Here is a 62,783-nt window from a genome sequence, read left to right on the forward strand (position 1 = left end):
TAAAAATATTTTTTAAAAAATTATATTAAATTAAATTTTATTTTAAATTATTTTTTATATATATTTTTAGATTATTTTAATGCGTTGATATTAAAAATTATTTTTTAAAAATAAAAAATATTTTAAAAAATAACCGTAATTACATTTTTAATTACCCTCTAAATAAAGACATGATGATTTGCCTTGAATGGTTTGTGAGATGGATTAAGCAAATATAGATTAAAAGATATTATAATTTTTTATTTGATCAATCAATAAACTCAAATTTTAATAAAAGATTCTCGAGGGATAGTGTCAAAGCTACTTGCTCTAATCCATTCCATTATGGCAGGAAAGCACTAATAATATAACGTCCGTCCGTCCAAAATGCTAACTTTATATTGGTTATGATAGTTTTAACTCTGTTCACTTGTTAAGAACATGACCATGCTTTGGAGAAGAAAGTAAGCCCAACTTCCAAGTTAATAAAATAATTGCTCTAATCTAAAAGCTACTTCAATTTTAAGTGATCGTCCTAAATAAATAAATAAGTTAATGAAGAAAGTATTGAGATGTGAACAGGAAATTAAAAGGTGGAACGTATCTTTAAGAATCCAATCCTAGTCTCTCGACAAAAGGAATTTCTTCCCAGGCTTTTTTTTTTTAAAAAAAAAAAAAAAATTCTGTACAAGCTTATTTAGCACAAAAAGAAAACGAATCAAAACATATGTTGCAGCCTGGTAGGGCTCGACTTCTATTCTTTTTCTCACACTAAAGACTGGAGAAACAAAAGTTTGTTCCTTATATGTTCTTTAATTTTCTCCTGAGGGCCATCTCCACAACCAAGGATCAACAACCACGTTCTCCACTATATATATTTGACTCTGTGTGATACACACACACACTTGAATTCTGTATGAAATTGGTCAGACCTAAACTATGAAATAATGTTAAATAGTAACATAAAATGATTTTTTAAATCTCACCTAATATTTTAATTTTTTAAATTAAAATGATTTTTTAATATAACATCAGTTGATAATACAAAATAATCATAAGTTTGAATCCCAATATACACCTTTAATTTTTATAATTAAATTAAAAAAAGTAAATATAAAGAATAATGATTCTGTGTGAATATCAAATTCAAATAAAAAATCACTTAAAAAAATATATTATAGAATAATATAGAATCATTTCTAAGACTTAGTAATATAAAATTATTTCTAAAACTTTACCTAATATATATAGAAAGTGTGTGTTAAAGAATTAATTAATTCAACTTAAAAGCTTAAACTATTATGTGAAATCTCAAAACATGATTTATATTATTCTATAATACACCATTTTAAGTAAAAAAATTTAAACTTGAAATTTATATATACTTATATTATATTACGCTTAATTTTTATCAAATAAATAGGAATGATAAGATTCGAATCTGTGACTACTTGGTTATTAAGACTCTCATATTATGTTAAAAAATAAATTTAATCTAAAAACTTAAACTGAGATGTTAGATGAGTTTTTAATATATAATTTATATTATTATTTTAATAATATAAAGGATAAGAATTTAGCAATTGTATAGTATGTATAGATAAAGTGTGAGGAAAAAAGTGACAACGTACAGCTTATCCTGATTGTAGTTTTCCATGCTGAACAAGAATTGCATGTGAGAGATAAAAACAGGCAAAGCATGCTTTGTTATATAAAGAGTGCAATAAAGAGAAAGCCCACTTATATTTTTGTGCTAAATAAGATTGGTCAGAATTTAGTTAGATTTTACCTTTTTAATTTTTATTAAAATTTGTCGGAGAAAAGTACAAAGCGCCTTGATTGAAAATATAAGAACAAAATGCAAGCCAGTTACTAAGACAATGTACAAATAATTAAAAAATTATCTTAATTTAAAAATTTAAATGGTTAAATTTAAACCGTTTTATTATAAAAAATCTAATAGATATTATATCAAAAAACTCATCTCAACTTAAAAAATTTAAATTTAATTAATTATTTTATATTACTATTTAACATGGACATGCAATTTTAATACTCCAAACACACACTTGGAACTGATTTTCTGTTTTTTTGATTTTCCATAACAGCAAATGAGTAACGAAGCATTGGCATTTTTGTTTATATTTTTCCATAACACCAAATGAGTAAGGAAGAAATAAGAAATGGTCCCATGAAATTTTTGTCTAAAAAGTTCTTAAACGGAACCTAAAGCAACCAGTGGCGGAGTCACATAGGGGCAAGAGGGGGCAATTGCCCCCCCTCCCCAGCCCCACCTTTCAAAAATCAGATTCAGGAAGTAAATTCCTTCTCTTTTCCGTTTTTAATAGAGGATTTTGGGACAAAAATTCTATGTGTGTGTGTCTATATATATATATATATATATATATATATATATATAATGGGGCAGCTGATGGGTTTGAGAAAAGAGTTGGCTTGCCTAACAATTATTTTTTTTATACTTGTGTTGTTATAGACTTCATCTCTCTCTGATAAGTCAGCTAAATATAAAAATTCCAAAAATATTGGGTCTACATCTCTAAAAATTAGTTATTGAAAATGTTAGGGTTTATAATAATTTATAGGTTTGTTGAATTAATATGTGTATAGGTAATATTATATGCTAATGGATATGAATTGAAATGAATTTTGATGAATTGATAAGTATTTTGTTATGAATTTCATATGAAAAATGATGATAATGAATTTACTAATAATTAAAAATGAAGTACAGGACAATTAAAAAAAATTAGGGACATAATAAATAAATTAAAAAAAAAAACATTTAATATTTATGTTTAATCCACTTGTACAAAACATCAAGTCATCAAAAACAACATCAATTTGTGACAATCCTTTTAAGCTATGATTTTAGATGTTATGTACCATATGTCAGTATAAAATTGTTGCCAAGAACTTTCCTAGTCCTTAGAAAATTTAGAAATAGTTAATGAAATTTTTTTGTATATATTGAGAAATATATTTTTAATCAGATTAAAAATAAAATCATTATGAAGCAGTTTTAAAATATAAAAATCTTGAAAAAAACAATTATAATATACGTTTTTTTATTTTAAAAGTATTCTTAAATTAATTTTGCTTGACTTGAGTTTGTACATATATTTCAAATTAATTTCTATATATAGCATATAATATCAAACATTTGTTAATAGTTTTCCCCCTCATTTAAAAAATCCTAGCTCCACCACTGAAAGCAACATTGCACATAGTCAATGTAGTTATTAAGGGACATACACGATATAAAATAATTATTTAAATTCTAAAATTAAAATAATTATTTGAAACGGTCATGAGTTTGTATTTTATCTCCTCCATTCTTTTAAATAAATAAGTGAATTTAAAAAAATAGCATAAGGTGGTTCTCATATATATACAAATTTTAAGTTTAAAAAAACGTTTATTCATAAAAGTGTGTTGGAAAAAGAATTAATAAAAAAAATCACTGCTGAAGCTCTTAAGATATTTATGGGTATAATTGGGTGCCTTGATTATTTCCCAACACCATATGTGGGTTACGTGCTATAGTAATGCTATGGAGGCTTAAATGGTGAGAAAAGTTTATAGAATTCGGAAAGTAACTATATATAAATACCTATGTCATGACTCGTAAGATACATTCAATGAAGATTGTGAAAGCAAAAAAAAAAAAAAAACATTTTTAATGAAGAAAGTATTGATAATTACTTAAAGAATAATATATAATTTCTTATTCGTGAAACTTATTATATGGCAAAAAGACTATAAATGAGTCTTTAAACTCTTCAAATGACTGTAAGTGAGTTTTTCATGCGAGTTAGAGTTGATAGAAGGAAGTTGGCGGAGAAGAGGAGAGACGTTTGCCAAAGGTAAAACCAACGGCAGCTTTGTAATTATGTTTTTGGATGTTAGAGGTCGACAATATATGCATTTATCTTTCAAAACGACCATTGATAAGCTTTAGACGACAAAGTTTGCTCCACCTCCAAGTAAAGCCAAAATACTTGTTCCAAAATTGCAGCTACTTCAAAATCAAGCTATATATAGCTTTTCTAGAGTCTTTGTTGCAATATTATTATATAATCGTATCCTATTGTTCATGTGCGTTAATTAATGAAGTAGAAAGTACTGTTAGCAATGTCCGAAACTGTTAACAATGATGCTTCCTCTAAACATTATGAGTGGCTGATAGAGATAATGAAAGACGCGGAAGAGACCACTCATGATGACAACCAAGTGAAAGGGCCAGCTTTCCCAAGGGTTCCATCAACGGTTCGTGAAATTCAACAAAACAGGGATTGTTACGATCCATCGGTGGTCTCCATTGGTCCCTATCACCATGGGAATACAAAACTAAAGGAAACGGAGAAGCTCAAGGAGACATACGCTCGCGAGTTCGTCAAAGATAGGAAAAAACTCACTCCTGAAATAGTGGAAGCAGTGCTAAGCATTGCAAAAAATTCCTATCTAGAAGACGCAAGAAGAGATTTCAACGATGAGCAATTAGCCAAGATGATGTTTGTTGATGGCTGCTTCATTCTCCAATTCATGCGCTGTCTGAATGCTGAAAATGAAGATTTGAAGATGTCAGAACAACAAATTTTTCACGTGAAACGAGACTTGTTATTATTGGAGAACCAACTTCCTTTTGAAGTCTTGCATTCATTGGGGGGAATGAGGTATGAGAATGCAAGTGATTTAAATAAAATCATCAATAATTTTATCTCTCTTCATATCCGCTCGTCCAGTAAACCAATTCCAAAATGGATTTGGGTAGCCTTAACTTCATTAGGGCTGGTTATGATCCCAATCATACTTCCTTTATTTGTAATCGCTTGTTGTTGTTTTTGTTTATGGATTTGCTCAACACCTTTTGTCCTTCGCTTCATAGGGGAAAAACTCTTGGGAAAGAGTGTGTCTTTGGATTGGTCACCACCACCACCTAGTGAGGAGAAGTCAGGGACAAGAGATGATGAGCCTCAGCCTGCCCATCCACCACCAACTAGAAAGGAGAAGTCAGGGAAAAGAGATGATGAGCGTCAGCCTGCCCATCTTCTCGAACTTTTATATTACAAATCCATGTATCACTATTCCGAAAGCAACCATAAAAAGGCAGCGAAAGGAAGTAGGGGTCATTGCTTGTATTATTCTGCCAAGAATCTTAAAAAGGTGGGAATCCTTTTTGGGGCGAGATGGACTGGTGCTATCACCGATGTCAAATTCAAGTCATCAATTTTCTGGGGAACACTGAAAGTTCCTCCAATTATCATAGATGAGTCAACCAAGTCCCTGCTCTTAAACTTGGTGGCCTATGAAACATCTGCTGCTCTTGATCAACTTTGGGTCAGTTCATACATATGCTTCATGGATTCTTTGATTGACGATGCTAAAGATGTGAAGGAGCTGCGGTCTAATGGCATAATTATCAATTATCTCGGAGCCGACCAGAAAGTCGCAAATCTCTTCAATGATATGGGAAAATCAATGACACATGATACTGCTGCTTATAATGATATCAAAATAAAAATTAATAAGCAGTGTGAGAGCACAGTGAAAAGATGGGTGTATGAGTGGAAGGTAACTTATTTTAGTGATCCCTGGACCATTATTACAGTTCTTGCTGCATCTTTCGGATTGGCACTTACTGCCACTCAGACCTATTATACAAGATACCCACCGGGTAAATGATTACTGCAAATGCTTCAACTCTTCAATTTGCCGTGTACAATTTGATCTATTGGTGTTTGAGTCTATTTCCTCCGATGGATATTTGTTAGTTTTGAATTTCCTTGAGAGAAAATTAAATAAACTAGAGAGAGAAACTTTCTTGAATTTTCAATTTCAAATAAAATAGTTTTAACTTTGTAATATCTACCTCTGGTTTTTCTTATTTTATTCAGGCATATTACAGCTTCTAGTTACATTTTCTTTTATCTTTCTTTTTTTTCGAATATCAATGATCAAGTAATCCATTTATCAAAAGCGTCTTTTCCTATTAATTTTTTTTCTTATATCTTTTAAGTTTTAAACACGTATCTTCAATATAAATATTATTTTATTATATTTATTTTATAATTCTCCAACACTACTATTAACATAACAGCAACAAATAAGGTATAACTACTGTCACTATGTTCATTATTATTGCTATAAAAATCATTATCATAAATACTATCATTATAGCTATAATTAATGTTACCATCATAACTATCATTATTATCAACACCATTATAAATATTATATATATTTTTATCTTGCTTCCAACATTAAAAAAACTATTAAAGAAAAATAATTTATTTATAGAAAAATATTCTCCTTGATAAATTCAAATAAAGAAAGTAACTCATTTTTCAAGCAAAAATTAGAAAAACAAAATTGCAAAATAAATTTAACGTAAATGTCATGATGAAACATCCTCAACATGCCCTAATATTTGTCAATCATATTAAAGGTCTTAATATTTGATAAATTTGTTCTCTTTCGTAATTAAATAGTTGCAAAACTTTTCTTAGCCTTAGAATCCATTCCATTAAATTTTACTTTAAATTATTTTTAAAAATATTTTTAGATTATTTTAATGTGCTGATATTAAAAATTATTTTTTAAAAATAAAAAATATTATTTTAATATTTTTTAAAATAAAAAAAAATTTAAACAATAACCGTAATTACATTTTCAACCACTCTCTAAATGAGGGCATGATGATTTGCCTTGAATAGTACGTGAAATGGATTAAGCAAATATTTTTTAAGACAAGTGAAAAAAGACTAGATTGAGAGTGGGTTGCGCTATAAATTAAAAGATATTATAATTTTTTATTTGATCAATCAATAAACTCAAATTTTAATAAAAGATTCTCGAGGGATAGTGTCAAAGCTACTTGCTCTAATCCATTCCATTATGGCAGGAAAGCACTACTAATATAACGTCCGTCCAAAATGCTAACTTTATATTGGTTATGATAGTTTTAACTTTGTTCTCTTGTTAAAACCATGACCATGCATGCTTTGGAGAAGAAAGTAAGCCCAGCATCCAAGTTAATAAAATACTTGCTCTAATCTAAAAGCTACTTCAATTTTAAGTGATCGTCCTAAATAATATATATTGATAGTAAATAAATAAGTTAATGAAGAAAGTATTGAGATGTGAACAGGAAAAGGGTGGAACGTCTCTTTAAATCCAATCCTTGTCTCTCGACAAAGGAATTTCTTCCCAGGCTTTTTTTTATAAAAAAAATATTCTGTCCAGGCTTATTTAGCACAAAAAGAAAACGAATGAAAACATATGTTGCAGCCTGGTAGGGCTCGATTTCTATTCTTTTTCTCACACTAAAGATTGTTCTATGTATGTTCTTTAATTTACTTGCACTTTGAGCATGGAACAATCCAATCTTTATCTCTCCTAAATGTTAGGTGTGTTGCCATTGAATGTGCCTAACCTTGACTTTGACCATCCACCTTTGTTGAAGAAGATGACAGCCATCATTGACTCCCATGTGCAGCCTTCTCAATTGTCAAAATTCAGCAGCCATTATTGATGAAAAGGAGCTGGAGTTGGTGCTAGCATTTGCCTATAAAAGAGGCATGTTTTGAGAGCTAAGGTGTGAGAGAACATGAGAATGAAGTGAAGAGAAAGAGGAGAGAAAGAGCTGCTGCCATGGGCAGCAGCCCTGCAGCCATTGCAGCTGCGTGAATAGTGAGTTGAGTTGAGTGGATGTGCCTCCTCCTCCATGTATTTATTGTATCCCTTCTCTATCTATAATAAAATGACTCTCTCCCGTGGATGTAGGCGGTTTTGCCGAACCACGTAAAATATTGTGTCTCAGTGTGCTTATCCCTCCGTTGAGCAATTATCAGTACATCACCGGTCACCGGATTCCGCGCCCAACAATTGGTATCAGAGCATATGGTTTAAGTGGTGTTTGATTTTTGCTCAAAAATGAAAGTTGTCAAAATGATGTTTTGACCATCCCACTGTGTAGAGGAGGACGATCCGAAGCCACTGGTGAAAACGGCGTCAAAATCGGACGTCGGACATGGCCGCACTCTCCATCACTCTCCGGTGAGGTGGCGGGCCACGCGCACAGACGCGCCCCACGCGTGCCACGCGTCTTCTTCACCCGGATGAGTTGACCCGACCCGAATACCAGTTGACCCGACCATGTGAACAGTAGCATGAACAGTGACGGTATCATGAACAGTACCATGCAAAGGATGACGTCATCATGATGCAAGGGTGACATCAGCATACACAGTCAGCAAGCAATTGACTAGTCAACATCCATGTCAGCATATGGGGACCCACTTGCCACGTCATCAGCCGCGAGCCGAGCCACGTCGAGCCGAGTTGAGTCGAGCCGAGTTGGAGCTGAGCCGAGCCGCGAGCCGAGGGATAGGATCCAGTGTAGCTGATCCTACGTGCATTCGGATCTGAGATTGAATCTGAGCCGTTGTTCAGGCCAGAATTGTGTTGATCAAAACGTAGCCGTCTGAAGTGCGATTTGGACGATTCAAGACATGTTTCCAGCTAATTTGATCATTCCGGATGCAATGGTACGGTCCGATCGTTGAGATTCGAGACCAAAATGGCGGTGGTGAATTATTAAAGAGAGATTGCCCGATCAGGAGGCATCTGAAGGTCATCATGGTGGTCGATGAAGATGATGAAGAAGAAGGTGCATATGTTTGCCCAATTACATGTGCTGAACTATTAAGAGGGGGAAATTTAATGCCTTGAAGGAAGGCAAAATTGGGACACTCAGGACACCCGAGATGTGGACAATTTGAGGTGTAGAGTGAAAATTGACGAAGACCAATATTGACGAATCTAAGCACTAGTAGTCTCGCTAGATGTTGAGAAATCATGTATTAAACCTGTCTATTCCAGATCACTTGTAAAGGAAAGCCGCAACAAAGCTAGCAAATGGTTGTATATACGGAGAGACAGTACGATGGATAGATATGGCCTAAGAAGTTCTGTCTAGGAGATTGGGTTTTAAGCGGGACCGTTGTGACCCCTCCAATCTTTCCTGGGAACTTGCTTAGTGGAAGGATTATCCATACGGTACTATTTTCGTATATGTGACAGTTTGTTATGAAACTGTTGAAGACTAGTAAGATGACGGCACAAGGGGAACAGTTGAGTTCCGCATGATCAAGGATCTAATGGAGTGGTGATTTCTTCAAAGAAGCTAGATTCGGTGACTGTGATTTCTTGAGGGGAGAATTGATGAAGACCCTGATAATGGAAGAGAAATACAGCAAGGGAATAAAGATTGGCACCCTATTTTGACTTGGACAGGTGTTGTGACAGGATGAGCTGCTGTCAAACATAAGCAAGGAATAGGGAGAAATCTGGAGAACAGAAATTGCACGAGGGCACACGGAGATTGTGCAAGAGTACCCGAGGGATCCAACGAGGTACTGAAATGAGACAATAGGTGCAAGGAGAAGAAGTGTTCCCAGATGAAGCTCAGAGCAGAGACTGTTAAAGTTTGTACAACAGGAAGTCTTTTATGCTCTTGATGAAGACAACAGGCGAAGACCTTTCCAATGCATGCAAGGATGGAAAGAGAGCTGTTGCAGAGGCACCTAATTGAGGGGGTGCAAACGCCTATGATAAAAGGCGACCGCCTATAAAAGGCGAAGACACCAAAGAGAGTTGGTGTAGGTGGAGCTGTCAAGCAGAAAGGCGTAGAAGCTCCAAACATAGAAATCGAGGTGGAGGATTGCGAGGAGTATACCGCAACTTTCTCTTTCTATGTTATTAGTGGCAGTAATCTCTCCCAAGTCCACATGGCGGTAGAGAATCTTGGAGCCACTGGAGTCATCCCGATGAAGGAGGATGAGACCGCTCCACGACGAGCGGAGACACCTTGGATGAAAGGTGTGAGGGCCACGATATGAGCCCAGTTCAGACCGCCGCATGACGATGAGCGGAGACACCCGAGAAGAAGGTGTGTGGGCCACGATATGAGCCCAGTTCAGAAAACCCCAGAGCCGATGTGATGGCTAGATATAAGTGGACAGATGGATAGCCAATGAAGTGGCTATGATGAGTATGAAGACAAATGCATGATTGACTTTCATGGATATTGCCCCCATGCTAAAGATCAATGAGCTAGAAGACATTTGCCTTGGACAATAAGTGGATGACTTGTGGAGCATTAAGACGCGGCTGCTATGAAGGAGCAGAGGGCATGCGCAGGTTCCGGGAACGAGTTGACTCTTGTCAAGGTGGTGAGCTCGAAGATGGCATTGTAATACTCAGAGTATGAAAAAATATATGGATCAACCTTTAATGGGCTGCCCCCATGGTTAAAGGTGGAGAGCTACCTGGACTCTTACGACTAAGAGCGAGAGACTCATGGAGAAGTAAGGCGTGGTTCCTACAGTGGAACAGAGGGCAGGTGCAACTCCTGGATGAGTAGACTCTTGGAAGAGTGGTGGGCTTGTGATCATATTGAGATACTCAGATAATGACTGTCGCACTTGGAAATAGAAATTTCCGTTTGAGGGGGTGTTGTAAGCCTTGGTGTGAGGCTTGATGAATCATTCCGGACCGAGCATGGTTGATACGCTCGAAGGGGAATGTTGTGTCCCAGAGACAAGCGTTAACACTCTTCAGATGTGAAGTGGCAGACCATCTGGTTGTAGTGATCCTTTTGTGTGAGAAAAGGTGTGCTTTGGTGACTCTGGTGATTGAAAGGTTTGGCGAGTACCTGTAAACTTGGCCGGAGATGCTCTCAGAATGGTAAGCTTGGAAGAGCTGCAGGATGCAAGATTGTGCTGAAGAAGCAAGAGGACAATTGCCCATATAAATGTCAAAGGGGGTGATTGTTAGGTGTGTTGCCATTGAATGTGCCTAACCTTGACTTTGACCATCCACCTTTGTTGAAGAAGATGACAGCCATCATTGACTCCCATGTGCAGCCTTCTCAATTGTCAAAATTCAGCAGCCATTATTGATGAAAAGGAGCTGGAGTTGGTGCTAGCATTTGCCTATAAAAGAGGCATGTTTTGAGAGCTAAGGTGTGAGAGAACATGAGAATGAAGTGAAGAGAAAGAGGAGAGAAAGAGCTGCTGCCATGGGCAGCAGCCCTGCAGCCATTGCAGCTGCGTGAATAGTGAGTTGAGTTGAGTGGATGTGCCTCCTCCTCCATGTATTTATTGTATCCCTTCTCTATCTATAATAAAATGACTCTCTCCCGTGGATGTAGGCGGTTTTGCCGAACCACGTAAAATATTGTGTCTCAGTGTGCTTATCCCTCCGTTGAGCAATTATCAGTACATCACCGGTCACCGGATTCCGCGCCCAACACTAAAGGCATTCCACATGGTATTAGTATTACTGTCTGCAAATCTTGAAACATGTATATATATATATATATATATTCTTAAAAACTTATCTACTTTTTGAACTGCGTAGTGCGTACAATTACTTGGGATTTTCTTAATAATTATTATTCTATAATCTTCATAAATAACAACCCTGGCATGATATATCAACCAATAAGCAGACATGGTATCGCTAGCAAACCAGTTCTTTCTCTTGAAGGCCATCTCCACAAATCAACAACCATGTTCTCCACTATATATATATTTAATTCCGTGTGATTTTATTTTATTTTATTTTTTCATAGAGATGTTCAACATAATGTTCCAAATTGGCTGTAGCAGTTAGGAAAGAAGAATCGTATGTAGCTTAACTATGCATGTGGAAATCAAGGTTAGATGCTTTTGGTTCTTTAATTAATTATACTTTCTAATAAAGTTAAAGTTCATAATTAGTACTCGAGAAAAATAATAATTTAAATAACACTCACTCCTAAAACTTAAAGATCCATCATACATTTGATATTAGCATATGTACTTGAATTCTGTATGGAATTGGTCAAGACCTAAACTATGAAATAATGTTAAAAAGTAACATGAAATGATTTTTTAGATCTTACCTAATATTTTAATTTTTTAAAATTAAAATGATTCTTTAACATAATATTAATTAATAATTTCAATAGTAAAATAATTATCTCAATAACTTTATTTTTTATAATTAAATTAGAAAAGGTAAATATAAAGTAATAATAATTTATAAGACTTAGTAATATAAAATTATTTCTAAAACTTCACCTGGTATATAGAAAGGGTGTGGGACAATAATTTAGCAATTGTATAGTAAGTATAGATAAAGTGAGAGGAAAAAATAACAAGAGCTTATCCTGATTTTAGTTTTCCATGCTTGAACGAGAAATGCACGTGAGAGATAAAAATAGGCAAAGCATTCTTTGTTATATAAAGAGTTGCAACAAAGAGAAAGCCCATGTAGACGTGCTCTTTTATTTTTGTGCTCAATAAGAATGGTCAGAATTTAGTTAGATTTTGCCTTTTTTTAGTCAAAATTTGTCGGAGAAAAGTAAAAAGCGCCTTGATTGAAAATATAATAAGAACAAAATGCAAGCAAGTTTCTTTTGATTCCCTATTCAATGCAAATAGCATTAGTAAAAATAATTAAGTAAATAAGACAATCATTATGTACAAAACATTAAAAAATTACTTCAATTTTCAAAATTTAAATTGTTAAATTTAAACTATTATTCATTCACTTTATTATTAAAAATCTAATATATATTATATTAAAAAATCATCTCAACTCAAATTTAAATTGTTAATTAAAATTTTATTAGTTATTTTATATTATTATTTAACATGTGCATGCAATTTTAATACTCCAAACACACCCTTGGAATTGATTTTTTGTTTTTTAATTTTCCGTAACAGCAAATGAGTAACGAAGCATTGGTATTTTTGTTTATATTTTTACATAACAGCAAATGAGTAAGGAAGAAATAAGAAATGGTCCAATGAAATTTTTGTTTTAAAAAGTTCTTCAACGGAACCTAAAGCAACAGTGCACATAGTCAATGTAGTTATTAAGGGACAAACAGGTTATAAGATTTATATAAAATAATTATTGAAGCCTCACTTAATTATTTAAATTTTAGAATTAAAATAATTCTTTACATAATTATAATAATCGGTCATGAGTTCCATTCTTCTAAATAAATAAGTGAATAAAGAAAATTAGCATACGGTGGTTCTCATATGTAAATCTTAAGCTTAAAAAACTTTTATCAAAATCGTGTGTTAAAATTAATATAAAATCACAGCTGAAGCTCTTAAAATATTTATGGATATAATTGGGTGCCTTGATTATTTCCCAACACCAACCATATGTGGGTTACGTTTGTTATACTGCTATATATATATTGCTATACTACTATGTAGGCTTTAATGGTGAGAAAATTTTATAGAATTTGGAAAGTAACTATTAATGCTATACTACTATATTATGTCATGACTAGTAAGACACATTCAAGGAAGATAATGAAAGTGAAAAAAAAAAAAAAAAAACATATTTAATGAAGAAAGTATTGAGAATTACTTATAGAATAATATATTATTTTCTTCTTATTCATGAAACTTATTATATGGCAAAAATTAACGAAAATGAGTCGTTAAATTCTTCAAATGACTGTAAGTGAGTTTTTCATGCGAGTTAGAGTTGATAAAGGAAGTCGGCAGAGAAGAGGAGATAAAACCAACGGCAGCTTTGTAATTATGTTTTTGTATGTTAGAGGTCGACAATATATGCATTTATGTTTCAAAACGACCATTGATCAACTTTAGACGACAAAATTTGCTCGACCTCCAAGTAAAGCTAAAATACTTGTTCCAAAATTGCAGCTACTTCAAAATCAAGCTATATATAGCTTTTCTAGAGTCTTTGTTGTAATATTATATAATCGTATCCTATTGTTCATGTGCGTTAATTAATGAAGTAGAAAGTACTGTTAGCAATGTCCGACAGTTCCGACAGTACTGTTAACAATGATGTCCATTCTTCTTCCTCTGAAAATTATCAATGGCTGATAAAGATAAAGAATGCTGGGACGGAAGAGACCACTCATGATGACAACCAACGGAAAGGGCCAGATCATTTCCCAAAGGTTCCACCAACGCTTCGTGATATTCAACAAAACAGGGATTGTTACGATCCATCGGTGGTCTCCATTGGTCCCTATCACCATGGGAAAACAAAAGCACTAGAGGAAATGGAGAAGTTCAAGGAGACATACGCTCTCGATTTCGTCAAAGACTGTAAAAAACTCATTGCTGTAATAGACAGTGAGGTGGAAGCAATGCTAAGCGTTGCAAAAAATTGGTATCCAGAAGACGCAAGAGAAAACTTCAACGACGAGCAATTAGCCAAGATGATGTTTCTTGATGGTTGCTTTATTGTCCAATTCCTCTTCTGCCTCTATCAGCAGCCTGAAAATCTGGAGATGAGTCGACACGATGCTGCTTTGGTAACGAAGGACTTGTTCTTACTCGAGAACCAACTCCCTTTTGAAGTTCTCACCAAATTGATGAGTTTCAGAAACCCGGATCACAAAAATCCGATGAAAATTCTTACAGATTTCTGCTATCAAGTTCGTGCATCTCCCGCTGGAACAGAGCTTAAGGAAAAGATAACAAAAATTTTTCGTGAATTGCCAAAATCATTAGCGATACGGAATCCCCAAGGTCCCGCACCTGATCAGCCTGCAGATGCAGCCCATCTTCTTGAACTTTTACATAAGCAGTTTTGCTCTGGAACGATTGTATCAGAAAACTCTGAGAGGAGTTCGTGCAAGAACAATTCTCAAATGAACTGGTACCGTTATTATCCTGCTGAGGAGCTTAGGAAGGTTGGCATCGATTTCAAGCCAAGCAAGACTGGTCTTTTCACCGATGTCCAGTTCAAACGGAGATGGCTGATCACTCGAAGTCTCTATATTCCTCCATTAAGAATAGATAGCTCTACCAAGTCCTTGCTTTTAAACTTGGTGGCCTATGAAGCATGCCATAATAAATCTCAGGTCACTTCTTACGTATGCTTCATGGATTCATTGATTGATACCCATAGAGACGTGCAGGGGCTGCGATCGAAGGGCATACTCCTCAACACTCTAGGAAGTGATGAAAAAGCCGCAGAACTCTTCAACCAGATAGCCAGCCATTTGATACCCGATCCTTATGCTTACATTCAGGTTAAATCCAGCATTGAAAAGGAGCATATGAAAGTCCTAAAGAAATGGGTAGCCATGTGGCTGCGAGTTTATTTTAATAGTCCATGGACCTTTATTGCATTTGTTGCTGCAACTTTTACCATCATACTAACTGCCATTCAGACCTATATAGCACTATTCCCTCTCAAGGATCGGTGATAGCTCCAAGTGCAAACCCTGAGTTCCATGTGCTAAAGGTATCAGTTTCAAGAATAATTTGTGTGTGCTTGTTAGATTCCTTGCAGTTAGAGTGTGGATTGCTTGTTCATCAAACTTGAATTCAGCTATTGTCTCATTTGGTGATGAGATTATATTAGAGTACTGCTTTACTCTCGATAAATTTGTCTTGTATTCCATTTCTATAATAATAAAATCAAGACTTTCTTTTCATCGCTCATTCTCATGATGTTGTTGCTCATGTTGAATTCAAGGTACAAGAAAATATGAAATCAAAAGTTAGATTATAATTTTAAAAGAAATTGGGATCAAAGTTAAAAAGGAATTAAGAATTTGAGAATCAAAATATAAGGAATGGAAGTTTGAAAAGGTATACTTTTGAACTTTGTTTCAAACATTAGGTTGAAGCACTAACAAAATGTTCTGAACATCCAACTAACATAGAGACCATGTTGTAAAAGAAAAAGGTTTGCAGGAACATCAACTTCTTTGGCAGCGATGAAGAAGTGGATCAACTCTTGAACACGATAGGCGGAATGCGTTTGTTAACGAGCAGCGCACCTCGTTAACAAACATAGACACACCTGAACCCGGACTTGTACGGGGTGTCGAGAGATAAACGAATAGGCAGTCCGAGTTCTGTAAGCAGTGAAACTATGTCCTGGGTGATTCAGGGCCTGGAGAACTATTGCAAACACCCATCAACTTTCCTTGCTGTAAAGTCTTATAACCCTACAGAGAAGCCATAATTTTGGCATAAGTCCTTTCTGTTAAAATTATGAGATTTTGCCTTTAGAAAGATAGAATTAAGATCAGTTTTTCATATTTGAATTCTGTAACAGTTTATCTCCTTCAGGATTTGCAGCAGAAACATTCTGCTTAGTCTAGGATTTCAATTCCAATAATCTCTCAAGTTTGTTGAGAGTTCTAATGCATTTCAAGTTCTATGTAAGCCTATATATAGGCATTTGAAGTTAATGAAATATATTGATCTTTCTACTCAACTCTGCCATCTTAAATCTGTTTCCTTTTTCTTTACGTAAACTGTATTGTTTAAGTTTAATTCATTTCCATCAGTGGTATCAGAGCAAATAGATCCTACGGGCTGTGGGGCAAACAAATTTTTCTTTCTTTTGAGTGATAACAATAAGAGAAGGTGAGGCAAACACAGAGAGGGTGAGCGAAACACTTGAGAGTTATTTTCTTTCTGTTTTTTTGTCAATGTCTTCTTCAAACAATATTGTATCTGCAATTCCAATTTTTAGTGGAGAACTCTATCATATTTGGGCTGTCAAAATGAGATTTTATCTAAGATCTCATGGCTTATGGAATGTTGTGGCAACCGATTCTGATCCTCCACCATTGAATGCAAATCCTACAATTGCTCAAATGAAAGCACATGAAGAAGAAAAACTCAAGAAGGACAAAGCCATTACCTATCTTCATTCTGGTCTTGCAGATCATATTTTCACAAAAATTATGAATCTGGAAACACCAAAACAGGTATAGGATAAGCTTCAAGTTGAATTTGAAGGCAGCAGCAGAGTCAAAGCAGTTAAACTTCTTGCATTTAAGAGGGAATTTGAGTTGATGAAGATGAAAGACAATGAATTTGTCAAAGATTATTCTGGCAGATTAATGAATGTTGTAAATCAAATGAGGCTTCTTGGAAACACATTTGAAGATCATAAGGTAGTAGAAAAACTTATGATGTCTGTTCCTCAAAAGTTTGAAGCTAAAATCTCAGCAATAGAAGAATCTTGCGATCTACAAAGTCTGACTATTGCTGAGTTAATTAGCAAACTTCATATTCGGGAGCAAAGAGTTCATATGAGAGATGATGAGGCAGTTGAAGGGGCTTTCCAAGCAAACAACAGGGAAAGGAGTGCTGGTAATCTACCAAGAAACAAACCTGTCAAGTATGCTAAAAGGAAATCAAGTATACCTTCAAAAAGACAGACTTTCTCACCATGTTCTTATTGCAGAAGAACTAACCATACTGAGAAAGATTGCTGGTTTAAGGGGAAAGCTTCTCTTCAATGTTTATTCTGTAATAATCTCGGTCACAGTGAGAAATATTGCAGAATCAAGAAGAAGCAACCTCAGCAACAAATACAAGAACAAGCAAATGTTTCTGAAGAAAGCAAAGATGAGGAGGAGCATTTGTTTGTTGCAACACAAGCTAGCAATACCTCTGAACAGAATACATGGCTTATAGACAGTGGCTGCACAAGTCACATGTCCAAATTTCTGTCAATTTTCTCCTCTATTGACAGATCAGTTCAACCGAAGATTAAGCTGGGAAATGGAGATATTGTGCAAGCTAAGGGGAAAGGAACTATTGCAGTCAGCACAAATAGAGGTATTAAAACCATCACAAATGTTCTTTACATTCCTGAACTAGATCAGAATCTCCTTAGTGTTGCACAAATGCTTAAGAATGGTTATGAAGTCTCTTTTAAAGAGAAATTTTGTTTTATCATTGATACACATAATTCAGAGATAGCAAAAATCAAGATGGATGGTAATAGCTTCTATTTGAAGCTTGATGCTGTTAATGGACATGTGTTTAGTGCAAAGATTGATGAAAGCATTCTTTGGCACAAAAGATTCGGTCATTACAATCTTAATTCATTAAAGTTGCTGTATGATACTGGAATGGTAGAAAACATGTCTGCAATACATGTTACTGCTCATACATGTGGAAGTTGTGAACTGGGAAAGCAGCATCGACAACCATTTCCTAAAGGTATATCCAAAAGGGCAACACACATGCTGGAGCTGGTTCACTCAGACATATGTGGACCTATGAGCACGGCTTCTTTGAATAATAATGTGTATTTTATATTATTCATTGATGACTATAGCAGAATGACTTGGGTTTATTTTCTGGAAAACAAGTCACAAGCTTTATCTATGTTCAAAAACTTCAAAAGCATGGCTGAAACTCAAAGTGGTCAGAAGATCAAAGTGTTGAGAACTGATAATGGTGGAGAGTATATTTCGAAGGAGTTTAATGCCTTTTGTTCAGAAGCTGGAATTGTGCACCAGCTGACGACTCCTTACTCTCCACAGCAGAATGGAGTTTCTGAAAGGAAGAATAGAACAGTGATGGAGATGTCCAGATGTATATTATTTGAAAAGAAGTTGCCAAGGTTTCTATGGGCTGAAGCAGTAAATACTTCAGTATACCTGCTTAATAGACTTCCAACCAAGTCTGTTCAAAACAAAACACCATTGGAGGCATGGTCTGGAGTCCGGCCTACTGCCAAACATTTAAAAGTGTTTGGATCATTGTGCTATTTTCATGTTCCATCTGCCAAAAGAGCAAAACTGGATGCTAGAGCAGAAAAAGGGATTCTTGTGGGATATGCAACAGAATCAAAAGGTTACAGAGTTTTCAATCTGAATTCAGCCAAAATTCAGGTCAGCAGAGATGTGCAATTTGATGAAAATGCCTGCTGGAATTGGGACTTAAAAGAAGTTCAACAGACTATCACAGCTGCCCTTGAATCACCAGTACAAAGTATTGATGATGAAGATCAACAAGCCATTGAAGCAACTTCAGATACAACAATACTTAAGGTTAGACAGCTGTCTGATGTGTATGAAAGATGTAACCTTATACATGATGAGCCTACAAATTACTCTGAAGCTGCAGGAGATCCAGCTTGGATTGAAGCAATGAAATCAGAAATTGATTCCATTGAAAGAAATGGGACTTGGAGATTGACTGAAATTCCTGGAGATAAAAAGGCAATTGGAGTGAAGTGGGTTTTCAGAACCAAATTCAATCCAGATGGTTCAATCTTCAAACACAAGGCTAGATTGGTTGTTAAAGGTTTTGCTCAAGTTGCTGGAGTGGATTATGGAGATACTTTTGCACCAGTAGCTAGGCATGACACTATAAGACTCCTACTTGCTCTTGCGGGACAAAAAGGATGGAAAGTTTATCATTTAGATGTGAAGTCTGCTTTTCTAAATGGTATACTACTTGAGGAAATTTATGTTCAGCAACCAGAAGGCTTTGTTGTTGCTGGTGATGAACACAAAGTTTACAAACTACACAAAGCTCTTTATGGTTTGAAACAAGCACCAAGGGCTTGGTACAGCAGGATTGATACTCATTTGATTCAACTAGGATTCAAAAGAAGTGAAAATGAAGCTACCCTATATCTAAAACAAGATGAAGATGGTTTGCAGCTGGTGATATCACTCTATGTAGATGACATGCTAGTTACTGGAAGCAATGCAAAGTTGCTGGAAGAGTTCAAAACTGAAATGCAAGATGTTTTTGAAATGTCTGATCTTGGCATTATGAACAACTTTCTTGGAATGGAAATACATCAATGTAGTTCGGGTATTTTTGTTTCACAAAGGAAGTATGCTGTTGATTTACTCAAGAAGTTCAAGCTTGAGTCATGCAAAGAAGTAGCAACTCCTTTAGCACAAAATGAGAAAGTTTCAAAGAATGATGGTGAGAAACTTGAAGATCCCTCTGGATTTAGAAGCCTAGTGGGCAGTTTGCTATACTTGACAGCAACTAGACCTGACTTAATGTTTCCAGCTGGTTTGCTGTCAAGGTTTATGAACTCACCTAGCAACATTCACATGGGAATTGCTAAAAGAGTGTTGAAGTACATCAGAGGAACAACTGATCTTGGCATCTGGTATTTGAAGACAGGAGGAGTAAATCTGATTGGTTATGCAGACAGTGACTGGGCAGGGAGTGTTGATGACATGAAGAGCACCTCTGGATATGTTTTTAATATTGGTTCAAATGCAATCTGTTGGAATGCAAAGAAGCAAGAGGTGGTGGCACAATCAACAGCTGAAGCAGAGTATATCTCCATGGCAGCTGCTGCAAATCAAGCAATTTGGTTGAACAAATTGCTTGCTGATTTGGGTCAAGAACAAAGCTCACAAACTGAGCTTCATTGTGACAATAAATCTGCCATTGCTATTGCTCTAAATCCGGTTCAACATGGCAGAACCAAGCACATCAATGTGAAGTTTCATTCTATAAGAGAAGCTGAGAAGAACAAGCTTATAAAGCTACACTACTGTCCAACAGATGTTCAACTTGCTGATATAATGACTAAAGCTCTTCCTAGATCAAGACTGGAATTTCTAAGGATGAAACTTGGTTTGTCTAAGGCAAGTCTCAAGGAGGAGTGTTAGAATTATGAGATTTTGCCTTTAGAAAGATAGAATTAAGATCAGTTTTTCATATTTGAATTCTGTAACAGTTTATCTCCTTCAGGATTTGCAGCAGAAACATTCTGCTTAGTCTAGGATTTCAATTCCAATAATCTCTCAAGTTTGTTGAGAGTTCTAATGCATTTCAAGTTCTATGTAAGCCTATATATAGGCATTTGAAGTTAATGAAATATATTGATCTTTCTACTCAACTCTGCCATCTTAAATCTGTTTCTTTTTTCTTTACGTAAACTGTATTGTTTAAGTTTAATTCATTTCCATCACTTTCTCGAGTCCAGCAAGCATTTGATAACATTTTCATCGTTGAATTAGAAAATGTTTGTGGTCAGAGTGTGTTTCATTCGTGGTACCTGTCTGGCTCTGTGAACCAATCGTGTGTATCTGAAGATCGATCGATTTCTCAAAGTGATGATGTTCTTTCCTGTTATTTATCAATGACAAATTAATGCAATTATATGTAACTGTGTTTATAATTTCAATCCATTAAACTTCCATAATCTCCGAATCATCATCTCCATCACAACCATATTTATTTTACATCCAAAATATGCCTAACAATAACGTGGTGAACTGAACAAGGTGCAGTCATAACTTCCACTTCACAATCATCCTTTCCACAGTAAAGATGTAACAGACAAGTTTTACGTAGCAATGCTACCTCCCAGTAAAGAGATAGATCAAGTTCAAGGAGGCATGGATTCCCTGCATCATAACTTATTAATAGAGACAATCACTTGAGTTCATTTAACATATTATCCCTGCTTTTCATAGTTTAAAATAGCATTGATGCATCCCTTTCCATGCATTAGCAGAATTGTCTTGAAGAAATGACCTGTGTTTCAGGCATTATTAACTGAAATTCAAGCGAGTTCTAAGTGAATGGATGGTTATCAAGTACAGATATGAATAAATTCTATACAAGGGAGGGCATCAATAACATGTACATTTTATAGAATGTAATTTTATTTTATTTTCTTGGGATAGTTAGCAATAAGAGGGTCAGTGGCTATTAGTTAGCTGGACATAACAACAACAAATATGGTATAACTACTGTCACTATCTTCATTATTATTGCTATAAAAATCATTATCATAAATACTATCATTATAGCTATAATTAATATTACCATCATAACTATTATTATTATTAATACCATCATAAATTTTATATATTTTTTTTATCTTGCTTCCAACATTCAAAAATTATTAAATAAAAATAATTTATTTATAGAAAAATATTCTCTTTGATAAATTCAAATAAAGAAAGTAACTAATTTTAAAAAAAAATTACAAAAAATAAATTGGAAAATAAATTTAACGTAAATGTCATGATGAAAACATTTTCAATATGCCCTAATATTTGTCAATCATATTAAAGGTCATATGATTTAAATGATTTATAAAAATAAAAAATAATATGAATTTAAAAATCAAAATTATATAAAATTTAATATGATAAACCAATTAGCGCATTTTAATTCAAAGAAATAGAATTCGAAGCATTAGATACTCCTGATGAAGTCTTTCCCCTCTTCGTATACTCTTGTCAATACTCTATTTAACTCATTAACACAATCAAAGTCTTATTTATATTTTTTTTCTTAGAAGAAAATTAGTCTCTCTACTCAAGCATGAATGGTGAACAATGATGCGCCTCAATTTTTTTAATGTGTTTTTTTAAAAAAATTGCCTTCTAAATTTTTTTCTAACCACAAGTCATTTCATATTATTCATTACTGACCTCATGTCATTTCAAAAAACATAAACCCAACTTTTTACAGACCACATGTCATTTCAGATTAATTATTACTATAAACAAAAAGATTGAGATTAAATTATGTTTATTTAAAGGAAAAAAAAAACTAAAATCTATTCAAACTGAGATAAAAAAGTTGATGTGATATTTGTCAAACACCAAAACTACAAGAACTATCTTTAACATTTCTTGATGCAGTCGACTCGCCCAGAATTATTATTCAATGCATTTAGAACTGTTTTTTATTATTATTTTAAATTAATAAATTTTTTAATATTTTAGATAATGCGTTGAAGTTAAAAATTATTTTTTATAAAAAAATTAATATTTTTTTAAATAAAAAACATTTTAAAAAATAATCAAATTCTTAAATAACCCTATAAAGATATGTTGATTTGCCTTGAATAGTTGTGAGACGGATTAAGCAAATACTTTCTTAGACAAGTGAAAAAAGATTAGATTGAGAGTGGGTTGCGCTATAAATTAAAAAATATTATAATTTTTTACTTGATTTATAAATAAACTCAAATTTTAATAGAAGATTCGTCAAAAGAGAACTTCTTTGATGGTTTATTCAACACATGAATTTCATGAAATTAGGATGAAAAGATCTTGTTTTTCCAATTCTTCTTGGCTTTCCTGGATTTTATATAAAAGAAAATTGAGGGACCAAGCAAGTCATTTAACTAAATCAAATTTTAGTTTATCCAAAAACAACAAGATAAAATTTCAGTAGAAGGACAGATTAATTAAGATTCAAGAACTTGGAGGATATAACATATACGAGTTTCTACATGATGCAATTACTTCATTGAATAATAGAAAAGCTCGATAAATTTCTTCTCTTTCGTAATTAAATAGTTGCAAAACTTTCCTTAGGCTTAGAATCCATAATTCCATTATGGCAGGAAAGCACTAATAATATAACGTCCGTCCGTCCAAAATGCTAACTTCATATTGGTTATGATAGTTTTAACTTTGTTCACTTGTTAAGAACACGACCATGCTTTGGAGAAGAAAGTAAGCCCAACTTCCAAGTTAATAAAATAATTGCTCTAATCTAAAAGCTACTTCAATTTTAAGTGATCGTCCTAAATAATATATATATTGATAGTAAATAAATAAGTTAATGAAGAAAGTATTGAGAAATCCAATCCTTGTCTCTCGACAAAGGAATTTCTTCCAAGGCTTTTTTTTTTTAAAAAAAAAAAATTCTGTCCAAGCTTACTTAGCACGAAAAGAAAACGAATCAAAACACATGTTGCAGCCTCGTAGGGCCCGACTTCTATTCTTTTTCTCACACTATAGACCGGAGAAACAAAAGTTCGTTCCTTATATGTTCTTTAATTTTCTTGCACTTTGAGCATGGAACAATCCAAATCTTTATCTCTGCTAAAGGCATTTCACATGTTATTAGTATAATTGCTGTCTGCAAATTTTGAAACATACACACACACACACACACACACATTTTGAACTGCGTACAATTACTTGGGATTTCTGAATAATTATTATTCTATAATCTTCATCAATAATATAAATAACAACCCTGGCATGATATATCAACCAATAAGCAGACATGGTATCGCTAGCAAACCAGTTCTTAATTTCTCTTGAGGGCCATCTCCACAACCAAGGATCAACAACCATGTTCTCCACTATATATATATTTAACTCTGTGTGATATACACACACTTACACTTGAATTCTGTATGAAATTGGTCAGAATGTTAAAAAGTAGCATAAAATGATTTTTTACATCTCACCTAATATTTTAATTTTTTAAATTAAAATAATTCTTTAATATAATATCAGTTGATAATACAAAATAATCATAAGTTGGAATTCTAATATACACCTTTTAATTTTTATAATTAAATTAGAAAAAGTAAATATAAAGAATAATAATTCTGTGTTAATTTCAAATTCAAATAAGAAATCACTTAAAGAAGTATATTATAGAGTAATATAAAATCATTTCTAGGACTTAGTAATATAAAATTATCTCTAAAAACTTTACCTAATATATATAGAAATTGTGTGTTAAAGAATTAATTAATTCAACTTAAAAGTTTAAACTATTAGGTGGGATCTCAAGACATGATTTATATTATTCTTTAACACATTTTTTTTAAGTAAAAAAAATTGGAGCTTGAAATTTATATAAACTTATATTATATTGTGCTTAATTTTTATTAAATAAATAGGAATGATAAGATTCGAATCCGACTGCTTGATTATTAAAAACTCTCATATTATATCAAAAAATTAATTCAATTTAAAAATTTAATTGAGATGTTAGATGAGGTTTTAATATATGATTTATATTTTTTTTTTTAATAATATAGAGGATAAGAATTTAGCAATTGTATAGTATGTATAGATAAAGTGTGAGGAAAAAGTGACAACGTGCAGCTTATCCTGATTTTAGTTTTCCATGCTGAACGAGAATTGCATGTTGAGAGATAAAAATAGGCAAAGCATGCTTTGTTATATAAAGAGTGCAATAAAGAGAGAGCCCACTTTTATTTTTGTGCTAAATAAGATTGGTCAGAATTTAGTTAGATTTTGCCTTTTTAATTTTTATCAAAATTTGTCGGAGAAAAGTACAAAGCGCCTTGATAGAACAAAATGCAAGCCAGTTACTTGAGACAATGTATAAATAATTAAAAATTATTTTAATTTAAAAATTTAAACTGTTAAATTTTAAACTTTTATACGCTTCATTATTAAAAAGCTAATATATATTATATCAAAAAATCATCTTAATTTAAAAATTTAAATTATTAATTTAAATTTAATTAATTATTTTATATTACTATTTAACATGGACATGCAATTTTAATACTCCAAACACACACACTTGGAATTAATTTTTTGTTTTTTTTAATTTTCCGTAAGAACAAATGAGTAACGAAACATTGGCATATTTGTTTATATTTTTCCATAACACCAAATGAGCAAGGAAGAAATAAGAAATGGTCCCATGAAATTTTTGTCTAAAAAGTTAAACGGAACCTAAAGCAACAGTGCACATGGTCAATGTAGTTATTAAGGGACATACATTATATAAAATAATTATTTAAATTCTAGAATTAAAATAATTCTTTGACACGATGATTTGTATTTTATCTCCTCCATTCTTCTAAATAAATAAGTGAATTAAAAAAAAATAGCATAAGGTGATTCTCATATATATATATATATATATATATATATATATGAGCGCAAATTTAAAAAACGTTTATTCATAAAAGTGTGTTGGAAAAAGAAATAATAAAAAAAAAAATCAATGCTGAAGCTCTTAAGATAAAAATTGGGTGGCTTGATTATTTCCAACACCATATGTGGCTTCCGTGCTATACTGCTATATATGCAGGCTTTAATGGTGAGAAAGTTTATAGAATTCGGAAAGTAACTATATATAAATACCTATGTCATGGCTAGTAAGATACATGCAATGAAGATAGTGAAAGTAAAAAAAAAAAAAAATTTAATGAAGAAAGTATTGATAATTACTTAAATAATAATATATAATTTCTTCTTATTCGTGAAACTTATTATATGGCAAAAAGAAATGAGCCATTAAATTCTTCAAATGACTGTAAGTGAGTTATTCATGCGAGTTAGAGTTGATAGAAGGAAGTCGGCAGAGAAGAGGAGAGACGTTTGCCAAAGGTAAAACCAACGGCAGCTTTGTAATTATGTTTTTGGATGTTAGAGGTCGACAATATATGCATTTATCTTTGAAAACGACCATTGATAAGCTTTAGACGACAAAGTTTGCTCGACCTCCCAAGTAAAGCTAAAATACTTGTTCCAAAATTGCAGCTACTTCAATATCAAGCTATATATAGCTTTTCTAGAGTCTTTGTTGTAATATTATATAATCGTATCCTATTGTTCGTTTGCGCTAATTAATGAAGTAGAAAAGTACTGTCAGCAATGTCCGAAATTGTTAACTCTTCTGCTTCCCCTAGATGTGATGATCAGTGGCTGATAAAGATAAAGAATGCTAGGACGGAAGAGACCTCTGGTGACAAAGGGACAAATTTCCCAAGGGTTCCACCAACGTTTCGTGATATTCAACAAAACAGCGATTGTTACGATCCATCGGTGGTCTCCATTGGTCCCTATCACCATGGGAAGGCAAAACTAAAGGAAATGGAGAAGCTCAAGGAGACATACGCTCGCCAGTTCGCATTAGATAGTACAAAAGAAATTGATGAGATATACAGAGAGGTGGAAGCAGAGCTTCACATTGCAAAAAATCGCTATCCAGAAGACGCAAGAAGAAATTTCAACGACGAGCAATTAGCCAAGATGATTTTTCTTGATGGTTGCTTCATTCTCCAATTCCTCTTCTGCCTCTATATGAAGCCTGCAAATCTGAAGATGAGCAGTCACAATGCTGCTTTGGTAAAGAAGGACTTGTTCTTACTCGAGAACCAACTCCCTTTTGAAGTTCTCACCAAATTGGCGAGTTTCAGAGACCCTGATCAAAAAACTTGGATGAAATTTCTTACAGCTTTATGCGATCAAGTTCGTGCCCTTCCTGGTGGAACAGAGCTCAAGGAAAAGATAACAAAATTTTTTCGTGAATTGCAAAAAACATTAACGACACGGAATCCCGAAGCACCTCATCAGCCTGCTGCAGCCCATCTTCTTGAACTTTTACATAAGCGATTTTGCTTTGGAACGATTGTACCAGAAAACTCTGAGAATAGTTCGTGCAATAACAATTCTCAAATGAACTGGTACCGTTATTATCCTGCTGAGGAGCTTAGGAACATTGGCATCCATTTCAAGCCAAGCAAGACTGATCTTTTCACCGATGTCCAGTTCAAACGGGGATGGCTGATCACTCGAAGTCTCTATATTCCTCCATTAAGAATAGATAACTCTACCAGGTCCTTGCTTTTAAACTTGGTGGCCTATGAAACATGCCATGGTGCATCCAATGAATCTCGGGTCACTTCTTACGTATGCTTCATGGATTCATTGATTGATACCCATAGAGACGTGCAGGTGCTGCGATCGAAGGGCATACTCCTCAACACTCTAGGAAGTGATGAACAAGCCGCAGAACTCTTCAACCAGATAGCCAGCCATTTGATACCCGATCCTTATGCTTACATTCAGGTTAAATCCAGCATTGAAAAGGAGCATAGGAAAGTCCTAAAGAAATGGGTAGCCATGTGGCTGCGAGTTTATTTTAAGAGTCCATGGACCTTTATTGCATTTGTTGCTGCAACTTTTACCATCATACTAACAGCCATTCAGACCTTTATAGCACTATTCCCTCACAAGGATCAGCGATAGCTCCAAGTGCAAACCCTGAGTTTCCATGTGCTAAAGGTATCAGTTTCAAGAATAATTTGTGTGTGCTTGTTAGATTCCTTGCAGTTAGAGTGTGGATTGCTTGTTCATCAAACTTGAATTCAGCTTTGTCTCATTTGGTGATGAGATTATATTAGAGTACTGTTTTACTCTCGATAAATTTGTCTTGTATTCCATTTCTATCATAATAAAATCAAACTTTCTTTTCATCGCTCATTCTCATGATGTTGTTGCTCATGTTGAATTCAAGGTACAAGAAAATATGAAATCAAACGTTAGATTATAATTTTAAAAGAAATTGGGATCAAAGTAGAAAAGAAATTAAGAATTTAAGGATAAAAATATAAGGAATGGAAGTTTGAAAAGTTATACTCTTGAACTTTGTTTCAAACATTAGGTTGAAGCATCGACAAAATGTTCTGAACATCCAACTAACATAGAGACCATGTTGTAAAAGAAAAAGGTTTGCAGGAACATCAACTTCTTTGGCAGCGATGAAGAGGTGGCTCAACTCTTGAACACGATAGGCGGGATGCGTTTGTTAACGAGCAGCGCACCTCGATCGTTAACAAACATAGACACACCCGAACCCGGAATTGTACGGGGTGTCGAGAGATAAACGAATAGGCAGTCCGAGGTCTGTAAGCAGTGAAACTATGTCCGGAGTGATTCAGGGCCTGGAGAACTATTGCAAACACCCATCAACTTTCCTTGCTGTAGTTGGTGCAACGCTGGGATTTTTCTTTCCATTCAGACTTCCTATGCTGTAAAGTCTTGTAACCCTACAGAGAAGCCATAATTTTGGCATAAGTCCTTTCTTGAGTCCAGCAAGCATTTGGTTACATTTTCATCGTTGAATTAGAAAATGTTTTGTGGTCAGAGTGTGTTTCATTCGTGGTACCTGTCTGGTTCTGGGAACCAATCGTGTATATCTGAAGATCGATCGATTTCTCAAAGTGATGATGTTCTTTCCTGTTATTTATCAATAACAAATTAATGCAATTATATGTAACTGGGTTTATAATTTCAATCCATTAAACTTCCATAATCTCCAAATCATCATCTCCATCGCAACCATATTTATTTTACATCCAAAATATGCCTAACAATAACGTGGTGAACTGAACAAGGTGCATTCATAATTTCCACTTCGCAATCATCCTTTCCACAGTAAAGATGTAACAGACAAGTTTTAGGTAGCAATGCTACCTCCCAGTAAAGAGATAGATCAAGTTCAAGGAGGCATGGATTCCCTGCATCATAACTTATTAATAGAGATAATCACTTGAGTTCATTTAATATATGATCCCTGCTTTTCATAGTTTAAAATAGCATTGATGCATCCCTTCCATGCCTAAGCAGAATTCTCTTGAAGAAATGACCTGTGTTTCAGGCATTATTAACTGAAATTCACGCGAGTTCTAAGTGAATGGATGGTTATCAAGTAAAGATCTGAATTAATTCTATACAAGCGAGTGCATCAATCAACAATATGATTTAAACATGTGCTTTTGGACAAACAAGAGCACACCACCGAATCTGCTGCCCTCCATACCGACAAGAAATGAGTGTATGTGAACCATGGATTAAGATACAAGAAAATAACAGATGATTCATAGCGCTCTATTCACAATTAAAGGCAGCAGCACAGAAACTTCAATATGTAGATGCAACAGAATTAGAAGACAGATGGAATCCGAGTCACCTATTTTCTGTCCTGTATTAAATTGTTGATCATGTTAACCAAAGGAAGGGTTCCCTTCGCCATAATCTCTAACCTAGAAGGATTAGAAGCATGGGAGAACAGTGAGAGCCCAAAGAGTACAAGCTCAGGTAGAAACAGTCGAGATGACAAGAATCCATGCCAATAACGAGGTTCCAGATTAAAAAATGCATCAAAAAATCTTCTTGTGGCAGGTAAATCAAGCTTAAGCAAAACATCCATACCAAAACAGAAGAACTCTCTCTGTCTCCTCCTCTCTATTGGCCATAAATCTTTCCAAACTTCAGCTGATAATTCACTTCCAGAAAAGCTTCTATCAGAACCAAGATACTGAACGATAGAGTTAGCAACAATTGGAGCAGCCGCTAGAGTTCTTGCTACCATATAACCAGTCGAAGGGTGCACCATACCAGCTGTACCACCGATTCCAAACAACTCTTTGAGGGAGCACGGGGAGGGGCCCCCCCATTGGAATGACACAACGCTCGTCTTCCTCAATGCTTTTCACTTTTATACCCAAGTGCCTTAACCTGGCCACCATCCTTTCCTGGATATCTTTCATGGGTACTCCAGGCCTAGCTACGAGGGAAGTTTCTTCAAGAAATATCCTGTCCGACGAAAAGGGCATTGCATAGAGAAAAGTAGGGATCTTGCTATTACTCTCTTTTAGTTCCAGATTGTTGTTCAGATGTGAATCTCTCCAATCCATAAAAACCATCTTATCAACATCAAATGGGTGCTCTTCTACCTCTGCCAAAATTCCATAAGCCACTTGGTAACCTGGATCATATGGCTTATCATATTGAACAAGGCATCTAGAAAAGCCAGTTGCATCAAGAACCACAGAAGCTTGGATTGTGACACCATCATTGCAAATCAATAGAGATTTGGATTCCTCGTGAATAACCTTGATGACTTTAGTTTGGTGAAACTTTACACCATTAGATATGCATTTCTGTAACATTTTGGACTTGAGCTGCCTCCTATTAACCCTCCCATAAGGCCTATCAAGATCTTTCTTTGTCTTGTCATCAACATATACAACAGCACCAGACCAAGTTGTATCAAGGCAATCAAGCATATCCATGGCTTCAAATTCATCCACCCAAACACCATAATTATTAGGCCAAATCAATTTGGGAGATGGATCAATAGAACAAACTGAGAGCCCTGCCTCCGAAACTTGCTGCGCAACTGCAAGCCCAGCAGGACCACCCCCCACAACTGCAAGGTCAACTACAAGGCCCTTCGAGAGGTCATACATAGGAAGATCAAACTCAAGATTTTCCTTCTTGGTTTCTGGTACAAGCTCCAAAAGTGCATTACTACTAGCCTTAACACAACCATTTCTCCCCCTTTTTGAACGAAACTTCTTGTGACCAAACCTAAGTTGTTGGCTTTGAATCTTTATGGAGCTCAAATTACTTAATTTCTCTGAAAACCCATGAGATTGAGGCAAAAATTCAAGTTTGTTATGTGTTTTCAACAGAGTATCCATAGTTCCTCCTTTATGCTTATCAAATATCCCAACTAGATCTCAACAAATTTCTAAAAACCCAAGGTGGAATTCAAGAATCTCTCAGTTCTCAACTGAGATGCCAATCCCTGGCAAAACCAATACACTATCATAAAAAATAAACGTAACTGGGCTGTTACATGCACTCAAATTATCACCAACTTGTAACAAAAGCTAGAGCAATATATAAAGAAAAACAAATCATATATCCTTTAAATATCAGGGATTATCAAGATATCAACAAGAAAACGTGCAAAATTCATGACTTACCAAGAAAGGGCATCGTTAGGAGCCCAAAGGAGTGTGGCTAAAACTTTTGAAGTATATTTCTTTTCTTCTTTTCTGAAGTGAATAAATTTGGAGAAAATAGAACAAAATATGCCATGGATACTATGGCTTATCTAAAGGAAGCCACAGTTGCCATGGAATGGAATGGCCCGCCATTCAGACAATGACCACACAACGTGTCAGAACATGAGACGCTAAAATTGGAATCCTAAATAGGAAATAAGCATCCTCTGTGGATGTAAAACTACGCCATGGCCATCAAACTATTATTAGCTTTTAATTAAGTCCTCAACCATTCACTGCTGATTTTAGGTATGCTTGAGAGTCCAGTCAAACTGCACTTCTAAAAAATAATTTTTAAAATAATTTTTTTATTTTTAAATTATTTTGATGTGTTAATATTAAAAAATTTAAAAATATTTAAAACTATTTAGATATTTATTTTTTTTTAAAAAAATATTTATCATACCTCAAAAGAGACCCTTTTAATCATCACATGTTGATATTTCACAACCAATAACTTCTACCCCTGATTTTTTTTTCTTTCTTTCTTTTTCTCAAAGAATAATTGTAACTCTAATCATTTGTTTTAAATTGGTTTCGATGTTATGCCATTATATACACTCCAAGTCTGTACAATTTTATTGAAATGGTAGTAGTAAGTTTAATTAGTGATATATTTTGAGTTTTAACTCGAATCTTGCTATAAATAACGAAAATAAAAACATGAGTCTTAACGAAAATAAAAACTAGCATGGATATTAATTTTATTGTATACTTTGATTATCATTAAAAATCATTTTGATAACAAATATAAGCATGTAAGAAATAGTATAAAAAGTACAAAGTTTCATCATTATGGCTAGTAAGTTATGTTTATGCACACATCCTTTTTTTATATAAATATTTATTATAACCTATCTAGTATTGTAAAATGTATAACCTAAACTTAATTTTGCGAAATTTGCTCTATTAGGTTATTTGGGTTGATTTGGTTTCCGAAGCTTTGAGAAATATTATCTTTATTTATGTAATTCATTTTTTTTTTTTTGAAAAAAAAGGAACTCTTTGAAAGATCTTTGCTCATGAATGTAGGCATTAATTTAAACCCCATAAGATTTTTGTATGTTCTCCTCTATAATTTTTTTTTCCATTCTTATTTTATATCTATCACGTTCACCAAGTGTTCTACAGCAGTCCTTACTTCCAACTTCCCAACAGCAAGTATTTATTATTGCCATAACTAAATGGTTTAATTGACACTTTTTATAGGATTGGTCTCAGTATTTTGTTCATGATGAGGATTTCTCTGATCTTGATCTCAACCGAGCAATGAAATGTTTCCTCAACATCTCGAGGTCCCCATTCGTAAACATACAGCACAACCTGAAAAGCGAACCCACGACGTTATTACAATTTCAAAAGGTCAAATTAAAAAAAATAAAGAATCAAAATGTATAATACTGAAGGATTAAAAATAAAAAAAAAAAAAAAAAAGAAGAAGAAAGGAAAACACTATGGAGTAGGGTTATAATCCACACTGAGACAACGTATGATAATTTCTTAAGGAGAATTAAGGGGTTATTTATTTATTTATTTGTGTTAAGGCTTTTTATGGATATCCAAATTTTTTTTTTCTTTTGAGTTTACTGTATAGTTGTAGATTCGATTGAAAAGAAGTTTGGATTAAATCATAAATCTATTATTTTTTTTTTTTTTTTGAAAAAAAAATATTTTAACTTGGCCAAGTTTAAATTGGATTTAACTGAATTCATGAAATCATAATAAATAATTAAAATAAAGCTAAAAAACACAAATTCTATTAAAATAAAAATGAAAATTGTTATTCATTTATAAATAATATATAACTTCATGATCATTTATTGTGGGAGTATATTCATGTCAAAAAAATTTGGGTCATTAAACGTAAATTTGATTGTGATTTGAGTTGACAATATTCAAGTTCATAAATCTTATCAAGATAACTGTTAAAAAGATTTCACACATTGGAGTTAATTTTGAAAATTTATTAAATTCGGATTAAAAATGAACATCCCTTCTAAGAATACCTCTGTCCAAATAATAATAATAATAATAATAATAATAATAAGAAAGAAACATATTTCTCATACCCCACACTTCTAAATGAAACTTCCTCCAAAGAGAGTGATCAAAAACCAAAAACCCAACAAAACCCCTCCCTCCTTCCCCACTCTCACTCTCTCCCTCTCCGGAACCCAAAATGTCAAGAGCCCTCTCTTTTAGACGCTCCCTTCTCCACCTCCGCCACCACCGCCCAAAACCCCTCTCCCCCACAACCCCACCACCCCCAAAACCCATACAAAACCCCTTTACCCCACTAAACCCAGCTCGCAAATTCTGCACATCCCCTACTCCAACACCATCAACAAACTCTGAAGTCCGCAAATACATAGGCTACACAGCCCTTGTTATTTTCTGTGGTGCTGCCACTTACTACTCCTTCCCGTTTCCTGGCAACGCAAAACACAAAAAGGCTCAACTTTTCAGGTATGCTCCATTACCTGAAGACCTTCACACAGTTTCTAACTGGAGTGGAACCCATGAGGTTCAAACCAGGAACTTTTACCAACCAGAAAATATTGAACAGTTGGAGAAGTTGGTGAAAGAGAATAATGAAAAGAGGGCTCGGATCCGACCTGTTGGGTCCGGGTTGTCTCCAAATGGGATCGGGTTGGCTCGGTCTGGGATGGTGAATTTGGCTCTTATGGATAAGGTTTTGGAGGTGGATAAGGAGAAAAAGAGAGTTAGAGTTGAAGCTGGTATAAGAGTTCAAGAATTGGTTGATGGGATTAAAGAATATGGTCTTACTTTGCAGAATTTTGCTTCCATTAGAGAACAGCAGATTGGTGGCATTGTTCAGGTTTTTTTCTTTTTTGTTCATTTAAAATAAAAGGTAATAAATAATTGTTACACTTGGTTCTACTGAATCGATTGGTTTGGTCTATGCGACCATTTTCTACAGATGGCATGGATTCCCGTGAGGTTAGGATATTATAGGTGTTACTGAATTTTTCTGATAAGCTGATGGATTTCTGTCAAGTTTTAGTTAAAATTTGGAAACTTTGAAGGGTTTCTTTTAAAATTTGAAATCTTTTGAGTAGTATGTGTGTTCTTGATGTGCCGAATGGGAGTCTTGGTGATGTCCAATGAATGAAAGTGAAACACTAATTAGATTGTAGAAAATTTAGTGTAAGATTGAATTGGTGCACATGGTAAAATCTTATTGACTTCACTGATTTGTGGCTTTGGCTTGTTTGTTTAATAGGTTGGTGCACATGGTACTGGTGCCAGGTTGCCACCGATTGATGAGCAGGTGATTAGCATGAAATTGGTCACCCCTGCCAAAGGAACAATAGAGATTTCAAAAGAGAAAGATCCAGAACTATTTTATCTTGCTCGTGTTGGTCTTGGAGGACTTGGAGTGGTTTCTGAAGTTACTTTACAATGTGTGGAGAGACAAGAGCTCGTGGAACACACGTTTATTTCAAACATGAAAGATATCAAGAAAAACCACAAGTAATTTCTTTAGCTTTTTTATCTGATATTACAACTGGTTAGCTTATGCACGCAAACTGGATGGTTGAGAATTTGAATAAAAAATGATAGATTGCTGAGATTTGTAATCAGCTTTTATGTTCCCAGTGATATTTATGTTGTGAATGATTTGTAACTTATGGGATTCAAGTTCAAATCTCCACGCCATTTAGGAGGGACTATAACTGGGCAGCAGTCTTCTGTAATGATTTTGGAGTCTCAGGTTTTAGCATGATCATGTTAGTTGATAAAGCTTTTGTAGTTGAGAACTAGGGAACTTTCAAATCTTACAAACATTCTTCTACAGATCATCTGGTGTTAGATTGTGCAATACAATGATTAGTCATTTAGTTTTAAAGCTGCATGACCCATATCATAGGGGTTAGACTGTGATGCGATATGCTTGTATGTTGCTCGTTTGGAATGCAGATGTCTCTCTCTTGTGTTGAATCATGAAATGAAATTATCAGTAATTGAGATTTTATTTGTTTCTTATAAGCTAAAGGCTGTCAAAATTTCTTTTTTTAGGAAATTGCTATCTGAGAATAAGCATGTGAAATACCTGCATATTCCATATACAGACGCTGTTGTGGTCGTGACTTGCAACCCTGTCTCAAAATGGAAAGGTCCACCCAAATACAAACCCAAGTATACTACAGATGAAGCCCTACAACATGTCCGTGACCTCTACAAGGAGTCCCTTGAAAAGTACAGGTATACTGCCCTTTCTGAATCTGCTGTAACCATTATATATCAGTCATGTTTTCCTAGTTTGTTTATAATCTCTTATTTGCTTAGGTAATTTTATGGTGTGAAATATGTAGGCTTTAAAATCAATGCTTTTTCCTGTCATCATTTTTTCAATCCATCCACTAATTAAGAATTTCTGTTGCGTTGTGCATATATATATGTTAGTTAATTAATTGTACACTGTCACTTGCAGAATTGCTGCTGCTAAATCATCAGATGATAATGAACCAGACATAAATGAGCTTTCATTCACAGAGCTAAGAGATAAACTGCTTGCTCTTGATCCTCTCAGCAAAGACCATGTTGTAAAGATCAATCGTGCTGAGGCTGAGTTCTGGAGGAAGTCAGAGGGATATAGGGTGGGATGGAGTGATGAAATTTTGGGCTTTGATTGCGGTGGTCAACAGTGGGTCTCAGAAAATTGTTTCCCTGCTGGTACCCTTGCTAAGCCAAGCTTGAAAGACCTTGAATTCATAGAGAAGTTGAAGCAGCTCATAGAGAAAGAAGAGATACCTGCACCTGCTCCCATAGAGCAGCGATGGACAGCTCGCAGCCAGAGCTCCATGAGCCCAGCCTCAAGCTCAGCAGAGGATGACATATTCTCATGGGTAATCTCAGTGAATCTTTCACTTTATTGAATTCGTTGGATACAGTATGTATTGGGAAAACTTTGTTGTGTCCATCTCATCTTCAATCAGGAAGTCCAGGTGTGCCTCTCATGCTCCAGGCTTGTAAGTTTATGTAATTCTAGGGATATGGAGATTTCGTTTACATCTGATTTGAGATACTTATCTCTCTTAGGTATATCTATTCTATAAGACAACATTTCTGTTGTCCCATGAGTACTTGAAATTTTTCCCAGTTTAAAGAATTGTCAACTTTTGTTTTTGAGATAAAGGGCTGGATGCATGAATCTTTTCTCACTTTCCATGTAGTGTTTCTTTGTTTGCTGTATTATACAGCCTTAATTGGTGGTTTGCTACTGTAGTTGTGCTCAAACACTTTTTGCTTATTTCTCAGGTTGGTATTATCATGTATCTTCCTACAATGGATGCCCGCCAAAGAAAGGAAATCACAGAAGAGTTCTTCCATTACAGGCATCTGACTCAGGCAGAGTTGTGGGATAAGTATTCTGCTTATGAACATTGGGCTAAAATCGAGGTATTGATAAATATCTTGCATCTCATCTTCTGTTCAAGTTTTAGATTATCCAGCACAGAAATTGTGCTTTGTGTGACTGCTGGCATCAAAAGGAAATGAAAACTTTCTTCGCCTATTGATTTTCTTCTCTACCATTACTCTGATTCCATAAAAAAAACTGATTTTTAAAATGGGCAAAATGATGTTCCATTGAAATTTGGTGCTTCTTTATTTAACAACTCCCAAAAATATGTGCAGGTCCCGAAGGACAAGGATGAGCTTGCAGCTCTTAAAGAAAGGTTGAGAAGGCGTTTTCCTGTGGATGCATATAACAAGGCAAGGAAAGAATTGGACCCCAACAAGATCCTTTCTAACAATATGCTGGAAAAGCTGTTCCCATTATCGGAAACAAATTGAAAGGCTTCAATTGTTGGTTGGTTAGTCATTTTATTCTTTCATATCATTATTCTGGATAACTCATCCTTAACTGGTTGGTTAGTCATTTTATTCCTTCATATCACTATTCTGGATACATCTTTTGTATTGTCCTTTTGTCAATCTGCTTGGAGCTTCAGCATAAATTCCTGACTGTACATCAACTTCAGAAAACCAGAAATATAGAATAACATGCTGTATTATTAAGTTCACCATGGCCTCTGATTGATGATGCATTTTCTCTTTCATGAATTGGAATAAAGATCCTGTGTTGATCTTAGCAAGAGCTGTTAATTTGAACTTTGAACTGTTGTTTTCTATTGCATGATTGAGGGTATCTCGTTTTAACTTTATGTTCATGTTCATGATGCTTGATTATTTATTGAAGTTGAGTTTTACCAAACCTCTGATGATTACAAATGAAAACAACCATTTGGGTTTATTTACCGTCCCTGATGGCCATTTAGATGGTCTCCTGCTTTCTTAAAACCATGTGTGTCCAAACTCTTACTGAATTCCGGTGTCTTGTTTTTTAAGGAATAGGCTGTTCAACCACAATATTTGAACATTACCATACACCCCATACTGAGAAAAAGCCAAATGTGCTTATGTTTGGGACGAAAGTACCCTGTAACATGCTGAGAAATAGAATTATAAAAGTAAATTCTAGGACTGTTCTCAGAAACTGGTTTTAAGTATTAATCTCGTAGCTTTCGCTTGTCTCTACAGATTATATTCTGAGACCGCTCCCTAAGCAAAAAAAGAAAAAGAAAAAAGACTGGCATGTGGAGGCTTTGGACTTCATGACTTTGTCAGTTTTCACTCTTCTTTTCTTGGGTGCTCCTCACTCTCGATGTCAAAATAAAAAAGGCACTCTTTTCGAAACATAGGGTAGCTGGAAATGGTGAAAAAGGCACGTAGAGATAAATGGAAATTGGTAGAGAAGGGGATCAAAAGGAGAATATTGCTGTATGAGGAAAAAAAAATACATAAAAAATCTTAGAGGCATGGTTTTAAGACCGGTCTGCTGGATTTTGACTAGGATCATCAGGTTAGTTGAGTTAATAAAAAATTTTAAAATCAAAACAATGTTGTTTTGGTAAAAAAAAAAAAAGTTAATGAGTTTTAATAGTTATATCTTTTTTTTCTTTGCAGGCATGTTAATAAAACCAGTCACTTTTATTACCAATATATGACACATAAAAGGGAAAAATCAAAGGCTATGCTTAGAAGCTGTTTGCAGACATGTTAATAAAACCAGTCACTTTTATTACAATATATGATCACAGAAAAGCAGGAAAAATCAAAGGCCACGCATCCGGTACACAAGTTTTGCTATTTGGATCACAGTTTAGCAGCAAGTTCCAAAAGGCCAGCAGCAACATAGAGCGCAGAGGCTGCACAAATAAGAATAAAAAAAATGGATTAGCATTGGTAGAAAAATTAGACTTTTACCTTTGCTTCGTTGAGGGTAGAGCAAATTGTTTTATGTAAAAAAATATTAGGGTAAAAAAAAAAAATTTAAGTTATGAGTTATTGGTTCAAGTGGTAGTGTAAAAATATATAAAAAAAATATAACATTAAAAAATAAATTAATAAAAAAAAAACAAAAATAAAAAAAGATAAATAGAATATACCTTAGCAAACAAGCAAATTCAAGTGAATCTTTAAACTGTCTAATTTCTAAAACTTGTAATTTGTTAAATTCTAGACCTGATTTTAATCAAGAAGCTTAACTCAATTAATTTAATTTTGAACGAATGAAATTTTTAAAAAATATTAATAAAAAAACTTGCAAAAGCACAAAAAAAAATAGCAGAGGATAAAATTTGATAGGAAAAAAAAAACTGAATGTTGTGACCCAATTTTGGTCCATTGGCTTTTAATTTAATTTTACAGAGTTTAAAATGTAAAATTAAAAGATCAAAGATTTATTTCGATAAAAAATGTGATTTGTCAACTTGCGTGAAAACTAGGGACTACAATGTACTTTTGTCATTCAATTTTTATCTTCAAGATAATCATTGTCTTCAAGATAATGATAGTTATCCGCTTTTAAATTTGATTTTTAATCAAATTCAAACTTCAAAGAAGAAAATGAGTTTGATTAAAACTTTATTTCTTACACGCTGAAAAAATGTACTTTTGTCATTCTATATTTATCTTCACCATTGCCCAAAAAATAGGATAAATATTTTGAATCCCTATAACCCAATTTCCATATATTTTAACCTATTAACACATAAAAACATCTTTATAATATCAATAAACCAACTTAAAACTCTTGGAATTCATCCAAAAACACAAAATCAAATTGTAAACAAAATCCTCTAATGCTTAATCTCCATTTTTTAGCAATTTAAAGGGAAAAACACCGTGATAGAACTCCTCTCATTGAATGTAACTTGCTAACATCAAGAATGGTTTTTTTTGTTATTTTCTGATGACTCTATTTCCTTTTTCAAACCAGAAATTGAAAATAAAAAATAAAGTTTTTAACCAAAACAAAACTTTCAAAAATTAAAGGGACTATTATAGAAGAATGAGAAAAGGAGGAGACAAAAATTAATTTTCTTCATGGAAACTCTAGTTCAACCATGTTATTTTATCGTGTTTGACATTTTAGTCCTCTTTCTTATAAAACAAAATTGTACCTTGTAACAACAAATTGTAGACAATTGGCCACTAATTTTGTTCTATTAAAACTAAAATAAAAAAAAAAAAAAAAAAAAAACACAGTCGCCATTCATAATGTTCTATATCTTGGTTTACAAAGTGTAGGGCTATAGTGAAAACGCACGCTTTTTAGTTTCGGTAATAGTTAAAAAAAAAATACATTATTCTTTAATCCACAAGTTATGAACACGGTTGTAACTTAGTCCTTTATATTTCAAAGATATTTGAAAATCTGTAACATAATTAGTCCTTTGACTTTCGTTGACGCTATCTTTCTGAAAAGTAAGTTGTTTTTTCCATAAAAACTTCTGGTGCAGGTTTTTATCTAAGAATTTAAATCGTCAAACGGTGCATTTGGGATTAAGAGCAAACCAAAAGATGTTTTAACAAGATGGAGCTCAACACGAGTCAAGAAACTGAGTTGCAAGTTTTTAAAACACGAAGAACTACGCTGAGAACTTAGGGAGTAAAGAATAATTGACTCTCGTTTAAGGCATTGTCAGAATCGATTAAGAATCTATATTTTTTTGCAATGTTGCTTATACAAAAGCAAATTGATGAATACTTGACTTCCCAAATCAGCTTGCTTTACTTACAGTCTCCTGATGAAGCTTTTTCTCTGCTTTTTTTTGCGAGGGCAGCATTTCTTCCCGGTGGTGGGAGTTTCAGTTGGGTGTCCTTTGAACAAGAGAGAGAATTTAGTTTTCAAGAGTTTCTAGTGAAAAGAAATCTAGAAATAGAGATGGCAAAACCTGATGGAGATCTTCTATCCTGACTCTCCGTGGAAGGCATTTTGGATAAAAAACAGAGGAAGCTCGAGTCTGTTTCTGTCTCCTTGAGCAACTGATGTATCGTGCACGCAAAGATCCTTTATGGAGATTTATCAACTGGTTATATTTATAGACCCATGCATTGCCTTATGCAGTAAAACAGGGTAGTCAAGTAAGCTCCCACTTTCTACTCTCCAGAAAAGTATGCTGGAATGAAAAGACGAAGCATCTAAATTGATGACGAACACCGTTTTTTCCAGCTCATGAGAATACGAACAACAAAAAGCCATGGATAATGGGCTCTTTAATTGGCTCCTAATCCTAAGAGAATAGGACCTGGGACTCTATTCTGTGATTCTTTCTTCGAAGAAAATATTCGTCTTTTCTATTCTTCATACTCAACACCGGAAGAAGACGGTGTTGACAATCTTGCGAAGGTTTACAGCAGGAGCAAATCATTTCTACTTAGGTCAGTGCAGAAACCCTTATCAAAAGCTGTAAATCACTATTGTCCTTGCTTCTTTCACCGTGCTAATTCATCGTAGCTCATCTCTTTTGACATTCAAAAGGTACAGATTTTACGTTTAGCTTAGAAAGTTTGCTGGGGTTTTGGCTGTGAGCCTGTGACGTTAGCTGTAGTTTTTATGGCTACCGTTGTGGTTAGAACCAAAATATAAAAATATGGATAATGTGGGAAGAATTTTCTATAAAAAAAACGTGAAAATCTTAGAAATAGTTAGAAACAGAGTAATATTCTTCTTCTTTTATGTTATAATATTCTGATATTTCAAAAACTAAAGTTTCAAAAAGAAAAATTGGAACTTTCTATTTATATATAATATTTTTAATTTTAAAAAAAATTAAAATACTAATGTGCTTCTAATGAAAATTTGACTTTTGAGTTTTTTTAGAGTAGGATTCCATGACCAACTTTTTACTTCACCCAATAGGATTGGTTGTGTTTTTTTTTTAAAAAAAAAACCGCAGCCCAAATCATTCTTGGAGCAACTCTACCCTGCACTAAGTGGCTGTTTGGTATGTGGTTGCAGGTTCAGGGTTTGGGTTAGAAAAAAAATGTGGTTGCTGGTAACACAAAATGCACAAATGTGTATTGTTTTTTTTAAAATTATAATGATAGCATAAATTGAAATTCCATTATGTTTTTTAAAAAAATGTGAAAATCACTTGATGACGTTAAAAATTTTTTTGTTGTTGCGCGCTTAAAAACCATTTACTTGTTGGATTTTCGTTGTTGACATTGCACATTTCAATATTATTTATTTCATGATGTAATAACAGTAGTTAAATTTGTTTATATTTTTTTGCATGAAATGTGTAACTTTAAATGGTTAAGTTAACTTGTCTTTATCATATTAAATTAATTTTTTAAAACCTAAACCAAACAAAAAAAATCAAGTTTGGAGGTTTTTTTTTCAAAAAAATTTAGTTTTTTTTTTAATTTTTTCTTAAATTTTTTTATAATAATTTGTCAGAATTGCTTTTAGAGTGAACAAATTGACTGATTCGAAATAATATTTAATATTGTTTAATTTTAGAGTTAGATAATGGATTGAATTGAAATATGTTTTTATATTAATTTTTTTTTTTTTTCAATTTTATTCTTAGAATTTTTTATTATTTAATTTTAAATTTGAATTAGAAAGATAAGTCAATAAGCTTTAAGATTAATTTACCATATCAGATATAATAATAATAAAAAAAGAATCCCACTCGCATCCTAGCACTTTAATGTAAACAAGCATAGGTGCTAAAGCCATGGCTAAATCAGTGGTTGTCTTTACATCGCATATATGCTAGCATCTCCTTGATTATTCAAAGTAATAAATCGTGAAACACGCAGCGTTCTCAATTACTGTGCGCATGAGAGTTTGCATCATCAACCTCCTGGTTCATCATTCCAAGGCCCTAGCCCTTGAAAATGATGGGTTGGATGCAACTGAGACAGGCAACTGGACTCTTATCCCGATGGTCTGAACTTGAAATTACGGACCGATCCAAGGTGTTCTTGTTCCTGATAAACACTGGATGCAAGACCCTAGCTGGGTGCATCTTTTCCTGTGCTTCAAACTGCATCATGGGCTTCGGCTACATAAGAAACTGAAGTGAAAGTTAACCTAGAAATGGTGGATGTCTTCCATGGAAGAAAATCTAATCACTGTTTTCCGACGGGACTGCTTGATAGTTTTGTTTCCATATTGCTCTAAAACAAAGTAGTTCTGCATTATTGTGATGCTGACTGGGCTAGCAATGAGGGATTTGGACTTCCACATCCATCAGGAAAACGTTCGTTCGTGTGTCCCAATCAATATTTATGGAGCTTTTGGAAAATAATATGTGCTCCTCAACATGATTGGAGTACTTACTGAAATATTGTCCCCTCATTTTGGCTTTCTTGCAATGGATATGCCTTTTCAGTTATCTTCATTTTTCTTGTCCGCTGTTCCATCAGCGTTAGGGTCTGAATCGCTAGAAAGCAGCATGCTTTAAGGAATAAATTAGGGTATTGCATTATTTAGTTGACAACTTGGGTTGTAAATACGTTTTTTCTCTCCTTGTTATCATCTTAAGTTAGAATTTAAGGAATCATCTGGAGAATTTAAGGAATCATTTTTTAATTTTTTTAGTTTGCAGCTCCTTAAAATAATCCAAAAACCAATCTACACGCTTGGAATCTCTAGAATAAAAGAAAAACAATAAAGATTTTAAACATCCTCTCTCATTTGAAAATCATCCGTATTTCAATTGGTTACTGCTAGTTGGAGTATTATATAATTTGACCTAATAAAATTTAAATATAATCTAGCAATTATGAAAAAAAATTTTAAATCTAGCAATCTTAATCATGTATCATCTATCTATAAATATTTTTGTAAAATTGTTTGTATAACCAGTTGTATCAGATCTACGACTAAGTGATCAAGATCACCCGCATTCATATATAAAATCAAATTCAAAGTATTTACCCATGATTTGATGTGTCGAAACTTACTGATATCTAAAAAAAAAAAAAATTCAACTATTATAAGTTTTTCATGGCCACTATAAATAAGTGCAATATGTTACATGCTTGACTATTGTTTTATTGGGCTATACTGACAACTTTTTGTGCAGTCATCATTAATCCTCCAACATTTGCTTTCAATTAAATTCTTTTCATCAATTTAACATAGAGAATGACATAATTTCACAGAGATTTCCCTAAAAAGAACTCAAAAAACTGCCACAGCACTTGAATCAGAATATTGTTTGCCATGATTGTTGAGCTAGCAAATGGGACCTTAGGAAACTTAATACACTGTTTAATCACTGTATATTTTCTTCTTATTCTTGAACTTTTATGCATCATTATTGCTTTCTTTGATCAGTACATAAACCCGTACCCATAATTTCCTACCAGCTTGCTTATGATCCTATTGTTTTCCCTTTATGAATTCTAATTAAGGTGCATGGTAGGCATAAGATGGTGCTTATGTATCTAATTAGATCATATTGTTTTCTTTGGATCCATCAACTTAAGTTCATAAAACAATCAATAAAGCTGGTTTTAAAACCAGGTGGTTTGCTCACAGAGCTTCAGAGAGAGGAGTGGAAGAAGAAATTAAGGAGAGGAGAATCTAGATGAATGGTAACAGAAACAGAAAAGTCTCCATTTGCTTTTCAACAAAATGGAATTCTTTTCTTCTTCTTCTTCTATTTATTTTTTAAAAACCTTAAATAAACTCCTCTGCGTTTTATGCCAATTGTTTTCTTTCTAATCCCTGATATCTTGCATAACATTATTTTTTGTTTTCTATCGATTCGAGAATAATTCAGGAAGATTATAGCTAGCTAGCTAGCTAGAAAGAATTGACATAAAGGAAAGGTGTTTTCATTGACAATGAGAGTAACCATGGCTTACGCCAAATCCATATACGATACTCAACATCTATGATGAGCAAACATTTGTCAGTTTTCAATAATTGCTTCGTGTTAATGTCTACGTTGGAGGTGATCATGTTGAGCCACAAAAACATATATACATGTTGAAATGGAGTGGTTTTGGGAACCTATTAAAAAAAAAAATGGGGAGAGAAGAAGATTATTTATTCAAGTATTAATTTGCATTGAAAATAACCTTTCTTGTAGAGAAATTAGTAGGCGAAACTAGTTCACCTACTATGTTCAATAAAATTTCTATAAATCACATTTAATGGCACAATGATATTGATAAAATAAAATAGTTTTATTTATTTGGTCCATAACCTTAGACAATGAATTAGGTTCATATAATAATTAGGTCCAAATACTGTATTTTATCAAGCTAAATATTCACTTTCAAAGTTAAATAAAGTGAAAACAGAGAATTCTATTTGAAAAAAAAAATACTGTTTATATTATGCAATAAATGCACGCCCCTTTTAGACTCAAGTATCATGGAACACAATTTTATATTTAACAAGGTTATTGTTTAAAATATTTTTTAATTAAAATAATATATTTTTAATTTTTAATTTTTTTTTTATATCAGAATATCAATACGATTTAAAAACACAAAAAAACAAAAAGCTAATAATTTGAAGCTAAACATAAACTTTAAATTTTTTAAAAAACATGATCCAAACATAATTCCAAACACCAAATCAACAACTTGTATTTGAATTTTGGCTCATGATCTACCAACCGTAATTTTGTAGCATTCTTATAGAACTAGTGCCTGTCCATCCATGATGGGTTCCTTACCTTAAGAAAATATTGTCAAAATTAGTAGTATTTATTCTCGTGATAAAGAAAAAAAAAAAAAAAAAAACAGTGCGTATTCACAAAGTAAGAAGTACCTAAATTAAGAACACGTAATTTCACTAACCAGAGCCAGAAAATTCATTTCATTTTCAGCTGAAAAGGAAAGAGACCTGGTGAGCACTGATTCTCAAAATGAATTTCACTCGTACAAGTAAAGACTTCTATTAACATCAATCAATCAAATTAAACCAATTTGAATTGAATTGTTTTACCATCCTGCTTTCCATATCTCTCTATCTCTGAGCTTCGATTCCTACAATGAGTTGAAACATAAGAAAAAAAATTATTTTTACCTCTTGTTTTCTTTTTTTTAGGAGAAAAAATTAACAGTTTATTTTTATTTTTACTTCGATTGGAGTAAAGAGTGTGAAGTAAATTACCTAACCGGCTGCAAAGAGTTAATAAGAAGCAATAGCCTATTAAAAATAAAGTCAAGATTGGTTGAAAGAAATATGTGAGCTTAAAACACCGTTTGGAAACGTGGTGCAAATTACGTTTTATAAAAAAGAAATTTTTTTTGTTGAAAATTAATTTTTTTATATGTTTTAAATCGTTTTAATATGCTAATCTTAAAAATAATTTTAAAAAAATAAAAATAATTATTTTGATGCATTTCTGCATAAAAAATATTTTAAAAATCGACTATAATTACATTTTCAAACAGTCTCGATAATGTATCACATCTCTGTGTTGAAAGTGGATAAATAGTAAATCGTACATTTTTATTCTTTTTTATTTATTTATTCTTATTTTATCTTCCACTGAGAGAATATTTAGATTGATTATCTATTAAATTTGGACACCACATGCCATTGCATAGGGATTTTTGTTTCTTAAGAATAATCATGGTAGAAGATGTGGAATTAAAGATTAATTAATTTGAAATCGTGGTTTACAAATAGCATTTGCATAAAAAAAAAAAAAAAAACAAATTATTGCTAAAAGTAAACTACTATCGATGAGTAATTAACATCATAGTGATTACAAACTCATCTCTCTATTCATGCTATGTTATATATGTAGCAATTAATCGGTCATTTACTCCCAATTTAATAAGACTTATGTTTTTGTTTTTTTAACAAAGAAATAGTTTTTTGGGGCCAACTTTTCTTGGTGAGAATCTCTTGAGTCCAATCAAAACCAGACTTTTTACATCGATATATGAACCATTCATGAAATGAACTCTGCCTTGAGTTCCCGGTAACCAAGGAGAGAGCACACCCTTGCTGCCATTCGTATGTTCATCAACATTTGAATATGAAAAACATCGATGCTCACTCCACATGTTCTCCAATGTTTCATATGACAATCCTTACAATCGGGTCCTGCTAAACCCGACAGAATATCAATAATGTTTTGTGTGAGCCATCATCAATGCATTCAAACCTGAAGATTCTCTAAGACTATGTGGCATGATATTCTTCTTAATCTTTTTCACATTAAGTAAATGAAACTAAAAAATAAGAAAGAATACAAGGGGATCCTGAAAAGACAAAAAAAAAAAAAAACAAAGCAATGAGAGATCTAATTAGTTAATTAGTCCAGTTCAGGAGGTTACATTCAGAATTTCTAAAAAGATTAAGGCCAATATTTTTCTTAATATTACATAAAATTAGGCAAGAATTCATACAGGCTCGACCTAATAACAAATACAATGATGATTTTAATTAAATCCATGAAGATAATAAGTTGACATTTAAAGGTGAATCATTCCTTATTCCCATGAACATGTATGTAGTAACATATATTCAACACTTCAGGTCTGTAAAGATATATATTTGATCAACAAGATTTTGATCTGCCATGTTGACTACGGGTCTTTCTTCTTCGTTTTCTTTTTTTTATATAAGAAAACGGAAAACCTAATTTCATAAGCCTTGATAATCGATATCATATGAATCCAAGTCCGAGCTAGAGCCAGCCTCATAAAAATAATGGGAAACTAGATTGAACTAGGAAGAGATGCATACGTTGTCCTTTTCTTTTCTTTTTTTTAAAAAAAAAAATTAAAATGAATTAGAGTAAATTAACTATGGATTTCAAATGAAACAAGAAGCAACCAAGACACTCTAATTTTCGGCTAATAAGAAGAAAGATTCAATTGTCAACCCTTTGATGCTAATAGCAAAATGCTATGCTCAAAATATTAAATCATTCTAGAATTCTGTATAAACAAATGTGGGAATTGATAAGTGTACTTGCGATAGAATGGCTAAAGGCTATACATTCGAATTTTCTGCTGTGAGAGTAGAAGGCAAGAAGGCGAAGATAATCTCTATTGCCCCAAGATGCCTTTTGTTGAGACTCACATTTCAATAAAAATCTGACGACCCCTTCCATGCCAAGCATAGGAATATTATATACCCTTGAAATCTCACATTTCTATCCATTTGAATCCAATTACATTTCTCTTGACAAATGCTAAAAAAATAAAAAATAAAAAAAATAGGGACTGGGACTTGCATATGGTCAACAAATTGTTATGACACTTTCAGCAAACACGCAAAACAGAAGAACTTTGGCAGGAGATTGCTTTGCCTATTTTCCTGTTTGAATAAATTCACATTAAATGTTTCACCATGCATGCCCCCTTCCTGATGCTCAAATATTTTCTTCACAATTCCACATAATTTCATTAGGGCTATCTATATATCTAAATATAAACGTCATTAAGGAATACAGATATATATAGTGCTGAAAATTATATTAAGTCACTCACGTAGTAGCTAGGTCATCTCCAATTAAACTAAGAAAAGAATGTTATCAGGTCTTTTACAAAAAAAAAAAAAGATGAGCCACTCAAAAACTTATCATTATGAGCAAGTTGAAAGCAGATAATGTTCATGACGTTGCCTCAGAATATCAAAATCTACTAGCAAAATCAAGCTGACCTTTGAGACCACTGAGATGCTAGAATATACCATGCACATGTTGCCACAACATTATGAAAGGCAAATTTAAAGTAGGTGAAAAAAGATTGCAGAAAATTCTGCTTTTCTACTACGTTCCATCACATGGTCGATTCATGTACGAAAATCCCTAATTGGGGGGTAAAACTCTTGAGTGCTAGAACAGGCATGAAGCTTCATTGGCTGGGAAACATGCATTTTGATTTTTGACTATTCTAACAAAGAATAATGAGTGGCTAACAAGTGCTGGTTTAACTTTCATGACAAATTCCACATCAAAGAACACTTGAATATAAGAAATAACTTTGAAATAAGCAATGGACAGCATTCAAGAGAGGGAGCTGAAGGAATCCCAAGACTGCAAGCAAATACAGTAGACGTCAAGGGTGATCAGCAAGGGAACAACATACCCATTAGTTTAGAAACTAGCTAGTACATTAAAACCATCTAGGGTTTTAGCTGTAAGTCTCTAGGAGTTACTACAAGAGACCAAATAAGGCAAGGGGGGCAAAAAAGAGGATTACCTGAAGGGAATCCTCAATTAGATAATACGAATATATTAAGCTGTCCTGTGTAGTCACACTCGAAGGGAGGACATCCAATCAAATTGTACATAACCACATGATTTTCTTCTAAATATTAATTAAGACAAAACCGCATCCAATCAAGCTTTCTCAAAAGCCCATGAATGCTTGGAAAAGAAACGTGAAAGAGAAAAGAGACAGCTCATTTCCCCCATTATAATATATATCATCCAAGTCCAAACAAAGCTTATGATGAACTAAAGAAACCCCACCATCAGTATTAGACACCAAAATCTCCCTTGTAATTTACGTTTCCTAGCTATATTTTAAAAGACTCTTATTGTGTAATTAAATGTTAGCACGGGTCAGTTATTTTTTTTTTCTTAATTTACTATATATATATATATATATAATGTCATGTTTAGGTGATGGGAAGGGGGGGTGGAGGAAACAAGAAAATAAAAGGGCACAATAAATAGGCGATGATATTAGATACTATCAATAAATACAAAGGAGTTGACAGGCCAGGTTTGAAAAGATTGACCTGCGTCTCTTTCTCCTCAAGAGAGCAAAAACTCAGATTCTCCTTGTCTCTCATCCCCATGAGATCAGAAAAGATGTATCCCATCTCCAATGAAACTGCACTTCTCATATGATGAATCATTGAAAGCCTACAAAAACCAAAAGAAACACCCCAAACAGAACAGAGAGAAAAAGAGAACAAAAAACAAAAGGCAACAAGTGAAAGAAGTGATTGAAGATTGATGACAAGAGGGGGGGGGGTTATATAAATATAATCCAATAATAATCTTCATGAACTTTCATGAAGCATTTTACTTGTCTAACTCTCCTGATCCTCCATCATTGCTATATAATTATAAAGAGAGAGCTTAGGTAGGCTTGAACTAGAAGTCATGAGAGTGATGGCGGTACATTGCTGGATCATGTCGACTCATTGCATGATGGTCTCTCTGGCTGCTATGGCTACTATTATGTTCATCACTCATTGGTGGATAAATAGGATTTGAAGTAGTTGCATTCACATTCCCTTCTTCACGTGAAAGAACCGAAGCTGCGGATTGGACAAGCTCAAGACACAGCCTAAGCTTGTTGGGCTCAATGTGAACTAGACCCGGGACTGCCCCCTTGAACAAGAAATCTGAGGTTAGTGTTCTAAGAATGTCAAGAGGGGTGATTCCATCGACGGTTCTAACATTAGGGTCAGCATGGTGATCAAGAAGTACTGAGACCATATCCGGTGACACCATTTCTGCTGCAATGTGAAGTGGGGTTTTCCCTGCGGGTCCTGCCGGATAGTTAACATCAGCTGCACCAAGTTCAAGCAAGGCTTTGACCACTTCTCGGCTACAATTCTCAACAGCATAATGCAAAGCCAATGCTTCATTGAGATTGAGGCCTTCTCCCATTACCATAAGCTTAACTAGTTCAACATCAGATGAGTCTAATGCCCTTTTCATTCCTCGAATTTTTTGGTCCTCAAGATCAGCAGCTGCAGAGAGATCGTGGAGATGGTGGTGATGGTGAGGCATTAATGATCTACGAGCAATGGATGATTTGAGTCGTAGTTCTTCAATTTTGGCCACAACATCAATTGGAAGGTGTTTAGCTAGGACTTCTGGTGGTAGGCCTGATTTGGCCACAAGATGGGAGCAAGTATTCCAAAGTTGGTGCATATCTTGCCTTCTTGAAGCTATAAGAACCTTCATCACATCCTCAATTGAGGCCTTATCTACCATGCTAGCCAATTGCTTCTGAGGAACAGAAAACAAGGGAATAATAATTAGCATTGGTAAATGGATTTAGCTGCAAACGGAAAAATTTTCTTTACGATCAATTGCATTGAGTCCATCCTGTTTTGGAGTATGATGGGATGTTTCATGTAAAAATTTTGTTTATCCTGTCCATCTCTTTTTCACAATCTTATACCCAAATGGGGAAAGTGCTTGTTTGGCATGAATTTGGTGAGCATACTGTGGAAGACAAGACTGGAGATGAAGAACTAAATTTAGAAAGTCGAGGCTATATGTACAGCACAAAGATTGAAAATCTCAACTCCAGCAACCAAAAATGATACATGAAATCAAGAAAAAACACTTATCTAACATGGATAAAATCAACATTTGACTTAAATGAAAATAGTGCTATAGTGTTTGATAACTATATATCAACAGCAGAAAGAACAGAAGTTAATGAGATGAAAAGTAGAAGAAAAGCCCACAAAAACTGTTAAGAGAAAATTGAAACAATTATTGAATTACCATCTCCAACTACAAAAGAAAATGTCAAGTGACTTAGTGCTTGAATACAAAGCACTATAAATGAGTGTGGGATCAAACTCAACTGCAACTGCTTGAGATGAACATGAACGTTAGCTAGGTAGAAACCAATTGAAATATCACACAAGACACAACCCCTCAGCCACTTGTTCATGGGATAGTAAAATCTCCCTCACAACAAAAAGAAAAAAGAAAATAAAAAAACCCAACACAAAAACGCCTTCCCACTTCCCAAAAACCAAAACCAAAGAAAAAACATAAGAGTACTACTCTACACACTCATCAAGATTTTGAGAGAAAAGAGAGGAGACAAAGGGAGAAGAAGCGAAGAGAGAAAGAAAATCTTGAAATGATCATAACGAGCTGCTATATATGACTGACTACAAGGAAGAAAGACCTGAGTGAGCATTGCAAGCTGTTCAACACCAAAGTATCTAGCGGCAGCAAGAGTGTCGAGAGCAAGATCAACGGCTGAGGTGCAATGTGTATGCCAACACCCTCTCTCGCCACAATTAGGCCTTGGCTCATGTTTTTGTGGCACAATAGAGACTTGTCCACTATACAAGAACTGTAACAGCAACAAGAACACTTCATACCCCACAGAGTTAACTGGTATCACATTAGACCTTGAACCTGGTGATCCAACCAGGTTTATCCTTGATCCAGATGGGTCTAACCCAGATGGTGGGTCAGGTCCACAAAAATACTTCCTGAAAAACAAACTTCTTGCTGCTAAAATACACCTGTGAGCATGAACTAACCGACCCTCTACGCTGAAAGTTACATCAGAGAAAGCTTGGCCATTGATTAGAAGATTAAGGTAGTCTAAAGACAGGGTTCTTAGAGAGTCTTCAAGAGTCATGTCTTCAAAATGAACAAATATATGGTTTTGTTTACTAGCTAGGGTTGCCTCGTCCTATCTATATATATATATATATATATAATTATATAATAAAGAGCAAGAAAGAAAGAAGAGAGAGTGAAGGCTGAAGGACAGTTAACAAGAGGTAGAGAAGATAGGAAGACTTCATTTTTTTCCTGTGTTCTTGCTAAGGATGATGATGGGGTTAGTGTGTTACTGTATATTTGTGAAAGAGAAAGAAAGAGATTCTTTTCTCTCTCGATGGAGAGAGGGGGGGGGGGCAATATGAATGGCTATTCTGGGCGGCTGAGGTTTTAAAAAAAAGGGGTGAAAAATAAATAATAATGATGGGATTTATTAGAATTATTAATATTTAATTATTGAGAGAGATTTACTGCTTATGATATACACTTAAAATAATTATGTGGACGTATGAGTACATGTAGTTTTCTGAGCACAAACTACACGCAAATGCAAAATAATATATATATATATATATCTTATGACTTTAATAAGGGTGTTGACTATTGTAGTGATGGGACCATGTTCATTCATCTATTTTTAACACATCACTTTGTTTGTCTATGGTTGAGGAAGGAGCAGCAATTAGTTTAATTGTAATTAGAGACTTTTAAAATCTCTTTTAATTATGCTTAAGTCATAAAAAAAAATGTAAGAGTAACTTCAAGGAATTGAGCTAATAAGTATCATAAAAAATTATTAAATTTCTTTGAATAGATGCTAATGAAGTATTTTTGAAATTATTCAGAAAAAAAATATATTCTTGATTAACACATAAATTAATTTAGAAATATCATTTTTCATTGAAAAATAAATAAATATATATATATAAGAGTCAATGACATAGTAGCATAGCTTACCTTCATAAGTATTTTGTTTAAGCGATTTTTTATTTAATATTTCTTTTTTTATTGAACGAACCATAAACCATATAATAGGATATACTTTCTTAATATTTCTAAATCTCACTTTATTTTTTTTTAGAATTTAAACTTCAAATCTATTGATAAAAACGCTGAAGTTCAATTGATACGATATCCCTCAATAATAAATTACCCTTATAATATAAAAAATAGATGTAAAAGACCCTTATAATATAAAAAAATAGATGTAAAAGCGCTAAACATACTTAGGAATTAATATAATACATAGAGAGTGACAAGGTATCATAAGAAAAATTAAATTCTTACTTTTGTGGTCAAGATGCGATGAGTTTACCCCCCTTTATTTTGACTGGGATCAAGGCCTTTTCTATTCCTATTCCTTTTTATTTTCTTCTTTAACAGTATAATTTGCCTTAAACCGTACTTCATTCAGAATACATACATACATACATGACTTCGTATTTTTGGCCCTTTGTGACCAATCTCTAGATTATATAAACTCAACTTGTAAAATAAAAATATTTATCAAGAGGGAAAAAAGAAAGTAAGAAAAGAGTATGCTCGTCAAAAATACTTGTGATGTCTTCACTACACGAGGCCTTAAGATGTGCTCTTTCGCAGTATGATCTTGGACTGGAAATGCAGATCAAGGGCTACAAAATGTTCTCTGCACATCAAGCATTTAAGTAGTTTAAATTTCTCGATATATAAATAAACATATAGATAGAAATCATTTGTTGATTTTCAATTGTTGTTATTATTTGGATTATTTGATATCTTATTTTTTATCCACAAAAGACAAAAGTTATAACTTCAAAAAGAATCTGTTCCTGTATTTTCCTAAAGGCCAACTAACACTGAATTTTATTTTATTTTTTTAATTTTTCTTGTCAAAACTCTTGGGGGAAACCATAGATCCCTGCGCGCAGTCTGTTGATGTGAGCAGAGACATGACAAGAATCCACATTAATAATCTATTATCCAAAATCAATCCCAATTAGATTACATAATAACCAATTAACTGTTCCAAATACTCACTCTTTGCCCATTTTAAGAAGTAAGAAACTAAATATTTATCACATGAAAAGGGCATTATCCTGGTGGTGTTGGGCGTACCAGCTGCATAACCTTTTTTCTACAAGGCATCGAATTATCAATGATGGCAGAAGAGTAAGGAAATTAACCTAATTACTTATATATACTTAATTAAATTACAATATTTTTGTTACAAAAGGTAGCCCCATGAGGGGAGGAGGTAATGTATTTTATAGAAGACAAGGTGAATGAACATTAAACAAACCAGGCAAAAAAGTGAATATTAATAATGATACCTAAGAAAGGTAACCTCAAAGTTAGTAGGGAAAAGTTTGTCCTCAATTTTTATTTATTTACCAACCACATGCTCTAAACACCATCATTACATTGTCACCACCACTACTATATGGAGGTGAGTGAGAGAGTAAAATAAAATTAAATAAAAGAAAAAAAGAAAAATCAACACAAGAACGTATTGGTGACAAGGACCCGTAAATAAGAAAGATGGACAAGAAATGAAAACGATAGAAAATAATTGAAGAAGTGGCATGTGCTCCATCCTTGTAGCTACATAGATGTAAAATGTGGACTTCGAAAACATGGAATTAAGAGGGTGCGTGTGGGGGGCTGGAAATTGGGCTCTTTGGAAACCGTGTCGGCCGGGACTTGAGGGTTCATGTTCATAAATATTGGGACTAGTGCCCAACATAATCAAGTTTAATTAATTATATTTTTAAGGGGCAGGGGCCCGACCACCTGCACGTGAGACAAGACCCGGCACGTGCACAGCCTAAAGAGTGTTTGTTTTGTATACTATCTGTTCGTGTTTCCGCTCTTGTTTGGTATTAAAAAAAAAAAAAAATATTAAAAAAAAATTACTATAAAGTAAAGAAAAAAATAAAAATAAAAATAAAAAAAAATTTTTTTTAAAAGCGCCACTGGTGTTTACCGTGGTGTATATGTTTTTTTTTTTTTTTTTTTTATATTATCAATTCAAAATCATGAAGGAAATTAAGAAAAAAAAATCATTAAGCTAATATATTTTTTAATCAAATGTATTATTAAAACACGTAAAAATACAGTTGGAAACGCAGTGTCAAAGAAACTCTTTATAATGATTAATGACTCGGCGTTGTGCGGTAGGCAAAAGAAAGCAAAGGGGGAGTAAAGTAGAAGAAGGTAGCTGTTGTTTTGCCCCCTTTTGTTTTGCTTTGATATTATTATTAATAAAAATTCGAAAAGGAAAATAAATAAAAATAAAAATAATTATTATTATTATTGAGCAACAAAATCATATTGATTGACAACACATCCACTGACTGTCTTATGATTTCAAGACCCTCGATTTGACGTTTGACTTGTCTTTTCACTCTTCACCTTTTCCTTTTATTCTCTCTCTCTCTCTCTCTCTCTCTCTCTCTCTCTAGCTTCCATGAAAAGAGTTTATTTACATTACACAACCTCTGTCCAAAGACCATCTTCACACTCTCTGTAGCTCAGTACTCTTAGTTAGGTAGCCATTAGCTGCCCATCATGCCCCAGGCACAACTGATCGAGTGCGCGTCCGGTAGTCTATACTAAATTTTTTTTAAAAAATAATAATAATTTTTTTAATATATTAATATATAAAATGAATAAAAATATTAAAAAGCACATTAATTTAGTATATTTTTATACAAATATACTCTTAAAAATCATCTATAAATAAAAACCACCATATTCCTATACAATTATTAAAATTATATTTATTTTTAAAAAAAATTTTTTTTCACTTCATCCCGAGCCCGATGGATATATATATCCTTTTCATTTAATTTATTTTCTCTGTTTTATGAAATTATTTTCACCATCATATAAAATAAATGAACAAAAACTACCATTAATACCGCAGAGGAGAGTGCACAATAGCAAAAGATTATAACTTCATTGATGTATTTCTTGTCCATTGGTTGTAGCTTTTATTGGTATCATTAAATCTATATTAACATAATCTTTAAAGTATAGTATTTTTTAATGCAAGTTGCGTTGCTAACATTAATCCATCAATATGATATTGGTGTGGATTTAGTAGTTCTATATTAATATAATTATTTTTGTCATCAAATTAATGAGTTCCCAGAAAAGCTAGTTTATATACCGATTAATTACTTCACCGTATATAATTACATACAAGAGACTTTTTAATTTATCACGGAAGAAAACTCTCACTCAAACATCTTTACAATTAGTTTGAATCAAATTTAAAATTATTATTTTCTCAACGGGGGATTTAAAAGGTTTTCAACAGTGTTACAAGGCTAGCTTGACGAGAGTTAAGTCAGTAAAAAAAACAGATTGATTTATTTTTTTAATTAAAACAACATAGGTTTTTTGAGAAAAATCAAAATTGAAGTTGGTCCACTAACCGACGTTAACGCCTACCTAGTTGAAAGCCGAATCGGCAATTAGATCGGATCTTTTTTTCAAACTGTAAAGTGAGCCTAACCAACCCACCTTCCAATCGGTGTTCAACCTAAGTTAATGGCTGTGGTCAAGAGGGCACCACACGTTATTAAATCCTGCCTTGTTGTTTGCTTCCACTTTATTTTATTTTTTTATTATTATTAATGGTTTTTCTTTATAAATTGGATTGCATAGCTATCTGGCCAATAGCTTGCATGTCTTGCCCGAATTATGTGGTCGGACCGAATTACAGAACATTGGCTCCTCTTTTATTAAAATATTAGAGGTAATAATCATGAATATTCCATCGAAATATTGCCATAAAGGGATAGCGGCATTCTTAAGTGAAGGAATAATACTCTTGGATGCCGCATTAGGAAAGAATATTAAGATCAAATTAATGCTTTCACTCTTATCTCCAAGGCGCAAAACAATAGTTTCATAAATATTATATAACCAAGTTGGTACCATATAGTGTGAAATCTCTCTCGAGTGTATGGTCCCCTTCTGCCTCTTTTGGCCTCGAGAATTTATTTTTTTATTTGTAAAGGTGTTGGCTTGATCGATTGAAAATGAAGTTATTTGTTCATCACTTTCATTATTATTTTTTTAATTTTTTAGAGCTACACATTCGTGACGTAGAGATGCATTATTAATTACACAGGGTGCGTTGATTCACGTTTTCTAGAGGCACTTTCAAGTTGCTGCAAAACTGTCGCTGCCCATTCATAAAGGACATTTCAATTCGGTCCTTTTTGTTTGTTGAGGAGTCCTTTCAAGCCCTCTTTTACCCTTTTTCTAGCATTAAATAAATAAAGAAAACAAGGCCGAGTCTATTTCTTTGGGTTTTCATTTTAAATTCATGCACTCTCGTGTATTGATGTAACCCCAACAATTGACAAAAACACAGATTTAAGTAGCGGTATGGCTAATCAAATTGCTTGTTTTGTTTTCAAGTGGACGTCCTAGCGAATTAAACTTGTATTAATTCAGGTTCAAATCTTAGGAATGATGGAACGATGATAAAATAATTGAATGGCAATTTCTTATTGTGTAGCTAAATACCCTACGAAAAAAAAAAAGCAAGTCTTAGCTTTAGTTTTATGATGTGTTTATTATTGGACTTCCGTTGTGTTTGAATTTTTTTAAAAAAAAATATATATTAACAAAAATATATCAAATCTAATTTTGGATAATCATCAAGCTTAAATTACCTTCTTCATGGCTATATCTGAAAAAAAATTATGGTGTATAATGAGTAACTAGTGGTATCCTTATAATTACTTATTGGAATCTACTTTGAAAAAAGGTTCACACATAAGTATATAAGAGATAATAAAATCCATGACGTATCAAAAAATAATAAGATTATATTCACCTAAGAATTTTCTCTCCTCCTTATATCTATATCTTTCTTTAAAGTAGATTTCGATGAGTCACTATTAGTAAGGGTTAGTAAAAAAAAAACCTAGCCCATCTATAATATTTATCTAACCCAACCTAACCAATTAAAATCAGATAATGTGGATATTATTGATAATATTGAGTCAAAAAATAAAAAATAAATATCATAGGTTAAGTGAAAGATAAAGATTTTTTAAACTCGATCAATCCAACGCAACCTATATACCCCATAACAACCAACTTGATTTGTTGTTATCTATTATATCCTTTTTTTGGCAATTGATTATTTCATTTTAGTCTATTGATATGTTAAACCTAAATTATTTGTTACAAATTATAACAAGTTTTATGCTAATTTATTAAGCCCAAATCTTAGTTCTAATTAAGTTGAACACATGAAAATTTAAAATATAAGCTCAACTCATAAATATCTATAATATTCAAAGAAACTTAGCCCAACATGATTATGTAACAAAAACAAAATTGAATGGGTCGGGTTTATAATTTTGTAAAATATTAGAAGTTGAGTTAGATATAATTATGAACTCAAACTCGACCCAATTATATCCATAAACACCTCTAATTAATAGGATGCTACTAATTACTCTTTGTACCCAATAAAATTTCTCAGTTATACCTAACATAAACTTGAATCTGTGCTATATTACCTTCCAAACTCTATAATGACCATTTAAATTTATATTGGCTCAAAGAGGAAATGGGTAATAGTTCTATACATTGAATTTCTTGAAAGACATGAACATAATGGACACAAAGATTGTTTAAAGATCAATTCTTTCTTCTAGGGTTTGATCAACTTTTTAATGTTGAGTTGTCAGAAATCATAAATTATCTAATTATCTAACATCTAATAACAATCCACCTGTTTTATATAATGAAAGATCTCTTAAAGCTTTTTAAGAAAGAGAAAGATTATTATGCCTTTAGTTCTAGCGTTTTTTTCTTTTATTTGTTGTTCTTATTTCTTTATTTTAAACTCATCTCGAAATAAATATAAGGCATAACATTATATTTATAGAAAAAATTTAATATTCTTATTAATGATAAAATATCACTTTGTCCTTTGTAAAATATCACATATTTTATTTCAAGACAATTATTATGAAATATCTCTTCTAATCCTTACTTAATTTTTTAGGTTTAGAATTGTAGTCTCTTTAAAAAAAAAAAGTTTTTATTTGAACATTTGAGCATGAAGTGTGGATACTCTATCATATCATGTTTTCTCTTAACACTGTGATCATTAATTTTTTGAATAAAATTTAAAATTCTTTTTAAATCTTGTGGAGTTTTTTTCAAATCTTTTCCCCTTACATAAAAACCTCACAATCAATACTATTTAAGAATATGTAAAATTGTTTCTTTAATTTAGCTAAGATGATGAATCTTTTCTTAATTACTAAAATATCTTCATATATTTTATGTTATCTCTAAGATATGTTCATTTGTTACTCTTAATTAAAGCAACGTATAGTTAGGATCAAAATATAACAATATTTTTTATATAAGATAATTTGATAATCTTGAATCTAAGGATTACTTACACAGTTCTCATGGGAGCCTTTTTATAGACATGAGTAATCTCTCTATATAGAATTATCATATAGATAAGTTCAACATACTTGACATGTAACAACCACTTTATATATAAATTTCAAGAATCTCTCATGCCTCAACCTATAAAAATAATTGCTTCCTTTTCATAAATGAAAAAAAAAAAAAAAAGAGAGACATGTAATGATCTTGTCAATTCTCATTAATGTCTAGTCTTAATAGATAATTGATCAAGAATATTTAAGAATAAATCTTTGATACAATAAAAATCCTTTTAATTATAACCACTTTATAATTTTTTATATAAAATATTGTTGACCCAAGAACTTTATTCTTACTCTAGACTCATTAATCAAACTAAAATGAATATTAAAGATAAAGAATGCTTTTATAAATTAAAACATATTTTTTGCATGAATAAAGTTCATGTCACATGTAATTACTCGATTGCTATAAAGGCATATACACTGAACAATCTTCTATTTGAAATCAAAGTTAATCACTCATTTATTTAATACTACATCGCTTAATATGACAATTGTTCTTCTATTGGAACAATGTCTTAGGGAGAGGAATTGCAAGATTCTCTTTCATATCTACAAGTTATATCTTTACATATTTTCTTTATATAATTAGATGGTATCATCTAAGCACATGTTTGAATTGTTAATGAGATCTTAGTTTCTTTGCTCATGCAACAACTATTGTTATTACAATACATAGCTACTAGACTAATAATGTTAGGAAAATATATTCAAAATGAGATTTGTTATCATTAATATATGATTGAAAAGTAGTATTTGGATAACAATGAACTACCAATTCATCTTTTTCATAAACCAAAAATACTTTTTAGTCCTTTCTAAATACTTAAGAATATTTTTAAATATTTTCTAATGACCCTCCCCTAAATTATATTTATATTTACTCGACATACTCAAAGCATAATGTTACCTAGTCTTGTATATTACATCACATATATGATGAATCCTATAGTCGAAGTATAGAAAATCATTTTCATTTTATCTTTCTCAATTTATGTTTTAAAGCACATGTCATTAGATAGATAAATCTCAATTGAAATTGATAAGCATCCTTTCTTGGATTCTTCCATGCAAAACCATTAATTCAACCTAGTGAAAAGTAGAAATAATCACAAAGCAAAATCTTTAATTAACAAAAAAAAATTAATTTAAATATGGAGAAGGATGAAATTTTAAAAAATAAACTTTAAGAAGCATTAAAATCAAAGCAAATAAAAATTAAAAAAATGAGGATCAAACCCAAAATAAATACAAAATGAAGGACACAACTAAATTTTTAAAGGTTTGGCACAAAAACCAAGTCCCAAGCGAGAGAGAAACAAAAAGCAGGAGAAAAAAACTTATCGTTGTCGAACCACCTCTTGCTTTGGTAAACGTGCCACCCCAACAGGTGCATCACATCCTTGTGCATCAAATAAGATGATGATCGGGTTTTTTTTCGCCATCGTAACCGTCCATATGTGCCTCCGGAATACCTTGGAGAACTCTAATGCAATGACATATCAATATATTTTACCGATTTATTAATATTTTAATAAGGTGAATTAACAAAAAAAAAAAAAAAAAAAGGTTCTAACGGCATACCATAGGTACCAAACAATTGTGATGCAAAGATAAAAACGCTCTTAAAAGTCATTCTTTGAATATGAAAAGTTAAAAGTTAACTATGTAATTTTACTATACATAAAGAATGTAAAGACAAATAAACTCCTCCTTGCAAGGCTATTTTTTTAGCACTCAAGGGTATAAACATTATTTTACTATGTAAATTTAAAAAAAAAGGACAAAAAAACCCTTAGTAGAAGATCATTTTTTTTTTCAAAAAAAATATCAAGAGTAAAAGAGTATTTTTACTGTATATTTTAAAGTTAAATGACAAATTTATTTCTGATTAAACAACAAATAATATTTGAATCCCTTTGAAAATATGAATTTGCTCTAAATACCAAGGCAATTATTAAGAGCAATGAATGACAAAATCATTATTATATTGTTTGAATTTACAGTGATTCTTCTCATATATTATAGTAAAACTCTGAGCCATTTTAATTTTTGTTTTAATAGTTCTTGCATTTACAACTAACATAAAAAACTAATATGTTATTTTTTTGTGATTCATGAGTCTCTATTTTTCGTAACTCTTAAGCAAACTTGATTTTGTTTCCTCTTTTTTTTTCTAAATAATAATCAGTTTGTGCGTGTGATAATCACATATTTGTTTCTTTTTATACTAACTTCAACACATGTTTTTTAGAGAAAGTTTTTTATATTAACTTTAATGAATCATCGACTGATTAATGACCTAAATTTTTTGCCCATTTCAGATTTTCGGTTTGTACTTTCTGAACTGAATAAGATATAGCTACTTATCAACAGAACACTTGGATGTTTCAAACACCCAGTACGTTCCAAATAGATGTCTCTTCATTATTTTCAAAGACAAGGAAGAAGATATATTCAAACCCCAAGGAGGGCCTCAAGTTCTCCGTAGGGTGTACCGTTCATCAGACACCCTAGCCATATAGGGATAGGGTCTTTTAAGATCAAGAAACACTTTAAGAGTTTAATTAGGCCTCCCCACTCCTCAATTGAAGTCACCATTGCGGGCTCGATACATTTAACCTTCGTTTTCAAATTGGAAGCTGCTCCACATGTGTGCATCTCATAAATGATACACATACACCCAGGATTCAATAAAATGGCATTGCTTCATCACTTTCAAAGCTCATCTTACTGACTAAATACAGTCAAGAGAAGAGGACAATTGAGCTGAATTATTAGTTACTTATTAGAACAGTATATTTCTTTCCAAGCGGCACAGGTCAGTCGAGATCCTGAAGAGGTTTGAAAAAACCAAGTTTGCTGAGCTGAACTCGGTGATGATATCACCAATCATTTATCAAAGACTCAGCTAACAAGAATTGACCAGTCATTTCCCTGAGGGTTTTTCCAAATAGAAACAGCTATCCATGTCCACTTCAGTCTTGTCTATTCGCAGGGTCTTTCGATCTCGAGAGTCAAAGAGTCCAGGGTGGACAGATATTCAAAGTTTTATCTGATCACTCCAAGGCTTTGAAGAAGAAAAAATTGCAAGGATTGCTAAGAAGATACGCTCTCCATATGGGAGATAGATTTGGTGAATGGGACTCCAACTAAGTTATGTCTAATATTGAATGGTTACGAATGATAGGAACAATTTTGACTTTGGACTCGGGGATTCGTAGGTGGAACCCATTTGAATTTAGCAAGGTTGTCCTAAGTATCTCATAAAATCGCGATGTCTAGTAGGATGGTAGTAACATGGACATTTCTCCATGTAAGGGAAGAGATTGCGGATTTGCACATGAGGAGTTTTGTGGAGGGCGTAGGGTCAAAATTCCACGATTAACTTTGGCGTTTGTAGTGGTGGAATATTTGGAGTCAGCTGAGAAACAAAAGCTACCCAATTCTCCCATCCATCAAGGGAATCCTTTAATATTGTGCACGCTCCACCAATTAAGGCTCTGAAGCGATATCT

General features: G+C 33.1%; 6 protein-coding genes, 1 long non-coding RNA gene and 1 pseudogene across 7 annotated transcripts; 5 read left to right on the forward strand and 3 right to left on the reverse strand.

The window, feature by feature from the left end:
- The first annotated feature begins 4,131 nt into the window (after positions 1-4,131).
- Positions 4,132-5,682, forward strand: LOC118031923 (UPF0481 protein At3g47200-like). Its single transcript, XM_035036435.1, has 2 exons — positions 4,132-4,687; positions 4,886-5,682. Exons 1-2 carry the CDS (start codon positions 4,132-4,134, stop codon positions 5,680-5,682), a joined length of 1,353 nt encoding a protein of 450 aa, XP_034892326.1.
- Positions 5,683-13,852: 8,170 nt separating this feature from the next.
- On the forward strand, positions 13,853-15,262 carry LOC118031924 (UPF0481 protein At3g47200-like). Its single transcript, XM_035036436.1, has one exon. It carries the CDS (start codon positions 13,853-13,855, stop codon positions 15,260-15,262), a length of 1,410 nt encoding a protein of 469 aa, XP_034892327.1.
- A 1,314-nt stretch (positions 15,263-16,576) lies between these two features.
- On the forward strand, positions 16,577-20,472 carry LOC118031925 (uncharacterized; annotated as a pseudogene).
- Positions 20,473-26,200: 5,728 nt separating this feature from the next.
- Positions 26,201-27,577, forward strand: LOC118031926 (UPF0481 protein At3g47200-like). Its single transcript, XM_035036437.1, has one exon. It carries the CDS (start codon positions 26,201-26,203, stop codon positions 27,575-27,577), a length of 1,377 nt encoding a protein of 458 aa, XP_034892328.1.
- A 1,494-nt stretch (positions 27,578-29,071) lies between these two features.
- LOC118031929 (lycopene beta cyclase, chloroplastic/chromoplastic-like) lies at positions 29,072-31,122 on the reverse strand. Its single transcript, XM_073405439.1, is given in 3 exon segments — positions 29,072-29,747; positions 29,749-31,008; positions 31,105-31,122. Coding segments are annotated over 2 exon segments (1,515 nt in total). The 5' UTR covers positions 30,817-31,008; positions 31,105-31,122; the 3' UTR covers positions 29,072-29,300.
- Positions 31,123-33,277: 2,155 nt separating this feature from the next.
- On the forward strand, positions 33,278-37,235 carry LOC118031930 (L-galactono-1,4-lactone dehydrogenase, mitochondrial). The gene is made up of 6 exons (XM_035036440.2): positions 33,278-34,024; positions 34,430-34,680; positions 35,227-35,412; positions 35,642-36,056; positions 36,469-36,609; positions 36,847-37,235. Exons 1-6 carry the CDS (start codon positions 33,365-33,367, stop codon positions 37,003-37,005), a joined length of 1,812 nt encoding a protein of 603 aa, XP_034892331.1. The 5' UTR covers positions 33,278-33,364; the 3' UTR covers positions 37,006-37,235.
- Positions 37,236-38,271: 1,036 nt separating this feature from the next.
- On the reverse strand, positions 38,272-41,034 carry LOC118031931 (uncharacterized). The gene is made up of 3 exons (XR_004684589.2): positions 40,452-41,034; positions 40,296-40,377; positions 38,272-38,420 (listed from the first exon to the last, which is right to left on the reverse strand). It is a non-coding gene; the product is annotated as an uncharacterized lncRNA (long non-coding RNA).
- An 8,128-nt stretch (positions 41,035-49,162) lies between these two features.
- Positions 49,163-52,151, reverse strand: LOC118031932 (BTB/POZ domain and ankyrin repeat-containing protein NBCL). Its single transcript, XM_035036441.2, has 2 exons — positions 51,397-52,151; positions 49,163-50,474 (listed from the first exon to the last, which is right to left on the reverse strand). Exons 1-2 carry the CDS (start codon positions 51,859-51,861, stop codon positions 49,608-49,610), a joined length of 1,332 nt encoding a protein of 443 aa, XP_034892332.1. The 5' UTR covers positions 51,862-52,151; the 3' UTR covers positions 49,163-49,607.
- Between the last annotated feature and the right edge of the window lie 10,632 nt (positions 52,152-62,783).

Source organism: Populus alba, chromosome 16, assembly GCF_005239225.2.
Source record: "Populus alba chromosome 16, ASM523922v2, whole genome shotgun sequence".
NCBI lineage: Eukaryota > Viridiplantae > Streptophyta > Magnoliopsida > Malpighiales > Salicaceae > Populus > Populus alba.

Excerpts from the sequence above, each read along its gene's own strand:
- LOC118031923 (XM_035036435.1), top strand. The coding sequence starts at position 4,132 with ATGTCCGAAACTGTTAACAATGATGCTTCCTCTAAACATTATGAGTGG. Across the intron at positions 4,688-4,885 it reads AATGAGGTATGAGAATGCAA|GGGAAAAACTCTTGGGAAAG; the intron begins GTGATTTAAATA and ends TTCGCTTCATAG.
- LOC118031930 (XM_035036440.2), top strand. The coding sequence starts at position 33,365 with ATGTCAAGAGCCCTCTCTTTTAGACGCTCCCTTCTCCACCTCCGCCAC. Across the intron at positions 34,025-34,429 it reads AGATTGGTGGCATTGTTCAG|GTTGGTGCACATGGTACTGG; the intron begins GTTTTTTTCTTT and ends TTTGTTTAATAG. Across the intron at positions 36,610-36,846 it reads AACATTGGGCTAAAATCGAG|GTCCCGAAGGACAAGGATGA; the intron begins GTATTGATAAAT and ends AAATATGTGCAG.
- LOC118031926 (XM_035036437.1), top strand. The coding sequence starts at position 26,201 with ATGTCCGAAATTGTTAACTCTTCTGCTTCCCCTAGATGTGATGATCAG.
- LOC118031932 (XM_035036441.2), bottom strand. The coding sequence starts at position 51,861 with ATGACTCTTGAAGACTCTCTAAGAACCCTGTCTTTAGACTACCTTAAT. Across the intron at positions 50,475-51,396 it reads AGCTTGCAATGCTCACTCAG|AAGCAATTGGCTAGCATGGT; the intron begins GTCTTTCTTCCT and ends TCTGTTCCTCAG.
- LOC118031924 (XM_035036436.1), top strand. The coding sequence starts at position 13,853 with ATGTCCGACAGTTCCGACAGTACTGTTAACAATGATGTCCATTCTTCT.